Source organism: Taudactylus pleione, unplaced genomic scaffold, assembly GCF_031769625.1.
Source record: "Taudactylus pleione unplaced genomic scaffold, aTauple2 ptg000372l, whole genome shotgun sequence".
Lineage (NCBI taxonomy): Eukaryota > Metazoa > Chordata > Amphibia > Anura > Myobatrachidae > Taudactylus > Taudactylus pleione.
In genome coordinates, this window is record NW_028284773.1 from 1946305 (window position 1) to 2018393 (window position 72089).

Consider the following 72089-nt stretch of genomic DNA (forward strand, 5'->3'; position numbering starts at 1 on the left):
TATTATTAAAATCTTTTGGATTGATATCACATTCGTTTTGCCTATATATATAATGGAGCAACAATCTTGAGGACCTGTGTTGAAGGATTAATCCTGAATAAAAGATACCTTTTTGGGAACACCAGCATCTATTTATACGTGAGTCGGGGTACGCACCCATAACTTCCATCTAAAGATACCGATATATGATTGATTATCTACAATATAGCGTGAGTTGGGGTACGCCATTTTGTGAAGTGCTAGATATACCCATATGCTGATTCCATCTGTGAGGAAGAAATATAAAGATACCGTTATATATTTTTACTCCAAATACAGAGAGTGAGTTGGGTACGCAAATCTATTAAAAAGGATTACCCATAAACCTTTATTTGGATTATAAAGATACCTTTCAATACATCTACCACTCATCTATGACGTGAGTGGGGTACGCTACAATAGCTTCATTTATCCTTGTCTGCAAAATTGTGGTGGCTCCTGACATTATTACACATTGGTTTCTCCTCTTGATGTTTCCTTTTATGTCATGATCGAGTGGCAACCATTGTGAAATCTGGTCCAGAAGGAGAAATTTCAGTCAACTTGAATCCACCATAACACGACATCTTCCACAATATTGACACCAAGGGATGTATTATAATTATACATAATTATATTACCGCCAGAGATTTTGTCTATTCCGTCTTTTACATGTTATTGCTGTGAATTGTGGTGAGATTCTTCTGGAATTGATAGAATTTTAGGCAGCTATATTGTGCGCCCTACCAGTTATCTCCTCATTTTTTCATTTTTACTCACACACACTGACATACTCACCCTGCTGCAGAAGACCCGGTTTCTGACGCTGGATGCAGAAGACAGCGCTGCAGAAGGTAAGTAACTAAGGCCTAAGTAAGCTAATTGGAAACTTCCAATTGCTTTATTAGTCCTCTGGGGGTGTGCTTCCGGGGTCCCAGAGCAAGTCCCGCTGATTTTTCCTAAAATTAACGATTTTAGAAATAATCAGACACTTGCTCTGGATGTGCAAGAATAAAAAGCACCTGGCGCTCTAAGTAGGAAAAATCTGCACCTAATTGAATAGCAAAAATCCAGCACCTGCTGGAAATACATCGCAGGTGCTGGATTATTGCTTTTCTCACCCCCAATTGAATATGCCCCTATGTGGTCCTGCTAATGAAATTATCAATTTTGGGGGGGTCCAGGATGGTCTCCCCACTTTTTAAGGCATATCTCTCACATCGCATTTGGCAGTCAATTTGCAAACCTGCTGGGAGTACCGAGAATAGGCATTTTTAATTGGATTGGAGAATTCTTGGGTGCGCACATTCGTGTGAAGTCTGCAAGTTTCATGAATCAAACTCGCTACTTGCAATTTGCAACTAATTGATTTGACCCCGAAGTGCATAAGATCCATCAGAAACATGTTTCCATTCTCTGTATGTATGACTAAGAATCACACAGAACTCAGGCTACACTCCCATGACACTCACAAAAGTCACACAACAGTTCTGTACGATCGCATTGTAACCACCCAGTTATCGCCCGAATCGCCAATTTCACATAAGGACAGATCCAAATAGAGTTCCATCCGATTCAGAATAGTCCAAAGATACACAAAAATACATAAATTCACATGTGCGTATTTGCTTTATGCTAAAACCCGCCATTTGCGTCGGTACACAGTAATCTCTCTGGATCAGAATCAGCCCAGTGTAATTAATATTATTTTATAATCTGAATTTATATGTCTTTAATATAAGTTAATATAAATTATTTTATAATATGATGTTACATCAGGCATAATGGCCCAAATGAACCTTGGGATTGCTATTTGTAGATTGTAAGTGTAGAAAGTAAGTAGCGAGGGTTAGAGAGAAAAGTCATGAATTATGAATGTAGCTGCAAGGCTGATCTTCCTTGCCAAACGTTCATCGTCTGCTGCCCCGCTCTGTCAGTCCCTCCATTGGTTGCCGGTTTTCTACAGTATTAAATACAAAATACTCTTACTTACACATAAGGCTATTAACCAAACCACACCAATATACTTCTCTTCACTCATCTCAAAATATCTCCCTACCCGACCTCTCCGCTCAGCACAAGATTTGCGTCTCTCATCCCCATGCATTACTTGCTCCCACTCACGGTTACAAGACTTTCTTCGGACTGCACCCACTCTATGGAATGCCTTACCACGCACAATACGACTTTCCTCTAGTCTCCAATCCTTCAAGCGATCCCTGAAAACTCACCTCTTCAAGCAAGCTTATCAAATCCCAGAACCAGCCACATAACCTTCATAGCCTCCATATCTAATTACATCCCCTTTCACAGTCCACACGCATCATCTTTCTCTCACATCCTCATGACATTTGGTCGACATTCCGGTGTGAATGGATCATGCAGCCCACCAAGAAACTGTGCATTCTGGCTGGACCAAAATGCAATATATAGCACCTATCCTTGTGTATCAATGCCTATTTCCCTATAGATTGTAAGCTTGCGAGCAGGGCCTTCCTACCTATATATCTGTCTGTTATTACCCAGTTTTGCTCTATTAATGTTTACAATTATAAAGCGCAACTGAATATGCTGCGCTATATAAGAAACTGTTAATAAATAATAATAATAATAATGAATTAAATAAGATTGTTGTTGGAAAAGAAGAAGGTCACTGCTAACTAAAATGTAGCATCTACATCCTGCATGTGACCCAGCCTCCAGTACCTTCCCTTAAGCGTCCAGCTTGTGGGCACAGCCAAAGGATATGGTGTATGTGGCATAACAATTAGTGAAATGGCAATATTAATCACAATACAGTAAAACTGCAGAAGAAACTGCAACTAATGATATAATCTTCAAGGTTTAGTAGCACCGCTTTAATGCAGGATACGAAATTGCTCAGATACGACGTAGGCAAGACAATAGCCTGTTGTTTTGTGTAGTGAGATAAGATGTAAATGGTCATAGAAACTGATTTTTTATAATAACAACATCTGTGCCAGACATCACATCACCTGGCATATAATGGCTGTATTATGCACCATTCCTATACCTAGCATATAAAGGCTGTATAATGCAATGTCCCTATAACTGGCATATAATGGCTGTATAACACAATGTTCCTACACCAAGCATACACTGGCTGTATTATTCACTGTATCTACACCCATCTCCTATACCAGGCATCTAATGGCTGTATAAAGCAATGTTCCCATACCAGGCATATAATGACTGTATAATACAAAGTTCCTATGCCCAGCCTAAAATGGCTGTATTATGCACTGTTCCTACACTCAGCATATAAAGGATGTATAACGCAATGTTCCTACACCCGGAATATAATGACTGTATAACGCAATGTTCCTGTACCTGGCATATAATGGCTGTATAATGCACTGTTCCTATACCTATCATATAAAGGCTATATAATGCAATGTTCCTATACTCAGCATATAATATTGTAATGTTTCTATACCAGGCAATTAATGGCTGTATAACATAATGCTCCTATACCCGGCATATAATGGCTGTATAATGCACTGTTCCTGTAGGTAGCATATAAATACTGTGCAATGCAATGTTCCTATACCCATCATATAATGGCTGTATAACTCAATGTTCCTATGCCCGGCATATAAAGGCTGTATAACGCAATGTTCCTACACCAGGCATATAAAGGCTTTATAACGCAATGTTCCTACACCTAGCATATAATATCTGTATAACACAATGTTCCTATACCAGGCAATTAATGGATGTATAACACAATGATCCAATACCCAGCTGTATAACTCAATTTTCCAACACCTGGCATATAATGGCTGTATAATGCAATGTTCCTATACTCGGCATATAATATTGTAATGTTTTTATGAAAGGATGGTAAAACAGACCCTAAATCTCCAACGGCAGATGAATGTGCTCATGGTTTGACATATGCCTTTGTAGCGGATGAGGCATTTGCCTTACATGAACATGTATTAAAACCTTATGCCCAACGGACATTGATGGCAGAAAGGCGTGTATTTAATTACCTGCTGTCCCGAGCATGAAGGACAGTGGAGAATGCTTTTGGGATCCTTAGCAATCGCTTTAGAGTCTTCCACATGCCAATCAACCTGAGGATTGATAAGATCAATTGGGTGGTCCTCGCATAATGTGTTCTGCACAATTTATTGGTGCGCAAAACTCAAAGGCAAATGAGTTTGCCCTCTGCAAATTATACTGAACCTGTGGTCAGGGGTGTATCTTTGAGTCCGAGCACCCCTGACAAAGTAAGGGACTGGCACCCCCCCTTCCACATTTTCTAAATAGAAATGTTGTGCACCGCAGTCACACTGCAAAAATAAAGTGGTGTGGCTTTATGGGGACGGGGCGTGGCCACAAGTTAGTACCAATTCAAATTACACCACATAGTAATGCAACCTTATACACATTACACCACACAGTAGTCCCCTTAATCACGTTATGTCACATATGTATACACACATACTGTATACACAGAAACACACATTTTCCCACATATAAATTATAAAAGCATGTTCCCTATAAAAGCACTGTAGATCTTGCCCCTGTCACTGCAGCAGTTTAGATTACAGCTGAGCTCTCCCCCTGACAGACTACCTGGTCTCTTTCCTCCCTAACTCCCATCTTACTTTATACTCCATGAACCCTCTCCAGCTCAGCAGGATCAAGGTCCTTCCATCTTAAATAGCCTGGATCTGAATTCCCCACACTGACTCTCCTAAGTGCTGGAGGAATGCTGCTGATGCCGGGGCTTGGCCCTGCCACCTCGGAGCAATCAGTGTTCGGCTCTCAGCTGCAAGGGCTGTAAGTTATCACCGTCAGCTCAGAAAGAAAATGCTGTATTTTGCCTATCTCCAGATGCACCATGATGAACCCCACCTTCCCAGTGACATAAGTGGAAGTCAACACTACCTGTGCCAGTGATCGCGTAGAGCAAAAAAATCCTATTCCACAGTTTCTGGGTCCCATTACATATTATGAGGGTGAGGGCAAACAGCAGTTGGGACAGTGCTGGGGGCAGGTAGCAGTTGGTGTAGAGGGGATTAAGGGCAGCAGCAGATGGGGTAAAGCTTGGGGGTAAAGACATGGAGAAGTTGGGGTAGAGCTGGGGGTATAGGGGAGTAAGGACAAACAGTGTTGGGGGAAGGGACAGGGTACAGCATACAGAAGTTACAACACCGCTGGGGAGCAAGAAGGGTCTATGGGCAGTTAGTTTTGGAGTTTGGAAGGGGGCAGGGGTAGATAGCAGCTGCAGCAGTACTGGGGGCAAGGAGGAGGTTAGGGGCAGGCAATTCTGGGGGTAGGGATGGAGTAAAAAATGGCAGCTGGTGCAGTACTGGGGAGCAAGGAGGGGTTGGGGCAGACAGTGCTAGGGACAAGGAGGGAGTAAGGGTAGATAGAAACTGGTGCAGTGCTGGGGGGCAAGGAGGAGTTGTGGCAGACAGTGCTGGGGGAAAGAGGGGGTCAGGGTAGATAGCCGGTGCAATACCGGGGGGCAAGGAGGGGTTAGAGGCAGACAGTGCTGGGGGTAGAGAGGGGATCAGGGTATAAAGAGTACTAGCAGCAGCTGACCCTAACCCCCCCCCCTACATTGTTTGCTAAATGTACACCCTTTTGGCTGCCTGCCTGCCACTCTTCACTGTTAGCAGCAGCAGTGCCAGCAACAGCAGAAAGTTATACTCAGCCCCCCCAACTGCCACAGCACAGACACCCATTAACCCGCAGCACCAAACCAACCCCCACCCGCTTATTACTTGAACAATCCTGCACAGGTCCTCTTGCCAGGTGCTGGGGCCGTCCTTCCACTGGGGCGGTCATCCTGCCGGGTGCCATCTTCCCGCCAGGGCCATCATCACGGTGGGGCTGTCCTCCTGTCAGGTGCCAGGGCCACTATCATGGCGGAGCCAAGTACCTGCCGGGGCCATCATAATGCTGGGACTATCCTCCCGTCGGGTGCCGGGGCCGCTAGCATGCCGAGGCCAACTTCCCGCCGGGGCCGTCATGGCTGTCTTCCTGTCGGGTGCCGGGGCCACTTGTCCCAATAGAGTAGGGTACTGCAGCATCAAGGTAAGGTGCTGAAGATGGCTGGCTCCACCTCCACTTTTTATATTCATCCCTGGCCAGGCAGACATGAGTCATGTGATCAGGAACCTGGGATTGGCCGCTGGGGATGCGTCACTCTCCTCACTGGACTGGATTCAGGCATGTTCACTACCCACTGGCCACGGGTGGCACCACCGGGCGGCACCCCCTCCTTGGCTGGCACCCCTGGCAAGTGCCATCCTGGCCAATGGGTAGATACGCCCCTGCCTGTGGTTCACAACTGGCCGTCAGTGAGTCGCCCTTCACTTCCACAAGTTGGCACAGCAGGGGTAAAGGAAGTCAGGGAGCGGTACCTTGCATATTTCAACGCTGAAGGTGCCGTTCCCTGGCAGGCAGAGCGTCTTGCCTAATTGTTTACTTTTTAAAACCTAAACAGTTCTGTTTCTAAATAATAAGGAATTGTGAATTAAAAACATCTTGGTAAAATTTATTTTTGTGTGGGTCTTTAATAAGTGTCTTTAGGTATTTTGTTGTAACTGAATATATAGAGTAAAGAACTGTTAAACCATTAAAGAGATTAATTCACATTACATTGTAAATTCAACAGTATCAATTTGCTTTAAAATGGTTAAAGTATCCAAGAGTTTGTCATAATTTTTGCATACCTCATTAAACAATGCTTTTATATTTGTAGGCCTCTAGGACACGGGTGGCCAATAATCAGACGTCCACCTGCTGTTAAACTACATATTCCAGCATGCCTTGCAACAGCTTTACCATGTCCAAATAGAAAGACTGTGACAGGGCTTGCTGGGATGTGTAGTTCTACAACAGCTGTGGGGCCGCTTATTGCCGACCCCTACTGTAGGTGCACAAAAAAAACAATGAACAATGCAGAGGCTGACTTCAAGTGGTAGGTACCCAAAACCTCCCCACTTCCTAACATGCAACTACCCTACTTCAGTGTTGGTCAAATACCCAGTCCCAGTGTTTTATTTTTCACCAAAGTCCACGTAGATTTGTGATTTGTCACCTCCCCCACCACATAGTTTCACAAACTATAATATACCCTGGTTTGTGTGCACTACTATATTGAGGATCTAAAGGACAATTACACCGTGATTGCAAAAATGCACTATAGCGTGTATTTTAACTGGGTTTGCCGACAAGAGACTCTTAAAAAGGGTCCGTGTCACCAGGGACGTGCTGTGCTGTGGACAATCCCTGACAACCTGTGAGGGATTAGCTGCAGCACAGGGCGTCCCCGGCTATACAGCATAGACGCGGTGCAGAGAACCAGAAAAAACAGTACTGTTGAATACGTGCACCGCAGAGCAGCAGGGAAGATGCTGCCTGCAGTGACTGGCTGCTGCAGCACACACACAGCGGCCGCAGCAGTCAATCACTGCCGGCGGGATCTCGTCCAAACGACACCGGCTGTGCGTTCCACCTCACTTCTGTACAATTCCATCTGCACCAGGGAGTTAGTCAATCTCAGGGTGTCCTGAGTGAGGTGGGTTTCATGGGACCCATCTCCCACTGTACTCTGTGAATCCTCAGCGGGAAAGAGATAAGTGTGGAGGGGACTTACTGGTAAATTGTGGCTGGGGGTTCAAGTACACAGCACTGTCCTGATACAGCGGCCCATCAGAACTCAGATTTATCACAGGGTGTTATTGCTGGGGAAGGGCTGGCCAAACATCACATCATGGCGATAACAGGTGGAAATCACTTAGAAACAAACACTTTATTTTGAGTTTTACTTCAAATGGGCATTCTAGGAGGCAGGAAACGGGATGTGACCATACACCAGATCTTTAGTAAATACTATACCCCCAGCTGTACAAACATATCCCGGTTCCTGCCTCCTAGAGTGCCTGTGCAAGGCTGGGCTGGAACATTATTAAGCCCCACTTCCTATCTGTGGGACTCACGATTCTGTAACAGGGCATCACCTGCTGTTCACCACTGTGGCCAGAGGTTCCTCACAGTACAAGGAGAGGAGAGTTGATCTGAAGGGTCCTGCCTAGAAGCACTGGGGGGCATAGTGCCAGAACTTTAATTCAGAGACTGATGTATGTTTCGGGTAGGGGTGTGCACCGGCCACTTTTCGAGTTTTGTGTTTTGGTTTTGGATCTGGATCTTTCTTCGTATTTTGGATCTGGATTGGTTTTGCCAAAACCATCCGTCCATGTTTTGGGTTCTGGGTTTTGGATCTGTATTTTTTTGGAAAAAAGCATAAAAACAGCTAAAATCACCGAATTTGTGGGTTTTTCTGTTCCTATGCTATTATTAACCTCAATAACATTAATTTCCACTCATTTCCAGTCTATTCTGAACACCTCACAATATTGTTTTTAGGCCAAAAGGTTGCACCGAGGTAGCTGGATGACTATACTAAGCGACACAAGTGGGCGGCACAAACACATGGCCCATCTAGGAGTGACACTGCAGAGGCAGACAGGATGGCAGTTTGAAAAACTAGGCCCCAAACAGTACATAATGCAAAGAAAAAAAGAGGTGCAAGATGGAATTCTCCTTGTGCCCTCCGACCCACCCTTATGTTGCACAAACAGGACATGCACACTTTAACATACCAATCATTTCAGCGCCAGGGTCTGCCACATGACTGTGGCTGAAATGATTGGTTCGTTTGGGCCCCCACAAAACAAGCTGGCAATTAATCTGTCCCTGCACAAACTGGCTCTACGGAGGCAAGATGTCGTCCTCATCTTCCTCATCCACCGATTTCTCACCCTCTTCAGTGTTGTGTACATCTTCATCCTCAAAGAGTATTAATTCGTCCCCGCTGGAATCCGCCATCACAGGTCCCTCTGTACATTCTGGAGGCTGGTCTCCCTGGAAGAATTGCTAATTCATTTTGATGAACATCATCTTCTCCACATTTTGTGGAAGCAACCTCCTACGCCGTTTGCTGACAAGGTTCCCGGCTGCACTAAACACTCTTTCGGATTACACAATGGAGGGGGGGCAACTCAGGTAAAATAGAGCCAGTTTGTACAGGGGCCTCCAAATTGCCTCTTTTTTCTGCTAGTACAGGTACGGACTGTCTGACATGCCTACTTGGATGCTGTCACCGATGTAATCCTCCACCATTCTGTCAATGGTAACAGTATCATATGCAGTGACAGTAGACATGTCAGAAATTGTTGCCAGTCCTTCAGTCCGGACCAGATGTCCAAACTTGGTCCTGCCTGCCCTGCATCACCGCCAGTGGGTTGCTTAGGATACCTAAGTTGTTTCCTGGCAGCCCCAGTTGCAGGAGAAAATGAAGAAGGAGCTGTTGACGTGTCACATTCCGCTTCAGATGACAGTGTTGTCATCAGCAGGTATTTGCACCTCTGCATGCTTGTGTTGGCCAGAAAGAGAGACACCACGTATGCTTTAAACCTATGATCGAGCACGTTGGCCAAAACGTAGTGGTCTGATTCAACAGATTGACCATCCTGGAATCCTGGCAAAGCGAATGAAGGGCATACCACCTCCTTTGCCTATGTCATAGGTGGATGTATAGGCTTGAATGGCCTTTTGCTGCTCCTCCATCCTCTGAAGCATATAGAGGGTTGAGGTCCACCGCGTCACAACCTATTGCTTCAGGTGATGGCGGGGCAGGTTCAAGAGTGTTTGCTGGCGCTCCAGTCTTCGGCATGCAGTCACTGAATGGTGAAAGTGGCCAGAAATGTTTTGGGCCACCCATAGCTTCTCCTGCACGCCAGTGTCGTATTTTCAGAAAATTCTGAACCACCAAATTTATTGTGTGAGCAAAACATGGGACATGCTGGAATTTGCCCAGATGTAATGCCCGCACAATATTGGTGGCGTTGTCAGATATCACAAATCCCCAGGAGAGTCTAAGTGGGGTAAGCCACTGGGGGATGATTTCCCTTAGTTTCTCTAAGAGGTTGTCGGTGGTGTGCCTCTTACTGAAACCGGTGATACACAGCGTAGCCTGCCTTGGAACGAGCTGGCATTTCTGAGATGCTGCTACTGGTGACACTGCTGTTGTTGCTGCGTAAGGTGATACATCTACCCAGTGGGCTGTCACAGTCATATAGTCCTTAGTCTGCCCTGTTCCACTTGTCCACATGTCCACGGTTAAGTGGACATTGGGTACAACCGCATTTTTTAGGACACTGAGGACACTTTTTCTGATGTTTCTGTATCGCGTGCCTAGTGAAGTGGAATCTAGATGGGATTTGGTACCGGGGACACACTACCTCCATCAATTGTCTAAATCCCACTGCACTAATGGAGGATACCGTATGCACATCTAACACCAACATAGCAGTCAAGGCCTCAGTTATCTGTTTTGCTTCAGGATAACTGCTGTCGTACTTCATCCTCCTCGCTAAGGACTGTTGGAGGGTCAGTTGTTTAGTAAAAGTAGTGGTGTTCCTACTTCCTCTCTGGGATGATGAATGACTCCCACCAGCAACAGCAGCAGCGGCAGCAGGAGGCGTAGCAATGCAGGATCCCGGATAGGAGAGTCAGTCATGCCAGTGACATGGCCTGCAGGACTATTTCCGATCCTGACTAAGGAGGAAATTGATGAGGAGGGAGTTGACGGTGTGGTTTGCAGGCACTTGGATACAACAGGACAAAGGGATTTAGGTGTCCCTGGACTGCTTACGGTCTTAGCCAAAGTTTCTGAACTTGACAGTAACTTTTTATGAACGCGCTGCAGGTGACATATAATGGAGGATGTTCCTAGGTGGTTAACGTCCCTACCCCTACTTATTTCACCTTTATGTATGGTACATATGGCAAGACAGTTGTTGTCCAGATTTGGATAGAAATATTGCCAGACCAAAGAGGTGGAATGTTTGGTCTTCTGCCCAGGCATGACCGTGATGGGCTTTTTCATCCCACGGACAACAACTGTCTCCCCCAGAGCCTGAACCACATCAACATCAGACTCCTCCTCGCCAATTTCCTCCTCACTGCCAGCTACACCAGTATCCTCATCCTGTTGTACTTCAACAGTGACATCTTCAATTTGCATATCAGCAAGTGGACTGTGGGTGCTGCTTCCAGCACTTGCAGAGGGCATGCAAATGGTGGAAAGAGCCACCTCTTCCTGTCCAGTGTTGGGAAGGTCAGGCATTGCAACCGCCACCACACTTGGACTCTCCTTGGGGATTTGTGATATGTTCTTAGAATGCACAGTTCTTCGCTGTGCTTTTGCCAGCTTAACTCATTTGATTTTTGTAGTGGGAGGAGGGCTTCCATCGTCATGAACATAGGGAAAGACCTTAGCCGATCCTTGCCACTCCGTGTCGTAATTGGGATATTGGCAAGTTTATGTTTCTCCTCAGATGATTTAAATGTTTTTTTTAAGGTCATTTTCCTGAACTTTGTAATTTGGGATTTTATATGCCCTCTACTATGACATTGGGCATCGACCTTGGCAGACGACGTTGATGGCATTTTATCGTCTATATCATGACTAGTGGCAGCAGCTTCAGCACTCTGAACGAGCGCCCACTCTGAATCAGGGTGTTTTTTTTTTTTAATGGTGCGGCCTCTTGGCCGCTCGCATAGCTGTGGGTTACCACCCACAGCTTATGCGAGCGTCCATGATGATGGTCGCAATGGTCAAGACCATCGTGACCATCGGGCTTGCAACGAGACCCTTGCGGTAGGGTTTCGTTGCCGCAAGCCCAAGAGTGCTTTTGGCTCTATCAGAGCCAAAAGCACTCCCACTGACATCACTTGTGATGTCAGTGGGGCCGGCCCCAGATGGTAGACGTTCACATGGGAATGCCTCTGTCTGGGCAGACACACCAAAGGGGGCGTGCTGTCACTCAACATCGACAGCACGCCCCCTTTGTAGCGAGACCCGTATCGACGGCTTCCCCGTCGCTATCCGGGTCTCGCGCATGCGCACGACGGAGCCGGCTCCGTCGTGCGCATTCGCGCACTGTGCCACCATCGACCCGCTTGCAAGCAAATAGCGCTCGCGAGCAGGTCTGAATCAGGCCCAAAGCATACTTGCCTACTTTTGAAAACTAGTTTCAGGGAGATTGCAAGCGGTAGCAGAATGTGCCGCGCCACTGAGGGGGCGTGTCATATTCCACCCAAAGGGCGTGTCTAGCTCCACCTATGGGTGTGTCTATTGTCACTCAGGATATAGAGATAAAAATATATATATATATATATATATATGAGTAAGGGAAGCCGGCACTCCCTGGTTGTGTCCAAAGGCAGCCGCATCCGATGCCCTCCTCGTGGTGTACCTGAAGCGGTACCCGCATCAATTGCAATATTTGAGAGGTGGTCCTCAGACGACTTTATAAGAAATCCACATGGAGCCTGTATAATATCAATGTTTCAGAACTTGTTTTTATCTTCTTTCGTCCTGACGAAAGAACATAAATACAAGTTCTGAAACGTTGATATTATACAGGCTCCGTGTGGATTTCTTATAAAGTCGTCTGAGGGCCTCCTCTCAAATATTGCTATATATAGATACATATAGTCAGGTGCATAAATATTGGGACATTGACAGAATTTTCATATTTTGGCCTCTATTCACCACCACAATGGCTTTGAAATGAAACAAACAAGATGTGCTTTAACTGCAGACTTTCAGATTTAATTTGAGGGTAATTACATCCAAATCAGGTGAATTGTGTAGGAATTACAACGATTTCTATATGTGCATCCCACTTTTTAAGGGGCTAAAAGTAATGGGACAAACTAAACAATCCTAAATCTAACTTTCACTTTTTAATACTTTGTTGTAAATTGTTTGTTTCATTTCAAAGCCATTGTGGTGGTGAATAGAGGCCAAAATATGAAAATTCTGTCAATGTCACAATATTTATGCACCTGACTGTATTATATATATATATATATAGACCAATGAAAGATTAGTCAGCGCCACCTGGATATAATCTATACACAGGATAGAACAGACCTAATATTTAATAACACTATCCCCTTTGGTAGTAGGTGTCAGCTATAAGCAAGAGATATGGGCATAGCAGTGGTGTACTGCTATTGCATAAAAAGATATTGAACAGTGAACTTGATAAACAGCGACAATAGTGCTAATTTAATAAATAACAGTGTGCTTGGTCTGCAAAAATTTCAGTGCAAATAAATATAATTTAGATAAGTAATATGTATAAAATATCTGTGCAAAATAGGTTTAGGTATTTTTTAGGATAACCTAATTTAAAAGTGAATATTCCATTCAAGGATCAAACATAAATAACACACCCAATAATGATCCTTAAAACATGATAGTGAAAAGTGACAGTGCAATAATAAAGTGCTTATTAGATCTCCATATGTCAATAGCTTATGAGATCAAAAATAATTATATATGAAGCGAGCATTCAATATAAAAAGAGGGGTACAAGTTTTATTAAACTAAAAAACACATAGAAAACACAAGGGATAAGGGACAAGTTCAATAACAAATTCATACAGCTTAGCGACCGACCAGGGTGAAGGTCGCGATGGTCAAGACCATCGCGGCTTGCGATGAGACCCTAAGGTTGGGTCTCGGCAACCACAAGCCCCAGTGAGCTTCCTGCTCTGATCGAGCAGGAAACTCCCCACTGACATCACTGCTGATGTCAGTGCGGCCGCCCACAAAACGGCAAGCGGTCCGTCAGGAACGCCTCCGTTTGTGTAACCACCGCCCCGCCTACAAAACGGGGCGAGCTGTCGATCAACATCGACAGCCGCCACTTTTGTAGTGAGCTCCAGAGCGAGAGAGTTTCTCTCTCGCTCCGGGGCTTGCACACGCACAGTGCGGCCGCTGCGCGTGCGCAGGACCAAAACATCGAGTTGTCTGCGAGCGCTCAGCGCTTGCGACCGACTCTGAATGAGGTCCAAAGTTTTGTCCTCCATTTATGTTATATTGATATATACGTGCGGCTAAGGCGCACACAAACACAGAAAAGAAGAATTTTAAATTTTTCTTGGTGTGCACTTTGGGGGTTACACCACCCTTTAACAGACTTATGACACAGGCGCACACTTGGCGCTGCTCCTTTGTTGATGCATGTGCGGCTACAGCGCATACAATTCACAACACAGAAAAGAAGAATTTTTTTTTTTGGAGTGCAGTTTGGGGGTTACACCACAGACGAGCCAGCCGGCCCTTTACTTATGACATGTTGATGCACATGCAGCCACAGTGCACACAATTCACAAACAACAAGAAATAAAAAATTTTTTTTTGTTCTTTGGGGAGCACCCCTGATGGACAGATCACCCCCTGGACAACACTACAGCACCCCTTTAGGACTACAGCCTTTATGGGACACTGCACAACACAGCCCAGCCAGCCCCTATACACTTTTGGAGTGGACACAGCCCCTATGGACAACTGTCTGCACAACACAGCCCAGCCAGCCCCTATGGACAACAGCAGCACAACACAGTCCAGCCAGCCCCTATGGACAACAGCAGCACAACACAGCCCAGCCAGCCCCTATGGACTTTGGAGGAGTGGACACAGCCCCTATGGACAACAGCAGCACAGCACAACACAACACAGCCCAGCCAGCCCTAACTCTCACCCTCCCTCTTCACTGTCCACAGCCGGAGTGAGAAATGGCGCTGATGCGGGGACCTTTTATAGAATCCAAAACCCGCGAGATCCGGAAGGCGGCATGCTGACCTTTTGCCTCAATTTCAGTTCCGAGTCAGGCGGTAAAACCCGAGCCTGACTCGGTTCCCGGCTCGGATCGGGGGGGGGGGGGCTCGGGGGGGCTCGGGTTCGGATTTCAGAAATCCGAACCCGCTCATCCCTAGTTTCGGAGTATAACTATGGATTACTGCAAAAACAATTACGCTAATAAAACAACTTGGAGTGACCTGTTTGATGTTTGTCATAGATCAATCTATTTTGGTCTATACTGTATTAGAAATAGATTATGACCCTTACTAAATGCTACTCTCCCCTCCCACTCCTGTTCCCCCATTACTCCTGTCTGTACCCCTTCTGCTCTCCTGTGTACTCTGCCCTACCACATCTACCCCTGGTTCCTCTTTCCCCATGTATGTACCCCTTCTGTTCTCCTGTGTACTCTTCCCTTCCACCTGTGCCCCGTTCCCCTCTCCTCATGTTTGTAACACTTCTGCTCTCCTGTGCCCCCTCTTACCCACTCTCCATCTCTGTATCCTTTCTGCTCTCCTGTGTACACTCACCTCCCACCCCTGTGGCCTTCTCCCCATGTAATTCTCGATGCAAAATATGCACTATAGCTTTTTTTTACAAGCTACATGCAGTGGGGCATACATTGTGTTGGGAACCTCAAACTGTGGAGTAGGACCACAATCTTTAAAGTGAGGGGTCCAAGGGACCCACATTTTCTGCCCTTCTTCCCGAGCACTGATTACAATGTTGTAATCGTACAGTTGGTCCTCAGTTCCTGTACTCCCTACATTGAACAATATGTTGTTCAGTGCAGACAGGCCGAACCTGGCCAATCTGTCGTCAGCGGAAGATTAACTGTCATGTTGTGGCGATGAATGATGTGGGAAATGACCAGCGGGGAGTGTACATCACTGGTCTTTTCTCACATTAAACTGCGTAAATTATGTTCGATTTTAGTGAGTAATTGGATGATAACTATGTCGCTATGGTTCAATTGCTCATTAATATCAACAAGTTGATATGTGTGGCCTGGTCTTACCTTTGTTTGCCCAAAATTTGCAATTTTGAAAAATAAACATTAAGAAACATTTTAACATACAAATATGTGTAAAATTATGGTGTAAAGAAAGACAGACATGCATTTTTGTGGAGTTTTAAATTTTTTTATATAAAATTATTATATAAAACAAAGGGAATACTGGACAGAATCTCCTAATTTGCACCAAGCCAATGAGTGCCTTCAAAATAAATAGTACGGAGATCAGGACAACCAGGCACATCAGCTTTTGGTGATGTATAGCAGGGACCCATAGGAAAATGCAGACATGGGTAAAACAGAAGATACAATAAACTTCCGAACAGTGGAACTCATTCAGACCCACTCGCTAGATGCGTACGCTCTCTCCCAGCATATGCAAATTCGGCTAAGCAACGGCATGGGAGGCGATCGCACGGCAAGGCATAAGCACACCCAATATGTCTTGGCATGTGATCGCTTTGTGTAGGTAGATGCCCATGAGCCATTCATAAGACGCCCACTTGCGCACGTCATCTCCTGGAAGTGCTTGTAACCATTGGTACATCGGGCACCATCGGATGCGATTGCAGTGCTTAAGGTTGCATTTACCTTGCCACAAGCACAGCGATCACTTCAGAGTGAAATCCCAACCAGTGACGTGTACTACAATGCTGCCTGTTAATTATGCACGCCTCTGAAACGGCGTTGAGGCACTCAGGCACACCTGCGTTCGCACCTCCACTCCCCCATTTCCAGTGGTCAGCCCCTGTCACTACCCACAAACGGCCTCTCCTGTCAATCACTCTACTGGACAGTTTATACGCAGCGAGCGAACACATCACGATCTCTCTCATTGCTTTGCGCACGCGCATTGCGATGCATACACATGCGCAGTTAGCGACTATTGGCCAGCTACAAGCTTTTGCATCATAGCGAATGGGTCTGAATCAGCCCCAGTGTCCGCGGAAGTCACAACCAAATATGGAATGCCAAACATTCAACAACAGGAGCAATTGAGGTGGAGAAAGTCCAAGTTTATGGTAAAATGAGCAACTCAATCTCATCCTAGAAAGAGCAGGAGAAATTGGGCAGAAACTATTTTGAAACATGCTTAAAAAAACCGAATATTAAAAAATTAACTATGCAAAAAATCATCATCATCGGCAAGAGTGGACAGTGCACTCCGCCAAGCTGTGTGCACGTCACTTGAGGAAGGCCCAAGGAGGTTGGTTGGTGCCGCAGGGGTTCCCGACGCATAATGTGGATAATACTGCTGAGGAGGATTTTGGGGATACGGCGGTAGGGGATGACAAGTACTCAATTCTGTGGGAGCTGTTTGTTTGGCTTTGTATGGGGTTATCTTCGTGGTTTCGTCAATTTCATCAACATACAACGACACATAACCTCATACATGATCTTTCTGCAAAGCAGCTGGGTTTGGGGCTTCATTTTGCTCAATTCATTGCCCATGTTGATGCCGAAAACCGTAAAATCATCCAAATTTGTGTGCAGAACCTCCTCGGCATGCTTTAAAAAGGCATGCTGACCCAGTCCGGAGCTTGAGGATGTAGACGCCTTGGCTGCCAACCTCCACTTCTTGGCGGCAAGTTGGGAAGGTGGTGGTGGTGCCTCTACGATGGTGTCCTCAAGCTCCACCAGCTCACTGGCCAGAGGGTCAGGATGCACTTCTTCTGTGAGGAGGGACTAGGAGAGAATCAAATGTTAATTACTCGTACAATAAAAAACATTCCCTAAATGGTCAAATTTTTAATAAGAAAAGACAAAAGATAAGTCATACTGCCACTCCTAAAGCCAGCGGATGAAATATCGATGCTGGAAGGGCAGCACCATAAGTTCCCAACAGAGGTGAGTAAGGCCCTAGGCCTCCCCTCAACAACACCTAACTGTAACCCTCCCTTAGGGGTCCCTGACCCTAACCCACCCTTTCCCTAGTTCCCCCGGTAGATCCTATTCCTGCTTTCCCCCTCCCCCCCGGCTAACGAGTCCAGACCCCCACCTTACCTGCGTTTGCTATGCCAGGTGTTGGCATTTCAACGTGGGGCTAATGATAGGAGTCTGTAATTAGAGACCTATTAATAGTCCCATGCTGGAAAATCACAGTGGGCAAGCCGATGAGCAACATTTCACCAGGCTCATTCATGACTACATCCCATGGGAACAGTGAAAAACATCAAAAAACACATATTAAAAATGTAAAAATTGATTTATGTACTTATGGTATCCTGGCTCTCCGCTTCATCCAAAGGATGGTCCTCCTCCACGTCCTCATCCAGTGAGCTGATTGACTGCTGCTCTGGCTCTTTCTCCAGGATGAAGGAGAGTATATCATAGTACCATAAAGTAGGTTTCTGCACCTCATCTGCCCCTGCTCCTGAACGTTTGGCATTCACATACTTGGTGTGCTCCCGCATTAACGCTGTCTGGAAGTTGTTTATCTTCTGTTTTACCCAGGCAATGTCTGCATCTATCTTCAGGCCCCTGCCATACACCAGCAGTTTCTGATATGCCTGGTTCTTTAGGTCCCGAACTGAGGGCCTGATTCAGAGCCGCTCGTTCGCTCTGAGCGATGTTCGCACAACTGCGCATGCGTATGGTTCTCAATGCGCATGCGCAAACCAGTCATTGCGGTCAGAAATCGCGCGCTCGTAAAACAATGAGGGGCTGCTAATTTGATTGACAGAATGTACCATTTGTGGGTGGTAACAGGGGAAGGTGCTTGAAAACGGGGGAGTGCAGATCCGAACGCAGGCGTGCCTAACGGTCAAAACGGCGTTTAATGGGAGTGCATAATTAGTAAAGGAGCGTCATCGACCATGTCACTTGGTTGTCTTTTAGCCTGAACTGCTCGTAGTGATTGCGGGAAGTATATCCTACCACAAGCACTGCAAGCAGTTCAGATGCCTTTCGATGTTCCCGATTAATCTAATAAATAACGGAGATGACGTGTGATGCGAACAGCAAAGGGGCGTCTTTACAAAATAGCGAGCACATTTTTCGGACGCTCGCTCAGACATAGAGGCGTCAACACACCGCAAAGAGCGAACGCTCAATTTAAATATCCGGCCCCTTTTTAAGAACGAGCGTCCGCAAATAGCGTCCGGGTCTGAATCAGGCCCTGAGTACGCTTTAATTTTTACGTTCCACAAGCACTCGTTGGCTTGGTACATGTCCAGGAATCCTGTCCAGTACTCGCAGTTTCCAGTCATGTCTGAAATAATAAAAAAGAGAAAGACGCATTCAAATTCAATCTAAATAAAAAAAGTTATTTGTTCTTCAATTTTATATACTGATTTTGAAAAATATGGCCCTAAAACTGTAGTGTCCCCTTATGCAGAGCCCCCATATATGCTGTGCCCCCTTATGCAGAGCCCCCATAAATGCTGTGCCCCTTATGCTGTGTCCCATTATGCAGAGCCCCCATATATGCTGTGCCCCTTATGCAGTGCCCTCTTATGCAGTGTCCCCATTTATGCAGAGCCCCTATATGCAGAGCCCCTATATATGCTGTGTCCCATTATGCAGAGCCCCATATATGCTGTGTCCCTTATGCTGAGCCCCCTTATGCAGAGCCCCCATATATGATGTGCCCCTTATGCTGTGCCCCCTTAAGCAGAGTCCCCATTAATGCTGTGTTCCCTTATGCAGAGTCCCGATTTATGCTGTGCCCCTTATGCAGAGCCCCCTTTAATGCTGTGCCCCCTGCTGTCTGCCCCCTTATTTCAAGGCCCTTTATGCTGTGCCTGACATTCTGTAAAACCCCCAATATGTGCACACTTATGCCTGCCCCCGATGTCCTGGTGGCCCCCAGCCCCCGATTGGCTGTGCTGCGCCCCACTGATATGCTGCTTGCCCCCAGACCCCAATTGCCTTTGCTGCCCCCGCCCCGCTGGGCCCTGTTGGACCCCTATGCAGTGCACACAACATTGGTGGCCAGCGGTGGCTGAAAAAAAAACCTTACCTTTTTGCAAGTGGAAAGAGGTTCCTACTGAGCTGCAAAGGGTTGCTCATGTCGGCGTTGCGTCCTTCAGAAATTTGCTGCCGGGGAGTGTCCAGGGAGTGGCTAACTTGGTATTTATCATTCGTTGTTGATTGTTTTATTGTTCAATGCGAACGATATGAATGATAAAACAATCAACGGTGAACAAAATCTACCAAATCTGACTGCAAACACAGTCGATGTCAGATATTGGTATCTGACATGTGGGCACGCGCATCGTTCGTCGATGCGTGCCCAACATGTCAACGACATGAACGATTTTTACAATCGTTATAGTTCATATCTGACAACAAATCTGACCGTGTGTATGCACCATAAGACTGATGTTTTTAAAGTTTCCTGCTCATCTGGTAAGAGGAAAAAAATAAACAATGTATTGCTATTGTTGCTAGCTTCATCAAAACTCTTTTAGTTTCATTTCCTCACAGCTTCTTAGTCAGAGGACTGTGAGCCATAAGGAGAACGTACAGCACAGTACACCGAGTAACTGCTGAACATGGATCAGTGGACATGGAAAACGATGTTTGAAAATGAATTAGACAATCATGGAGTACCCCGTGTGTGGAGTTTTGTTGTGGAGGATAAACTTCACTCAAAGCAGGGTCATTTGCAGTACACACAGGGCACCTTTGCGAGGTAAGAGAAGAGTCTCAGGTAATGGGGCTTACATAATAAAAAGCCTTGTTTAGCATTCAAGAATAACTTGTTTCCATAATGAAGAATGTCGGATTTCTTTTTTTTTCATTTGCACCGTGTTGTACTTTAATCAGTACTGTGTATTAAGCTTTTAGTACATCCTTGGTTCATACATGGTATATTACACTCTTTCTCGCCATGCAATTTTACCATATTGTCTAGTAATAATTATGCCACTGTAATCAATATAGTAAGGTACAATGTCCGCACCAGTCCTTTGGTTGCAGAATTTATTAGTGGCTGTGTTGCTGCCACTAGCAGATACGGGGAGACTAGGGTCCCCCTTTGGGTGTGTAGGTAACTCTTGTGTGCAACTTTACTAGTTATTTATAGTAACCAGATGAAAGGTCCTTAGTTATAAATTTTTTTCTTTCCAATAGGACTTGCTATGTTCACAGAGTAGAAAAGTCTTTCAAACTTATTTTTGCTTTAATAGTTTAAAATGTTTATGAACAGACAATATAAAACAGTTTCCATTAATATTGTAGTGTTAAAATAGAACTTCATGGGTTAATGGCTAGTTACAATAATTACTACTGTAAGTTGTATAAAGCACAACCATATTAACCCTTGCAGAATTGGAAAGGTTATTACAGGTTGAGTCTTCCTTATCCAAAATGCTTGGGACCAGGGGTATTTTGGATTATGGAATATTCCGTATTTTGGAATATTTGCATTCAATAATGAAATAACTTGGGAATGGGACACAAATATACATACAGAATGCATTTATGTGTTATATACACCATATACACACAGCCTGCAGGTAATTTTATACAATATTTTCAATAATTTTGTGGCTCAAACAAAGTTTGTGTACATACATGAAATTCATTTATGTTTCATATACACCCTATACACACAGCTGGTAGGTCTTTTTATTATTATTACCAGTTATTTATATAGCGCACACATATTCTGCAGTGCTGTACAGAGAATATTAGGCCATTCGCATCAGTCCCTGCCCCAGTGGAGCTTACAATCTATACTCCCTACCACATGTACACACACACACACACTAGGGTTAATTTGTGTTGGGAGCCAATTAACCTACTAGTATATTTTTGGAGTGTGGGAGGAAACCGGAGTACCTGGAGGAAACCCACGAAAGCACAGGGACAATATACAAACTCCACACGGGTAGGGCTGTGATGGGAATTGAACCCATGACCTCAGTGCTGTAACGCTAACCATTACGCTGTCTGTGCATTTTAGACATTTTTTTTTATAATTTGTGCCTTAGACAAAGTTTGTGTACATTGAACCATCAACAATCAAAGGTTTCATTATCTCAGTCATGCCCAAAAAAATCCGTATTTCGGAATATTCCGTATTTTGGAATATTTGGATATGGGAGACTCAAACTGTATTAGATATTTTAAAGTCATACTGTAGTATACTTTGGTGAGCAGAAGCATATAAGAATGTCACACACAGACTCAGTACAGTCATGTTAGACCTTTGTGCAGTATAATCCTCATCAGGTCATGTTTACAAAACTAGCTATAATGTAATTGTTTTACATGTTAAGTACTCAGATTCATTAAATATGAAGTAATAAAAAACACTGGATAAGAAAAACAAGTGACATTGCCATCCAATATAGAAAATAAGTGAATTTGTTCTGTTCTTAAAAAAAATAAAAAACATTTCCAGGTTCGCATATTTAGGAGTATATTTACTAAAGTGCGGGTTTTTAGAAGTGGAGTTGTTGCCCATTGCAACCAATAATATTCTAGCTATTATCTTCTAGAAGGTGCTAGATAAATGATACATAGAATCTGATTGGTTGGCAACAACTCCGCTTCTAAAAACCTGCACTTTACTAAATATGCCCCTTACAGAGACAAGTCTTTAAATTTTGGACTGTCCTGGGAATTATTAATAATTTGCAATCTAGTTATTATTCAAACACCAAAGAGACCTCCGCAGAGTGAACAGGCACAATTATATTGAAGGCTTCAAGACAAGAATCGTGTCATGTTTTGTCATATTAGGAGCCACACAGTCAGTGGCAGAACTCCCAGAGACAATGGAGTCATTTGCCGCCGGGCACCAGCCCTGAAGGGGGCACCTGGCTCCATTGTCACCCAGAGCTGCATGGAGAAGGAGCGCCGCATAGGGGGACCACTACTTGAGGCACTGCATAGGGGAACCATTACTGGGGGGCACTACATAGGTGGGCACTGCATACGGGGACCACTACTGGGGGCATTATATAAAAGGAACTGCATAGGGGGGCGACGGCAGCTGGGTGTAACGCTTGGCGCTGGGGAAGTGGAAACTCTGGGTCCGGGTTGCGGGAGGAAACGAAGGCGAGGGGCCTGGATATATGTTCTCCTCATCCACAGCTCTCGAGTGTTGACGAGACCTGGGCAATGGTGCGGAGTCTAACCCACAGGATGGTGTTCGCCAGTGACCCCTCCAATCGGGATTTGGGCTTAGCTGCACCCTGGGAGCAGGTCGCGGTCCCTTGACCAGGTACCCGAGCTCAGTGGGAATTGGAGACACAAATAACCATGGCCCTAATAAGAGATGCCTAAGATTTAAGGCACTGTGGAGTGATCCACAAACAACGTAAAGAAGTCTGGCAATACTGTAGCACCTGGTTCACTAGTGACACGTTTAGCACACAGGCATATATGGTAATTCACTGTTGTATGAAGTTCACTAGAGACACGTTTAGCACACAGGCAGATGGTAATTCACTGTTGCACAAGGTTCACTAGAGACACGTTTAGCACACAGGCAGATGGTAATACACTGTTGCAAGAAGTTCACTAGAGACACGTTTAGCACACAGGCAGATGGCAACTCACTGTTGCACAGGGATCACAGTAATGTCTTGGCACACAGGCAGAGATGGAACACACTGTAGAGGAAATAGAACGCCAGGAACCTGAACCGGGAACCCCGATTCCAGACACCGGACCGCCCGCAGTCCCCTACGCACGGGGAAATGCTCAGCGTCATCTCAGCCGCCGCGCCAGCTGCCCGACCGCCCGGGAGATCAAAGGAAGCCGGCAAGGAGGTAAGGCCGCGCTGATCCCCGGCAGAGCCCTGACAGTACCCCCCCTTTCAGGGGGGGCACCGAACACCCCATAGGCTTATTTGGAAATTTCCTATGGAAGTCTCGGACCAACCGTGGAGCATGCACATCGGAAGCCTTGACCCAAGCCCTTTCTTCGGGACCATAGCCCCTCCAATCGATGAGGTATTGAAGAGTATTAAACTTAATGCGTGAATCCAAGATCTTCTCCACTTCAAACTCAGTACCCTGTAAAGTCTGTACTTGAGGCAATTTGGGAGGAACAATTTGAAATCGATTGAGCACCAGAGGACGTAAAAGAGAAATATGGAATGTATTGCAGATTTTCATTTGTGGAGGAAGTTCCAACTTATATACTACTGGATTGATTATCTTAATGATGCGATAGGGCCAATAAAGCGTGGAGCAAGTTTCATCGTGGGTACCTTCAAACGAATGTTCTTGGAAGATAACCAAACCCTATCCCCAACTTTTAAAAAGGGAACAGCCAAACGTTTCCTATCGGCAAATCTCTTATAATTCTTTGAGGATTGTACCAAGGAATGGTGAATTTTATTCTACAGGGTTGAAAATGACTCAATCTCCTTGACTGCTGCCGGAACTTCTACCGCTGGAAGATGTTCGAAGTCAGGGACTTGGGGATGTCTACCGAAGACAGTGAAGAAGGGTGTGGACTTGGATGACGAATGATACTTAAAATTGTGAGAAAATTCTGCCCATGGTAGAAGGTCCACCCAATCATCCTGAGAAGATGATACAAAAAGCCTGATGAAGGTCTCAAGTTCTTGATTAACCCTTTCGGTTTGACCATTCGTCTGAGGGTGGTATGCTGAAGAAAATTTTAATTTAACTCCACATGTATTGCACAGGGCTCTCCAAAATTTGGCCATAAATTGGACTCCACGATCAGAGATTATCTCCTTAGGGAGACCGTGTAATCTGAAGATATCCCGGATGAATATTTTAGCCAATTGAGGAGCCGATGGAAGACCAACCAGAGGAACAAAATGTGCCATTTTTGAGAAGCGATCCACGACCACCCATACCGTATTGTGTCCCTTGCATCGAGGTAGCTCGGAAATGAAGTCCATAGAGATATGAGTCCATGGGGCAACTGGAACCGGTAATGGGCGTAATGGACCCATCACCCTCCTGCGAGGTGTCTTATGCTGCACACATTTAATACAGGACAGGACAAATTCTCTGACATCTCCCTTCATGGTGGGCCACCAGTAGGAACGTAGTAGGAATTGATAAGTTTTAGTGATTCCTGTATGACCAGCAAATAACGAAGCGTGAGCCCATATCAACAGTTTTTTACGTAAACTGGGAATAAGAAAAAATTTTCCCGGAGGCGGAGAGGATATCTGTGTAGGAGCGAAAACAATTGGATCAAGAATTGGACGTATCTGCGGATGGTCCTCTTCCTCTACCATAGTCATAAAAGAACGGGAGAGAGCATCCGCTTTTTTGTTTAAAATGCCTGGGCAAAATTGAAGCCTTAGATTGAACCTGGAAAAAAAAAGAGACCATCGGGCCTGCCTGGCATTCAATCTATGAGCAGTTTGTAGATAAGTTAGGTTCTTATGGTCTGTAATGACCGTAACTGGAAATCTAGCTCCTTCCAGAAGATAACGCCATTTCTCTAGTGCCAAGCGTATAGCTAATAGTTCCTGATCTCCAATAATATAATTTTTCTCTGCGGGAGAGAATTTCCGGAGAAGAATCCGCAGGGGTGGATCTTCCCATCTTCAGCGATCTGAGACAATACGGCCCCAATTCCAACAGAGGATGCGTCCACTTCTACCGTAAATGGTTGATCCAGCTGAGGCTGGTGGAGAATTGGGGCTGTGGAAAATGCAATTTTTAATTTTTTAAAAGCTTGTATTGCTGGATCAGGCCAAGAGGATGGGCTGGCTCCCTTCCTTGTGAGAGAAGTGATAGGAGAGACCAATGTGGAGAAATGTGGAATGAACCTCCTATAATAATTTGTAAAACCCAAGAAACGTTGAGTAGCTTTCAACGAAGTAGGCTGAGGCCAGTCGGCAATAGCTTTCAGTTTATCAGGGTCCATTTGAAGAATTTTTCCAGAGATAATATGCCCCAGGAAGGGTACCGAGGTCTGATTAAAGAGGCATTTTGACAACTTTCCAAAGAGACGATGATTTCGGAGACGAGACAACACTTCTAGTACATGCCGATGATGGTCTTGTAAGTTTGCAGAAAAAATTAAAATATCATCGAGATAAACTACCACAAATTTATAGAGAATGTCCCGAAAAATCTCGTTGATGTAGCCTTGAAATACAGCTGGCGCGTTACAGAGTCCAAAAGGCATTACCAGGTACTCGAAGTGTCCATCCCTAGTATTAAAAGTGGTTTTCCACTCATCCCCTGCCTTTATCCGAATTAAATTGTAGGCCCCGCGTAAGTCTAGTTTGGTGAAAAACTGAGCTCCTCGGACCTTGTCGAAAAGTTCGGAAATTAGGGGTAGTGCATACCGATTCTTTATCGTAATTTGGTTTAGGCCCCGATAATCTATACAAGGGCGGAGCCCTCCGTCCTTTTTCCCTATGAAGAAGAACCCTGCTCCAGCAGGAGAGGATGACGGCCGGATAAATCCTTTAGCGAGGTTGTCCTTAATGTACTCTGCCATAGCGTTAGTCTCAGGAACAGATAATGGATAAACACGGCCACGAGGAGGGGTCTTCCCCGGAAGCAGGTCAATAGCACAAACCCATGGTCGATGCGGAGGGAGTTTATCTGCCGCTTGTTCGCAGAATACATCAGCAAAATCCTGGTAGGGCTCTGGTAAATTGGACTGAGAGGGACCCACAGAGATAGAGGGTGGAGAGAACATCTCGGATGGACAGGTAACTGTGGTTAACTTACGCAAAGGAACCACCTTGGTCAAACACTTCTGTAAACAACTTGATCCCCAGGACAAAATTTGTATCTTATTCCAATTGAACACAGGGTTGTGCTTTTTTAACCACGGTAGCCCCAACACCAGCTCGTAGGGAGACTTAGGTAACACAAATAATTCCAGCCATTCCTGATGAAGACATCCAATCTTGATGGATACTGGATGGGAGAGAGAAGAAAGAGATTCTACTAGCACTGTTTTACCATCTAAGCCGGAGAGTACTAGTTTATTGGGTAATGGAACGACAGGAATACCTAGAGTCCGAACGAGAGTATCTGAAATGAAATTGCCTGCCGCTCCGGAATCAATTAGAGCTTTAACCCTCTTTGTCCTGGACCCATGGGAAAGCGACACTGGTAGAAGACTGTCTGTTATTTGGGATGACTTGGACATAACCCCTAACTGAATGCTCCCTACTTCAGTCAGGGTCTCGCATTTCCCGCAAGCAGAGGACAATTCTCCAAATGTGGTCGGGAGAAGCAGAATAAATACATAATTTATTTTGGAAATGCCTGTTGCGTTCTACAGCTGTAAGCTTGGACTTATTGACCTGCATGGGTTCTTCTTCACTACTAGGAGAGAGAGAAGACTGGTTCACAGGAGGAGTACGGACCTGAAAGCGTTCCCCCCTGCCTCTACTAGCCCAGCGTTCCCGATGGCGAAGGTCGATCTTGATGCAGAGGGAGATAACATCAGCAAAGGACTCCGGTAAATCTCTGGAGGCCAACTCGTCCTTCATCCTTTCTGATAGTCCATGGAGGAAGGATGCCTTGATAGCTTCCTCGTTCCACTTTAGCTAGGATGCCAGGGTTTGAAACTGAACTACATACTGACCAACAGATCGGGTCCCCTGGCGCACACGAAGCAAATCGGATGAGGCTGAAGCGGAGCGGCCTGGTTCGTCAAAAATCCTTTTAAATGCTGAAACAAATCCTTCATAATTTGACACAATGGGGTCAGCTCGTTCCCACAGGGGAGAGACCCAGTCCAGAGCAGCCCCGGTCAACAGGGAAATAACATACGCCACCTTTGCTCGAGAGGTGGGGAAATTCTGGGGGAGACAATCAAATTGGATCTCGCATTGGTTAATAAACCCTCGGCACCACCAGGGATTACCATCAAATCTCTCTGGGGTTGCCAACTGGAGACAAGATTTAGATCCCGAAGCCCCTTGAGGCAAACCCGGTGGAGGGGGTGCAGCGGCTGCAGCTGGTGGAACCAGGAGAATAGATGCCAATGTAGTTTGGATCGAGACTAGCTGTCTAGAGAGCTCCTGCAGGTACCGGGCCACTTGCTGTTGGGCTGCCTCCTGGTTATCCATCCGAGAGGCCAGGTCCTGAAGGGACCCTGTACCTTGGGACCCAGCCGCTTCCATTGTGCGGCCTGAACAAACTGTCACGCTTGGCACTGGGGAAGTGGAAACTCTGGGTCCGGGTTGCGGGAGGAAACGAAGGTGAGGGGCCTGGATATATGTTCTCCTCATCCACAGCTTTCGAGTGTTGACGAGACCTGGGCAATGGTGCGGAGTCTAACCCACAGGATGGTGTTCGCCAGTGACCCCTCCAATCGGGATTTGGGCTTAGCTGCACCCTGTGAGCAGGTCGCGGTCCCTTGACCAGGTACCCGAGCTCAGTGGGAATTGGAGACACAAATAACCGTGGCCCTAATAAGAGATGCCTAAGATTTAAGGCACTGTGGAGTGATCCACAAACAACGTAAAGAAGTCTGGCAATACTGTAGCACAAAGTTCACTAGTGACACGTTTAGCACACAGGCAGATATGGTAATTCACTGTTGTATGAAGTTCACTAGAGGCTCGTTTAGCACACAGGCAGATGTAATTAACTGTTGCACCTGGTTCACTAGAGACTTGTTTAGCACACAGGCAGATGGTAATACACTGGGGCTGGCATAGGTGCTGGAGGGGTGGTATATTTTAATTTGGGGGGTGGCACCAACATTTATCTTGCCTCCGGGCACCTGGGATGAAGTTACGCCACTGCACACAGTAGCATAGCAGAAGTTGTTAATTGGTGTCACTATGAAATAAATGAACAATGTTTAAAGAAGGAATACATACGAATTACCGTTGGACTTGTGTCAAATCCCAACAGCAGCAGGCCAACACGGCTGAAAATCCTGATCGTACCCAGGTGTGTATCAACTAACCTAATCTAACCCCCCTAACCCTCCTTAGGGGTGCCTAACCCTAACCTTCCCCCAGTGCCTAACCCTAATCCCCCCTCTAAGTGCCTAAACCTAACCCCACCTTCACTGCCTGCTAAACCTAAGTCCCCCGGGGGGGTGCCTAACCCTAAGTCCCCCACGGGGGTGCCTAACCCTCCCTCCCCCTAGCCTAACCCTAACCTCCCGGGGGGATGCCTAACCCTAAGTCCCCCCTGGGAGCCCTAAACCTAACCCTCCCCCCTCGCGGCTGTCCACAGCGGCGCCTGGCATCACTTCGATCGGGATGCCAGGCGCCGGTCTCCCGGCGCCAGTACAATGACAGGCGTAATTAGAATTAGACGCCTGTCATTTAACCCTCGCCGGGATAAAGCAGTCGGGAAGCCGGCTCTCGGGTTTACATCCGCCGGCTTCCCGATTGCATACCTTAAAGAACTACAGTATGAATTATGCAATAAAGTACACTAAATAATCTGAGTGAAAAATTTTAATTAAAGCAAAATGTGACACAAAATAATACATTTAAGCAAATTAACTGATGATATTTTAGATATGCTAAGGGGGAATTCAATTAGCAACAAGAATCCACAAAACACTCACATCTTACAAGCTTTTACAGGTTAAGCTAGGAACAGGAGAAATAAGCAAACAAATAAAAGTCTAAGAGCAATGTGTGCAAATGCTAGGATCTTAGGAAATAAAATCCCTGAACTAATTGCAATAATGACAAGGGATGATCTGGATATTGTGGCTATTATGAAGTCATGGTGCAATGAGAATCATGACTGGGACATAGCTATACCAGGATATACTTTATTTAGGAAGGACAGAATGGGAAGAATAGGCGGAGGAGTTGCAATGTATATCAAGGAAAGCATAAATACTACGTTAATACATAGTATTGAAGAAAAAAACGAGTCCCTTTGGGTGACTATAGAAACAGAGGAGAAAGTGATTCTTTGTATTGGGGTGATCTACAGACTACCAGGTCAGAAAGAGGAACTGGACAATAAACTACTGCAGGACATCACTAAAATGGCATTAAAAGGAGAGGTTATACTCATGGGAGATTTTAGTCTACCCGATATAAACTGGGAGGTGTCTGTGGCAAATTCCACTAGAAGTAGGGACATCCCGAATTCATTGCAGGGAGCCTCCCTCCAGCAATTGGTGAGGGAGCCCACTCAGAGAGACGCAATATTAGACTTAATACTTACAAATGGAGACAGAATATCTGATGTAAAAGTGGGTGAGAACCTGGGATCCAGTGATCATCAAGCAGTATGGTTCAGAATAAAGACAGATACTGTCTCACCCCATACAAAAACAAAGGTGTTAGATTTTAGGAAGGCTGATTTTGCAGGGATGGGAAGATGTTTTAGCGAATCTTTGGCAGAGTGGAGGAACTTGAAATGAGTGCAGGTGAGGTGGGAAAATTTAAAAAGTGCAATATTAAAGGCAACAGACCTTTGTATCAAAAGGGTTAGGAAAACCACAAGGAAAAGGAACCCAGTGTGGTTTGGGAAAGAGGTAGCAAGTATTGTGAATGCAAAAGAGATGGGCTTTAATACATACAAGCAGATGCAAAATAAAGAAGACAAAGAGGAGCATCTTGTAAAACAGAAGGAGACTAAGAAAGTAATCAGATTAGCCTCCCATCAGAGGTGGTAGAGGCTAAGACAGTAGAGCAATTTAAACTTGCATGGGATAGACCTAAGGATATCCTCCAGAAGAAGTAAGGATCAATAAGGGTTGAGGTAATAATATGTTTAAAAATGGGGCAGACTAGATGGGCCAAGTGGTTCTTATCTGCCGTCAAATTCTATGTTTAAGCTATTCAATTTCCAATAATATAATAAAACTTAGAGTTGAATTTAATTAAAAATTAATAACTAATAAGTTTTAAAATACATTTTTAAAAGCAAACCTGTAGTAAATTGGTACAATATATAGATAAAATAAACATGCTAATTATAAATGTATAATTCGATAAATAAATCTAAATTAAAGTCTGAACTGGTGTGTATCTTCCACATGATGCTCAGGGGGACAACGTGGCATAGCTGGACCCTATAGCAATATTTAAGGGAAGCTCCAGAGATGATTGTTCGTCCTGTCCCAAGGCCCCAGCTATACTCTTCTGTGCATGCATGCTGTCAGTGCATAATTAGTGTAGCCTGGCTTGAGCCTTCAATGCACATATGGGGCCCTATTTTCTACAATCCACATTTGGAATGCAGATTGTAGTGTGATATTACTGACTGAATTCGCATTGCAATTCAGGCAATATCACAGGGATTTATTAAAAATCTCTTGCAGGGACAGAGCTTGCGATAAAGCTCTGTCCCTGCGAATCCCCTCCACAGCCCTATCATTGTATTTTTCTGAAAAAATAGAGTGACAAGGTGCCGCTGCCTGTTAGAGCAGAGCAGGAGTCAGGGAACCGGGGCAAAACCTGGATAACGCCATCTTCAGGGGGCTTTATTATCACATGGCTTCCCCCTGTATTTTTTCACATTTTATTTTTAGTAAATCTCAGGCAGATCACATTTCCCATTACAATTATGGGAAATGTGATCTGCTTACTAAAAATATTTGATAATTAGGGCTTGGAGTAGAATTTTACAAATTCCACTCCAATTGCCCTTTAGTACATTTAGGTGAAACTAAAATAACGTGAAAAAGGTGTGAAAACACCCTTTTCCACTTTATTTTAGCAAAAATAATGTTAATAAAAAGAGCCCTCTGTCATCTGTTTATTTGTTCAGAAGAGACCCTCACTCTACTATTGAGAATGCGCAGGGTTAGGGACTCTTGCTGTAAGATATGAAACTGTAAACCTGTGGTACTGTTTGGTCTGAAGTGTATGACTCTATTCTGTAGAATTATTACTAACAAAACAATCAGTGTCGGAGTGCGGCATGAAGGGCCCACCAAGGAATGTAATGGTAGGGTCCAAACTTAAGAGATGTGGCCAGCCAGCAGAAGGGGTGTAGCCAGCCACCACAGAGATATGCCCAGACATTAGAAAGGACATGCAAAGAACAGGGCACCTTAATAAAAGTAGGGACACGGGTGTGTCAGGACCGTCCACTTTGATTGACAGGAGGGCTAATCTTGGTGTAGTTTCCATAGAAACAAACAAAGCACCAAAATTCACCCATAATCATGCTCCAGGAAGTTACTGACCCCTAGAGGAGGGGGTGGGCAGTGGGGCCCACCTTAGATTTCCTCAGATCACTTGTGGGCCAGTCTGACCATGAAAACAGTTATTGGTTTATTCAGCATATAGCACATTTGATGAATTTAGATTGGTCGTGAAAATATCTCTGGTCATTAAAGGTTAATTATCCACTATAGTAAAAGCAGAATGAAATTAGCTGGAAAATATAATTTTATATTTAATACATCTAGTTATTTTTATATTTCAGCTTCCAGTGCTCATGTTGTAAACGGAAGTGGAACTCAGCACAGGTGCATATTCTGTTCCGGATAAAAGGGGACAGATATTCTAGACATGGCATGGTGATAATGCGGATCTTTAGGCAAAAATGTAGGAGGTGTACATCTGCTGTGTTGGAAAATGCAAAGATAACTGAAGAGAACATTAAATGGGTCATCAGCAATCTGGTCAGCAGAATCCAAAGAATGGTCTATAAGAAGAACAATGTAAATGCATTCTTATCACCTGTGGTTTACAGTAATCATGTAGAGGGGCCTCATGATAAGAAGCATTGTGAGGCTTGTAGGGAGAGAGTCTGTCCATGGAAAGCAGTGGAAGGTGACACAAGGGGAAACGCAGTGAAAATTGACATGAGAGAATATGTCATTCGGCCACCATTTGCTCCCCAACCCCAAATAGGGCAAACAAAAGGAATTCAAGAAATTTATGATAACTCTTGGGCAACATACAGTGCTCCAATACTTGCTATCATTTTCATTATAATTTATTCTCTTATTGGCTATTGGGTTTTAAAAAATTATTGGTGAATTAATGCAAAAGGGAAACAATAATAGTCATACCTGTCCCTTCAAAGCTTAATTGTATTATCATTCCTGTCTATCCTTTTAAACATCTATTTGAATTACACAATGGTAAAACTGCAGCTATAGACAGACAGATACTAGCTACACATATCTTATTGGTGGGAGGGATTGGCTCTGTGCTCAGTCCAGTCACAGCACTAATTAGAGATAGGCCAGTGGAGATAGAGTAAACACTCTGAGGATGAGCTTGACTCATATGCAGCAACATTTATGCTCCAAAATGACGAATGGATAAGTGCATATTTACTTGCATATACTCTGAGGCATCTCATGATGTGTTCAGCTCTGCACCAGTAATAAGTGCTCCAGGTTTACGTCACACGTACATAACATATACTGTACTTACAGCTAAAGCTAACCCAGAACATACAGGTTTATATAGTGAAAACTATGCTTGTTTGCAAATGTACACTGCAGGTATGCAGCTTCTCAGAATGAAGATTGCTTGCAACTAAGAAAGTACCCCTCACATCAGATTCTACATGAATACAAAATTGTCACATTCTCATAAGAAACAGTGCTGGTTGATTTGGAACATGCTTATTAATATTGTATTATGTATAAATTGATTGTCTATGTATTGGCCATTTTCTGTGATTTTGAACCAATAAACACTTGGCACTGCATTGTTTAGACTTTATTAGGTATAAGTACACTGTGCACACTCTGCAGACATCACACTTTTTTACTAAGGGCCTGATATAGATCCACACACAATGCCAATATTTACACATTCTGAGCGATAGTTAGCCATTGCGCATGAGTGAAAGCCGCACTGCACATGTACATTGACTGTTTTGCAATCATGCACACACAGAGGATTCACTCGCAAAGTGAGTGACAAGTAGTCAGCATTTGGTGGAGGTAACCAGGGGTGGTTAGAGAAATGCAGGTGTCCTTGCTCACAGCATGAGAGCTCTCTGCATGTCTGGAAACACACTGTGTCTGCAGCACCTTAAACTTACTTAGAAAGCTGATGGCCACTGGATCTGCAATTGGTTCCTGGTTTTATGCAATGCTTTTCAGTGGGCGTTTCTAAGCACTGGACGGCATGTGATTAGCATATTTTCAAAATTGTGATCTGTGAGATATGCCAGCTGCGAATGGAATTTGCAGGTCTGAGTCAGGCTCTAACAACGCATTCACTTCATTTATTAACATTTATTTTACAGGTTGAGTCTCCCATATCCAAATATTCCGGAATACGGAATTTTTTTGGCTTGACTGAGAAAATGAAACCTTTGATTTTTGATGGTTCAATGTACACAAACTTCGTCTAAGGCACAATATTATTACAAATAAAGTAGAAAATAACCTTCAGTCTGTGTGTATAAGGTGTATATGAAACATAACATAATTTTATGTATGTACACAAACTTTGTTTGAGCCACAAAATTTTGGAAAATATTGTATAAAAGTACCTGCAGGCTGTGTGTAAAAGGTGTATATAACACATACATGCATTCTGTGTGTATTTGTGTCCCATTCCTAATATATTTTATTATGAAATGCAAATATTCCAAAATACGGAATATTCTGTTATCCAAAATACCCCTGGTCCCAAGCATTTTGGATATGGGAGACTCAACCTGTATTAACATTTATTTATATAGCGCCAGCATATTCTGTTGAGCTTTACAATTGGGTTTTGAATAAAACTATAAAAATAATGGACAATAAAACAACAACATTTTAACAATAATTATTATGCATAATGCTGTTATTTATAAAACATGTTTTTTTTAATATCAAAAAAACATTTTTGGAACAAGTAACTAAGGACCTCATTCAGAGCCGGATGCAAGCAGCCATTCGCTCGTACACATTCGATTTTTTTAAACCACGCATGCGTCCGGTTATCATTGCGAATGTGTGGCCGTATCTTTGCAGTCAATTTTCTGTTGCTCGTATACACAGCGAACAGGAAGTGACCTATGTAATTTGATTGACAGAATGTTCCATTTATGGGTGGTAACGGGGGTGGAGATGTGAAAACGCAGGCGTGTCAAGCCGTTTTTTGGGCGTACACGTATCATCTTGAACGAACGTCCAATTTGGATGGAATTTTGGATACGTCACTGTGTGATCTAGTTTCCATTATGACTGCTCGTTCAGCTTGTGGTAGGGTATTGGATCTCACAAAGACGATGGTCTCTTCGTAGCTCCCTAAGCGAATCGATGTTTTGCTATTCTCCTTAAGAAGGCACAAGACCAATCACCTAATAATTGGATCACTTGTTAGAAGGTGATTTGCAATGGCCCTGATTTATTAGCTAAATTTGGAGCGCATGTTGTGTTCCTATTTGTTTGTGTTTTGAAATCATAGCAATCACCAAATAAATGTATCACTTATTTTAAAAATGCGTGATGTTTTTGATATATTCCGTACGCATGTTGTTGTCAGATTTCTTTTGTTTTTTTAGAGCCCAACACCAGTCTACTTTTTTGTAAAATATTATTTTCATTTTGGTTTAAATACCGAAAGACAATCAGCTACTAATTGCTTTGCTTGTGTTATTGTTTACTTACCTGTTACCTGATGTTTTTTTTTTAAATCATTTTTTTTAGTATATTACCTTTGTTATGTATTAAAGTATATTTGTTCCAGTCCCTTTTAGCCATTTGATAATGAATTTGACACACAATTTTTGATTTTTGGTTTTTTATTTAAAAAAAATTAAATGTTTAATTTTTTTTTTAAATTTGGCTTTTTGTTCAGCCAAAAATTCAAATTTTTGGATTTTCAAAAATAGGAAGTAATAAAAAAAAAAAAACAACAATTCACAAGAAAGGAGAAGGAGGTTTTGTGGTGCAAAAATATGGGGCAAACACAGAGATGGAATTTGGGGGAATTAGCCAGTGCTGTCAACGCCTTTTCCCCCGCTGGGCTTGATGTTGGAGGGAGCATGACTTTGTCTGTCTGGTCGTGCGCCTTGCCTGGCCAGAGGTAGATGTTATTTCCTCTGGCCTAGGCATAGGGCTAGGCACATTTGGAGGGATGGCTGATGTTGCGTCCGAGGTGGAGGGCCCTGATGTTACGACAGGAAGGGAGGCTGGCTCCAACATGCGCAGGCGGACGAGCTGCTCCAGGGCATTAGCTATTCTGACATTGGCCACAGCATTTTCCTCCAGGGCGTCCGCCACCCGTAGCAGATTGGCGTCCATCCTCATCAGAATCTCGGTGTTCTTATCCGATTTTTCATTGAGATCTGAGAGAAGGGCCACTGCCTGCGAGGGGGAAGGCCCTGGACTGTCCGCCACAGGATCCCCAGCCGGATATACTGCTTCCTCCCCTGCGGAGGCAGCAGATCTACTGCGGCCAAACCTCAGTTCTGGAGCAGACTTGTCTTCTACTGTGCCTGTGTGAAAAAGATAGATAATACAAATATTAGTACATTTTTAATTTTACTTAAAAAACATTTTTAAACATTTTTAACTAAATTACCTGCGGCAACATGTGGAGCCGCAAAGTCTGGCATGTCTATGTCCATGTTGGACACGCCAAACACCTCCTCTTCCTGCACACACCCCTGTGCCAGCTCCTCCAAATCGGTCAGCTCCAGTGACACAGGAGTTGGCCCACCACCTGTCCCCCCTGCATGCCTAGCCTTATCAGCCAATGTTTGCTTAAGGCGATATTTGAAGTCACTCCATCTGTTGGGAAAAAAAGTAGTTTTAGATTTAAATTGTTCCTCCAAATTTTTGGAAATAGGTTAGAGCATTTACGTACCGCCGTTTGACCTCTTTGGTTGAACGGACAAAGTCACCAACCCCATTGACAGCACTGGCTATGTCCTCCCACAGTTTCCATCTCTGTGTTGCACCCATATTTCCTGGTGCTTGTGCCAGGTTATTCATGCACTTTTGCACCAAAATCTTCATCTCCTTTCTTGTGAATTGTGGCTGGCGTTTTTTTTTTTTTTTGACGGGGCTGGTTGCTCGGCCCTGCAGCCTCATTCTCTGTCTCCACGCCTTTAAAAAAGTTATTTTTTTTTTTTTAATTGTTGTAATGTTTTTTGTCATTCAATTTTTGAGGTACTTACTGTGAGATTCAGGAATTTGGCTTTGCTGCTCCTCAGTGGTCATTCTGTCCAAAATGAGTAAAGCAGACCGATTTAGTGCTCTCGTGTCATTTTTATAGATGCGTGTGCATTACGCGGCCGCATCATGCTTTGTGCGCACCTATTGTGCGTCATTGATTTGTGCGGGAAAGTTTAGGCTATTTAAGGCTTATTTATGGCCTGCTTTCGGGGTGGGTTGTTTAGAGTTTGGAGTTGGAGTTGAATTTGGAGTCGTGGTCGTGGTCTTGGGCGTCGAGTTTGGAGTGTGCTGTTTTCTTTTTTTTTTTGGGTTTGGTTAGGTACGTTAGATTTTTCTCTTTTTTTTTGTAAAATTATGTTATATTTTGGAAGTGTTTCGGATTATTAATATACTTTCTTCCGATTTTACATGGTAAATTATTTAAAATTTTAAAATGTTAATACGTGTTTACTTTTCTTTCATTTAGTTGTTTGAACTTTTTCTTTGGTTTTTTTGGATTTGAAAACTTTGGGTGTCTTCAACTGTGTGGTAAGTGTTTTTTGATATCCTTAAAAACTTGTATTTATCTACATTTGTGAGGTTATTTTTAGTGGTCACGCTGTGCAGTGTTGTGCCTAAAAACATGTCTGATTTGCCATGTTTTTTATTTTTTTATCCTAAAATGTATGGCGTAGAGTTTTGCGATCTTATGTTTGTGGTTTAAGCGTTAAGGAAAATGTGGCGTAGAGTTTTGCGATCTTATGTTTGTGGTTTAAGCGTTAAGGTAAAATGTGGCGTAGAGTTTTGCGATCTTATGTTTGTGGTTTAAGCGTTAAGGTAAAATGTGGCGTAGAGTTTTGCGATCTTATGTTTGTGGTTTAAGCATTAAGGTAAAATGTGGCGTAGAGTTTTGCAATCTTATGTTTGTGGTTAAGCGTTAAGGTAAAATGTGGCGTAGAGTTTGCCAATGTCAATGTTAAGCGGACAGTACATACATCATCTGGGTAGTGCATGCATTCTGGTTCATTTGGCCTTAGTCTGTATTTTTGGCTTAAATTTTGAGTGTTATTTTCTTTTCACTAACAAATTCGTAGGTTTACTACAATATGTCACTGCACAACCCTGTAAGATTCACCTTTTTATTCTGAAAAGATAAGTATTTTTGAACGTTCGCAACAATCTAAATCTTAACTTCATTGCTTAACATTTCAGAATGATGTTGGCCGAATTATATTGGCGATGGTCACAGACCCCAACCAACTAGGACATCCTCCTAGGCGTAGGCCTCATAGGCATGCAAGGCCCCAGATATTTAAAACACGTGTCACCCTTTTTGGAATGCCTGATGTGTTAAGGCGTTACTGCCTACCACCAAAAATTATCCTAGACACTCTTTCATTAATAGAGAGTGATCTTGAAAGGCAAATTACCAATCCAACAGCAATACCACCACTAACACAGTTTATGTTGGTGTTACATTTTTGTGCCTCAGGATCCTTCCAGACCACAGTTGGAATAGTGGCTGGAATTTCACAGTCCTCCTTTTCCTGGATCCTGAGGGGCGTGATGGATGCGTTATTTAAGCACCTCCATCATTTTATTAATATGCCATTGGATATGGGTTCCCTTACTGTGGTCAAGCAAAATTTGCGAAATTGCAGGCTTCCCACACATCATAGGGGTTGTGGATGGCACTCACATACCACTTCAGCCTCCAGCAGTGCTGGAGGTTATATTTAGGAACCGTAAACATTTTAATTCAATGAATGTAATGGTGGTATGTGATGCCTCCCTCCAGATCCTGTCCCTCAATGCAAAGTTCCCAGGAAGTGCCCATGATTCTTTTGTCATCGGGCAATCAGGGCTTTGGCATAAATTAAACAACCTACAAGCTGGTGATGCATGGCTTCTGGGTAAGTGGGCCCCTTAATGTCTTGACGTTACTTTTTTTTCAATATGTATTTATTTTATTTTTATGTTTTTAAATTTGCAGGAGACAGTGGTTACCCTTGCACGCCCTGGCTGCTCACTCTTTATTTGGTCCCTATACCAGGGCCACAAAGTCAATTTAATTCCGCACTTACTGCCACCAGGCAGGTGGTGGAGTGCTGTATAGGCCTTCTAAAAGGCCGATTTAGATGCCTCCACCGCCCTGGTGGCGACCTAATGTACTTGCCGGCTATGGTTTCCAAAATTGTGGTCCTGTGTGGGATTTTCCATAACATCGCCATAAGGAGTGGTGTCCTAATGCAGCTAGAGGATGCCTTACCGGAGGAAGGCCCCCCTGAGGTTGGTCCTAGGAGAGTGTCTGGGGGTTCCATACGTGATGACGTAGTTTTTCATTTTTTCAGGTATTTTATTTTCCTTTTTTTAACATTTGTTTACATTGGGAAGAAGGTAAATTGTGTGTGTTAACTATCCTATGTTTTGAATTGTAAAATGCTTATTTTCTTGTTTTTTCAAAAACCAAACAACAACCTGCTTACTCCCTCAAATTGATCGACTGTGACAATAATGACTCACAAATGAACTTAACACCTGGGCAAATGTGTTTTTATCCTGAATTTGGACAACAAGTTGGCATGCACCATCTTCAACCAGTTCTTGATTTTGTGTTTTTTAAATTTGTGTGTATATTTCTTGTTTTTGGTGATAATGTGTATTAAAAATTGTTGATTTATATTTGGTTTTTTTTTTAAAATGAAAATACACCAAAAGCCTTTAACAAATGGACAGTACCTTTAAAATTTGTTTCCAAGTGTAATTTTTTTTTTCTTGGTCAATTTTTTTCCCCTAAAAATTAACAACATGTTTGCATAGTTTGGACAACCTTTTTTCTGCTTTATTTTCCCATTTTGGGAGTTGCAATTTTTTTTTAAAAAAAGCAATAACTACATAAGGGTATTCTAGCGAACCATTATGGAGTTAATGTCAATTAACCAAATTTTGGGAATTTTAAGTTATGTCTACAATTTCTGGGAAACCACTCAGATTGTATGTTATGTCATTTTTTGGAAATTGTTTGCATTTTCATAAGCAAAATAAAAAAAACCCAAAAAACATTTCACACATGCAAACAAATTGATTGTCCTTGGTAGCTAATGTTTGAGGCAATAAATTCGATTTTTGGAATGTAACAAATTTTATTAACACAAACAATAAAAAAAACAATATTAATGGTGCAATAACGCAACCAAATGGTCCATGGCCACAAGAAGCTGGACCAAATGCCCCCTCATATTGTGGAGTTGGGCCAAAATCAGCTGATCCCGCATCCTTGGGTCTGTTGAAAGAGAAATCTGTGTATTAATATACTTTTTTTTAAAAACGACAGGATGATTTACCATGAAAATTAGTTAACATACCATGCTAAATTTTTGACCAAAATATAGTGGTTACATGAACTCGCCTAAATTATCAATTGGCCCAAAAATCCCCCCCAAAAACCCAACAACATGAGAATAGTGGGTTGAACAATCACTTTAGCATCTGAAATAATCCTTACACAATTTGTATTTTGATTTAATACAACAAATTAAAAAAGCCACAAGAAACTTGTATTGGGCTGTGGCATATGTGGTCATTAAAATTTGGAATGGCCTTAGATTGTATTGCAGGATACCACAGTGTATGCATATAGGGCCCCTTTTCAGAAATTAATTGCACACATGTAAAACAAATTACCTGCAGCTTCAGGGACAGGTTGGGCAAGATCCTCAGACGATGTCGGCCAGTGGATTGAGGAATAAGGAGGGGTTATTTGAGGTGGGGATAAAGGGGAGGGAGTTGAATGAAGAGTGGGTGGATCAGGGGAGGGTGTGGAAATGTGGATGGGGAGGACAGGGGAGGGAGGGGAAATTTGGGATTGGGGTCTAGGAGAGGGATTTGAAAAAGGGATGTCCAGGTCAGGGGAGGGTGGAGAAATTTGGGAGGAGTGGGCAGGGGAGGACATGTTGGGAGTTGCAGAGAGGGGTGGGGCAGGCCTCTGACTACGTCTCTGGATCCGCTCCTGACCTAAATGATGTATAGTTTGGAATATTACCAAATATGTATTCCAAAAAACATTTGAAATGTAAAACAACCCAAAATAAAATAAAAAATAAAAAAATACAACATTAACAAGGTCTCATTTAGCAAAATAAAAATGCATACTGCACACATGCACATGCATTAATGCAAATTTACATTAGCAAAGACAAAAATTAAACTCAGATTGACATAGATATATAAACATTCAAATATACACTTACACCGATGGATCCGCATCCGAAGATGCGCAAGCAGGTGTGGGGACCTGCGCCACAAATCGGACCAACGGTGCTCCAATTGCCCGATAGTCCGCCGATACCCCAAAGTACGCAGCCTCCGCCGCACCTCCGCATATGCTCATCGCTTTACGATGTTCGTGACGGGGGGTGGCCTATCCGTTATATGGTGATCAATGATTTTGGTGAGCACCAGCAGCTCACGCCGTGTAAAAGCACTGGCTCTCATGATGGCAATGTTTTTTTTTTAACACACATCAGTTTTATTACAGGGACCCGTAAATTTTGATTGGCTAATGTACTTTCATAAATAACATGAACAATTCTATTGGTTAATGTGTGAGTCATGTGAACAACCCATAAAAATATATTGTGATTTAGGATTGGCTTGATGCATTTTGATGCGTTAGCAACAATCAGAAAAAAAACAACAACATTTTCTATATTATAAACCAAAATAAAACAAAAAACAAAACCAAACAAATAGCCTTTGGATTTAAAATAAACAACAAGTTTGCCCTTAAAAGTGGACGGAATCTACGGAACAAATTGAACACAAAACAAACAATAAAGTTTATTGACATTCAAAAAACAAACAAGATTGAAAACATTCGACCAACAATTAAGTAAATTAAGGTAATGATTGGCACCAATCGATTCACGGATGTTTGCTGAACGAGAAACAAGGCAATCGACAAATGACAGGCCTACTTCCGGTAGTACTTGTGCGAGCGAACACATCAACAAAAAACGAGTAGAGCGCTCGCTATTTCGGACGCTCGTAGGCTAGAGGAGGGGTTGGGGAAATATGGGGCGGAAGACTCGCTACGAGCGACCACACATGCGAGCGCTTGGTTTGACATTTGGACGGTCGTACCTACTGCGGGCGAACACAGTTTTGCGTCCGGCTCTGAATCAGGCCCTTAATTCAAAGAGTTTTTAAGAGTTCCACAAACTCTATTAAATGACCTAGGCAATCCCTAATGGCATAAATCTCACAATGGATGATATCCACTTATGCCTGGGCTATCTGTTTTTTTTTTTCTGGATGTATGTCCTCAGGTGCAGCATTAGTGGACGAGAACAAGGAAAGATATTAATGTCACAAAAATTATTTCTACTCACAAATTAAACATTCCCTAAATACAGACTAAGGGCCTAATCCAGCGGCGCTCGCTCTGAATCAGGGTGTTTTTTTTTTTTTCTTCAGGCCGCTCACTAAGCTGTGGGTGACCACCCACAGCTTCTGCGAACGGCCTGGAGCCCGTCACGATTATCGCGACCATCGGGCTTGCGAGGAGACCCTGTTGTCACGGCCAGGGTATTTCAGCATGGCGCTAGGCGAGTGTTACCTGTGAGGTCATTGTGGCGCGGGCTGTCTGGTGGCGGAGCTAGTGTCTGGCGGGGGGCTTTGGCTGCGCGCGTTGTTGTGCGGGCCTGTTGTCACTCTGCGCTGGTAAGGCCTGGCGGCGTCTCCATTCCGTTTGGCATGGGCGCCGCCATCTTGCCTTCTGGCCATGTGATGCGGCTGGCCAATCCTGGTGAGTCACATGCTCCCTCCGGCCAGTAACAGCACGGCATGGGGTATTTAGGAAGGGTCAGTGCCTTCCTTCCTTGCCAGTGCAACGTGTATCTCAGCCTAGCTGAGAGGGAGTTCTCTGTGTTTATCCTGTTCCTGTGAATTTGCTGTCTGCCAGTCTGCCTGTCAGCTCCTAGCTCCCACTGGACTACCCCGCTTCCTCCATCACCCTTGCCCATACCTGAGTGCCTGAGCCTGCTGACATCCTGCGCTTCAGTTCACTACCTGCATACCTGGCTTGATTATTTTCAGTTCACTACCTGCAAACCTGGTTTGATTATTTTCAGTTTCACTACCTGCACACCTGGACAGTTCTAATTGTTTCTACTTGGACATTAACCCTTTTACTCCCACCACAGAACTCTTGTGCACATTTATATATTCCTGGACTTTTATTTACTGCCACATTATAAGTCTAGTCAAGCACTTATTAAAAATCCTAGTTTTATTTTCAAATCTGCTTCTGTGATCGCTCCTGCTACCACCCCGGGTCCACAAACAACCCAGAACATAACACCTGTGGTCTCCACTACTAACATCACTAGTGATGTCAGAAGGGCCGCCCACAAACGGCAGGCATTCCTAAGGGAACGCCTGCGTTTGTGCAGCCACCCCCCTCCCCGCCTACAAAACGGGGAGAGCTGTCAATCAACATCGACAGCCGCCCCGTTTTGTAGCGAGACCCGTAGCGACGGAGCAGCCATCGCTGGACGGGGCTCACGCATGCGCACGCCGGAGGCGGCGCATGCCCAGTGGGAAACCATCGACCCGCTTGCGAATCAGGCCCTATGTCCAACATTGTAGATAACTTTCTTTTGTACTATATCTTTTAGGATTATGCAATTGTAAAGTATAAGCTTAATATTTGAACATTAAATAATCTAAATACATTATTAATATTTTGTTAAAGTTAAACATTTATTATCGTTAAAAATTACAAAGAACTGTTGTTTGCTTTAAACTTTAGTTTAAAAACCTTGCTAGTGACACTAGAGTGAATACCAGTTACAATAGATATGAAAGCAATTTTAATCACAAAAAAACCCATTTAATAATACATATACAAATACAGGTCAAAACATATAATAAAACAACTTCCAAATAAAGTAAAATGTAAAAAATTATAATGGCAGCTGGTTATTGGTAATGTATAGTACAACGTTGTTTCAACAGATTCACATATGATGAAACATCTGATACTGCAAAGATACTTTAATAAAGGATGGCATACGTTTTCAGGGAAGATCACAGTCCTGGCAAGAAGATTGTAAATTGCAGAAGTGGTATAGCTCAAAATAAGGATGGTTTTAATGTCACAGATTTTGAAAAAAAGGTTATAGTCTTGGAAAATAACCATAATAAATGTTAGCAATGGTGTAGCTTGTGTATGGAAGATGGTTTATAATCTTACTACCCCATTTCTAAGTAATCATTTATGGCTCTAGGGGTGTTCGACCAGTGTTGTTGAACAGGGGCACCACCCATAGAGGGCGCACCCCTCCCCAACATCCCGATTTCTGCGGGACAGTACCGTCTTGCTGTTCCACCTGTGGGCTGAAGTGGCCCGTGGGTGGTCAAATCGGGAGGTTGCGGACCCCCACCACCGCAGCTGTGCAGTGGTGCCAGACCCCGGAGTTTGAATGGATCCTGCGCACATGCGAGCGGCATCCATTCAGTGACGGGAGAGGGCTGGGGGAAGCCCAGCTAGTGAGTCTCCCCCCAGCCTGACGTTATTTGGAGGCATGCCACGGGGGCATGCCTCCAAATAACGTCACGTAGGGACGTGGCCTATGGTAATTATACCACGCCCCCATTTTCGGCCCTGGGTATAAAAAGAAGTATAACAAATACTAGCCACTGTAACAGTTAATAGCGTTGAGCATGGTAGCATAAATACCTTTCCTTATAGTGAGCAACAGATTTTTACATTCCCCAGTAAATGTGGAGGTTCATGATTGCTAATTGTCTCTTCAGTATTTAAGTGGTTCTGCTGAGTCTGAAGTTTATGGTTGGATTTAATTTTTCAGTACTGTAGCAACTATACAGCTATTGTAAGAGGTTATCATCATTCTCTCTAAAGGCGCACATCCACTAGCAGATATTAATGGACGACTGAACGATAACGACATGACCATGTTCAGGGATGAGGGAGGGTGCCTACACTGAACGACTAATCATTCACTGTAGGCACTGCAAGGGATGGGGAACGACGGTCCGATTACGATGTCGTAATCGTACTGTCTTTCCCTAGTCGCCTAGTGGATGTGCGGCTTAAGACGCATGCAGAATCCTTTAATGTAAATCATACAGACCTGTAGATATGAGTGTGGAAACCCTAATTGGGTTTCCAGCTGAGTGTGTCAGTACCGAAGGTAATCAGTACACAGAAGCTGCACAAAACACAGAATGAAGACAGCACAGTGCATTGTGACAGCACAGAAGCTGATTAGTGCACAGAAGCTGCATAGATATGTCTATGAGGTGTATACACACCGGATCTACACCGATAATGGGGCACCAGAACTGGCAGGGCGCGCTAATCTGGATGGATCAAATAGATCACTGAAAGGTTTTTGAGAGCATCTCCATCATATGGTCAGACCATCACTAGGCCAAAATTCAGACTGTCGACTTTAAAGGTGAGGGCACTGAATAGAAGGTGAGAGTGTGTTGAATGGGAGGAAAGGAGAGGGAGAAGGGGAAAGGGACCTCCCTATGAAGGCTGGAGAACTCTGTGTCCAAGTGATGTGTAAATGCCGCCAGCTAAGCTATGCTGATAGGTGGCAGAGACAGATGATAGGTTACACTTCTGCCAAAATAGCAGTAGGTGGGCAAAATAAACAGAGCACCATAAAAAATAATTACAAATAATAATACATAGTAGATAATAAAACATAATAAATACCATACAAAATACCATTCCATGAAAAGTCCTCAGTAAGGAAGGGCAACTGATGACCATGGGGCTAATAATATAAAAAGGAAAAGAAAGGACCGTTTGGTCACCTTATCAAACCTTAAGGGGATAAACTTGAAAACGGAGGTGACCCTCTTGAGACGACCTCAATATTGTACCATGTTGTCATCCTAACTGCCTTTCATATCATGTGATGGCAAAGTAGTAAGATAAGGAAGCCAAATAGTATAAATTTGTCAGCCTATATTCAACATTCAGGGAGCATTCAATCCAATCCATTTGATACAAATGTGCCAAAAGTGGTAACATGAGAGTTACAGAAATTGGTTCCTTATTTGTCCACTGGATTAATATTGTCTTCTATGAGGCAGCAGCTATATGAGCCAACAGTAATCTAGCACCTTTCGAATGGGTACAAGGAATGGACAGGGCCTAGTGATTCCAAAAGGCCCATGTCATATAGACCGTGAAGGTTATTCCAAGATCTCTAGTAATATATGTTTGGACATTTTTCTAAAAGGACTAGACAACAAGACATACCCACATACAATGTATAATATTCACATAAGAGTTAGAGCATTTTAAACAGTTAGAATAATCAGATACACCCATTAAGTAATTTGTGATTTATTTCCGCATGGGAGGAAGAAACTAATTGTTTATGCAGTTTGACACAGAGCTTAATGACTGCCTTTAAGCCTATGCCTGGAAGAGTATCTTGCCATTTAGCCATCCCAGTGGTTAATTTAGTGAGGTCTACCCCCCATCTAGTATGCAAATATATAAACAAAATAAGATTAGGACTTTTGGCCTGATTTAGAGCCGCACGCAAAAAGCGAGCGCTCGCTCTGAATCAGGGCGGCCGCTTTGTTTTAAATAACCCGGCCTCCTGGCCGCTCGCTAAGCTGTGGGTGACCACCCACAGCTTTAGCGAGTGGCCAGGTGATGGTTGCGATGGTCGCGACCATCGCGATTGCGACGAGACCCTTGTGGTAGGGTCTCGTCTGCCGCAAGCCCCAGTGAGCTTCCGGCTCTAATAGAGCCGGAAGCTGAGTGATGTCAGTAGGGCCGCCCACAAACGGCAGGCATTCCTTCAGGAACGCCTCCGTTTGTCCTGCCACCCCCCCACCCCGCCTACAAAACGGGGCGAGCTGTCGATCAACATCGACAGCCACCCCATTTGTAGCGAGCCCCGTAGCGAGAGAATTTCTCTCTCACTCTGGGGCTTGCACACGCACATTGCGCACGCCGTGCGTGCGCAATGCCCCACCATTGACCCGTTTGCGAGCGCATAGCACTTGCGAGCGGGTCTGAATTAGGCCCTTTGTATTCTAAGCCTTATGGTACTATCAAAAGAGCGCCAACGTCAAGCGGTATAATAACTATGAAATATAACTGCGGAAATGAAAATAAGCAAAAAGAGGGAAATTAAGAGAAGGGTACTTCTCTCTAAGTTGTGACAAAGTGAGGACCGAGGAGTAAACAATATCCAAAAACTGATATACTAATCCGAGTCCCTGGAGATTCCAAGATCAAACCACTGCATTGGCCTTACCATTCTGATATCTGGGTTAGATATCAAAGGTAAAAATTGTGAATAAGAAAAGAGTAAGCCCAGTCATTTCCTAAGTATACGCCAAGCATAGCATAGCATAGAGATAAGCGGGCTTTCTCCTAAGTCAGAGGGATGCTGATTGGGGGACATATGTAGTAGACTTACCAAGTCTACTTGTAGCCTAAAGGCCTGGTCCAAGGCCGTATAAACGTAGTTGTCGCCACCCCCCATTCAGTCCAAGGCATACCTATAGTTAGCAGCCAAGTATTACTCATTATATAATGCAAAGAGTATTGCAGTGCCCACCATATATGTAATATAGAGTGTTGCCTACCATATAATGCAGAGTGTCGCAGCAGGGCCGTAACTAGGGTAGTACGACCTGCGCCATGGCACAGGGCACCGCAGGGCAGGGGGTGCTGTTTGGGCCTGTCAATTTTCCTGTTTATGCCCAGCATCTCCTGAGGATAGAGTACCCCTATCTCTTCCCTGTCCCTTCCCCATAAAGCCATGGCCCTTTTTCAGGTGCACATTATGTCCCTATTTAAAAATGGCGGGGGGGGGGCAATGATCTCTCTGGCACAGGGCACCAAAAAGTCTAGTTACGGTTCTGTGTCGCAGTACCCAACATATACATAATAAAGAGTTCTGCAGTGCCCACCATATAATGCAGAGTGCCGCAGTGCCCACCATGTAATGCAGAGTGCAGCAGTGCCTACCATATAATGCAGTGTCGCAGTGCCCGCCATGTGATAGAGTGCCGCAGTGCCCACCATATAATGCAGAGTGTCGCAATGCCCACCATATAATACAGAGAGTGTTGCAATGCCCACCATATAATGTAGAGTCGCAGTGCTCACCATATACGTAATAAAGAGTGCCGCAGTACCCACCATATAATGCAGAGTGCCGCAGTGCCCACCATATAACGCAGAGAGTGCCGCAGTGACCATCATAGAGTGTCGCAGTGCCTGACATGGAAGAGTGTCGCAGTGTCCACCATATATTGCAGAGAATGTCACAATGCCCACCATATAATGCAGAGAGTGTCGCAGTGCTTACAATATGATACAGAGTATCGCAGTGGATGTGATATTCAGAGATTATCAGTGACCCACATATAACACAAATATGAATACACCCTTTACACACACAATATTAATGCACCCCACCCTGACACACACATATAACATTAATACACCTAAAACAAATCCACCCCTCTCCCCCCCAAATACCAACCCCCTTAGATAACAATAAAATATTTTTGACACCACCAGTTAGAGTGCCTACACACTAGATGATTTTTTACACGATCTTCTTGATTCCGACGCATCGGAACGACAGATCGTGTAAAATATGTCCAAATCGTGAGTGTCCACTCACGATTACGATGCCGATGCGCGTACCCGCTGGTCGTACATCGCATCTTTAGAACTTGCCTGCTGCAGGCAAGATCTGAGAATCTCAGTCAAAATGCACTGGAATAGTTAGGATGTACGATAGAATTGTGGGTCAATTTGGATAGTTTTTAACACCAAATTGTGCCCACGACTGCCAGGGGAGAAATCGGACACGATATCGCATCGTCGCCAGATCGCCTAGTATGTAGGCATTACTTCCTGAGGTTCCCACAGTTCATGTCTGTAGTTGGACCGGGAGACGTATTGCTGGGTCTTGCCTGACTAGGAGAAGCTATACAGTGGGCGGCTGTCACCGGACCAGTCTTAACCCTTAGGATTCATGTGGGAGCTGTAAGCTGGGTAATTATATCGGGACTATGATCTCCACCTTGATCCTGTTGTTACAAGCTGTTTGCAAAATAATTTTCTCTGCTATAACTATGTGTAGACCACAGAGACATTGTATCAAGTCTTAAGTCTATTGTCGTTACAAGCTTTACGCACAATTGCTGCAACTGTTTATAAAAATACAGAGACATTCCATTAAGCCGTATGTCTGGCTTATTGCGGCTAAGGATATCAATTTACTACAGCTCTTATCCTGTTTGGATTTATTAGCGAACACAATCAATTTGGAACCAGTATCAATTTTTTTCTATCAGTGACCGGGTAGTTTCTTGCAACATATCTATGATTCACTATATGTGATGGTTGTTATATTTTTGTGTATCTGATATATGTCAAATGTTATGTTTTTTAATAAATGTATGGTTTTATGACTTTATTAGGCGCACCCTTTAATGATTGAAATTAAGTTAATGTATCTTGTACCTTAACACTTACTTGCCCAGAGGGAGGATATGTCTCTCAGTGACGGATGGACCTGGCTCCTCTGCTCTGTGTTTGTGCACTAAGTCAGTGAGTGCCTCCAGCATCCTGGGCTCCTTCACCCACTGGCTGCACATGATATCACAGGGTAAAATGGTAGGAACTTAAGGCGGGTATCCACTACCCGATTAAACAGAGCGACTGAACGATAATGACATCGTTAACATTCAATTGCCCGTTAATCGGGCACAAATTGGGCATGCAAATGTCGGAAATGACCAGTGATGTGCGTTCCCGCTGGTTGTTTCCGACATCAATCATTGCCCGAACATGCTGGTTAATCTGCCGATAATGACAGATTGACCATGGTCGGGGATGAGGGAGGGTGCCTACACCGAACGACTGATCGTTCAGTGTAGGAACTGCAGGGGATGGGGAATGACGGTACGATTACGATGTTGTAATTGTACTGTCGTGTACCCATCTGCTAGTGGATGTGCACCCTTACTTTACCTGGGATATGGGCGGAGCTTTGGCCGACCGCGGGTGGGTGGCGCTTCATTGGCCATAGGCAGGGCTTTGAAAGGCCGGGGTCTGGTGCTTCACTCGCCCATTTTGTTATTCAGGTCCTGATGGCAGAGTAACCACCCCCTGTTTGCTGACCACTAAGCTCCGCCCACTTACAGAAAGGGTCGTAGCCACAATGCACTGCGGCCCACCGGGGAATTACCCGAATCCCCGGCAGCCCGATCCAAGTCTGACCACAAATAAGATGATTTGGCCCTGGACCACCAACACGTGGCACTCCAGCAAGTGCACTGCTCTAGTGTGATGTTTTTACAGAGAGAATAGATTCATTTAATAAAAATAAACAAATTTGTTGAAATTCAATTATCCAGCATTGTTATTATAACTGATAGACATTGCATGATAGTAACATAGTGATTATGGGAAACAACTAATAAAATGTTTTTTTTTTCATATTTTTTTATATTTCTTCATGTGCAGAGCCATAATACTACTCTCCTGGAACTTTTGGAAGACTCATGATTTTTGAGAAGCTCTCCCAGACTTCTGGAAGAATAGGGGACCCTATTCCCTAGTGAAAAGAGTGGCAATATTTTCAGTACATAGTTTCATGGTAAGACCATGATGATGCAAATCGCGTTGCCATGCCCTCCACACTTGCCACATAATTGGTAATGATTGATGCACACGAGGTATAGGGAAAAGTTTACAAAGAGAACAGGAAATGTGTCTAATAGTAAGAAGCAGAAAGATAGGTAAGTAACTGCATCAGAAAATACTGCATCTGTACAGGAGATGATGGCAAGACACATTGATATAGGCCACTAATGGACAGAATATTCATGACCAAAAGGAAAGTGGTAGATAATAATGGGGACTACGATCTGCAGTACTAATTAGCACTTTGCCAGAGATTTCTTTGAAATTTCCTGCATTGTGCCATTAGTACATGACTACAATAAATAAAATAATGCATAAACTGCAGTTTCTACATAATTTTATGCAAAAAATAGCTTGATACATAAGCCCCTAAATGACCATTACTTTTCTATTTTTTTACTATATTTTTATTCTCATTCTTATTCATATTTTTATTTTCCTATTTTTATTATTTTATTTGCATCTTTTTTTCCAATAAAGACAGAAATACAGTATTACACTTATATTAAATGACCTTATAAAAGTTCCCAGAGACAATAAATCAAGTTCAGTAGGTCATCTTTACTGTGTCTCTACAAGTCCTTTTCACTAGGATACCCCAAGATGTAGAGTTGTGGAGACTGATATATCCAGGATGTTCCTAAAAATACCCTCTCACCTAAGATCACCTGACAAGAAAAATGCCCAAATGGCTGATCAGTAAATAATTGCTAATTTTTTTATTTTTGATAAAAAACCAATGCATAATTTATAAAATTGCTAACAGCATAAAGAAGGTGACACCAGTATCCACAATCACAATACAGTTGAGGTGCTGATATATTCCTGCCACCACCTTTACGGGTGTGAGCTCGATCGGCTGTATTGTATTGTATTATACAATATAATGCAATGTCGTAAATGATGTACTGGAAATCATTCATAGGGTCTGATTCACTATCGATCGTAACTGTGATTGCAATAGCGATTACGCTGCAATAGTATGCTAATCCATTGCGATCCCTATGCCACTGCAGCACTACATAAGGACGCCCACTTTATCTTAAACACATCTGTTATGTTTAGCAAGGCTGCAAAACCATCGGTACAATCTAGTACAATTATAGCCTCATGCACACTTGCACAAGGTCAGACCTTACTCAGAAATTGCTAACTTCATTGCACGCTATGAGTCCTCAGGCTGCGTACGGCATTGCAGTGGATAATTTATGCACGCCCCTGCAACGACGTTCAAATGCACTGGCACACCTGCGTTTCGCCGATCACCCCCCGTCACTAGCAATAAACGGCACTTCCTGTCAACCACTCTGCGATGGGTCTGCGTGTCGCAGTCTTGATCGCAGTGGCCGGTTTGCGCACATGCACTGCGATACATACGCATGCACATAACACAATTGGCCAATTGTATGCGTAATCGTAGTTGCAAACGGTAGTGAATCAGGCCCATAGATTATTCATAACAATAAACCCAAATGGGAAAAAATTGGTTGATTGCACCAATTCGAATTCAGTGGATAACTGGATCCCAAAACATGGACTGGATTCAAGGAGTGATCTTGAACCTAATTAATGCAAAATATTCAATATATTCTACCTTTTAAGGATAAGGCCAAGCCATAGTCAATAAAGTTCACAGACAAATCGAAACTTAAGGTTAAACATTTCAATGTTGTTCACTGTATTCAAAGTACCGTAATTATCTGGCAGAAAATCTTTCGGGAGCATATTTACTAAGCAGTGGATTTACAAAACCATCAATTTTTACAGAATTTTCCTGCCATATTTAAAATGGCAATAATAGTAAATACTAAATCAGGCTTGTTTTGCATTATGAAAAAGAAAATTGAGGAACTTCGCTTTTTCTGTTAATGAGTATTTAAATCATCCAATACACATTCAAATTTAAAATATCAAATAACATAATTTATTCAAATCTGAAAATACAATATTGCATGGGTCCCAGCAAATATAAAAATATTGCACAAAAAGGTTATTATTCTGCAATAGCAGCAGTAGCAAGTGTAACTATTTAAGATCCAAATCTCTAAAAGTAAAGAGAACAAAAAAGCACCTCTCTTATTCCAGCTTATTGTGGGTTAAGTATCCGCTGATAGATTGTGGTAATGTCTGTAATGTTATTGAATAAGGTATATGGTTTCTCACCCTTGTATCTGCACAATGATTCTGGTGTAATCCTTTAGTGGCCCAGATAAAGCGCAGTTCCTCAATTTTTCTTTTTCATTTCTCTGATATTTGGTTAACCCTGCAGAGACTTAATTGGAACAGCAGCTAAATAATCATGAGTAGTGCTATTAGTAGACAGGGATAATTAGCGCCTATTGGTTTATGCAGTGGTGTAACTATAAATTTTGCTCCCCCCTGCGAAATAAATTCTGGCGCCCACCTCCCGCGATTGAAGGATGGGGGGTAGGCGAGGAACTTTTACTGGCTGTCACACTGTATATACAGTATACTGTATATAAAATATCTAATATATTTTATATACTGTATACTGTATACAGTATGTCAGTCGGTAAAAGTTAGATGTACATTGTGAGATGTTTATATATATATATATATGTATGTGTTTATGAATATATATATATATATTTGCGATTATATATATCTATATATATATATATATATATATATAGCATGTAGATCAGGCGGCACTCAATGCAAACATATCACAGGAGACAGATATTGCCAACGTTTCAATGTTTATGTAAACATTTTCGTCAGGACTCAAAAATACAAACAGTGAACTCACCTATATACCCCCACCGGACCATCCATGCCGCCATGTGCACGCGGAGTCCCACGCGTAAATGTGACGTCACTGGGAGTTCCTGCATCAGCGTCACGGAGGGGCCGGACCACGTGACACCTAAACACCAATTGAAAACACAAACCATTAGATCACCTAGCAACCGGCAGACAATTTCATACATGCCACTACCGGACAGGATAAATACTTAATAGTATCTCTTATAGCATAAAACAAACATACATATACAAAAGCATGAACATAGAATAAATAGCAACCATATGATATGAAAATAACAAATATAAATGATATCACAAAATAAAACAGTGCAATGGCAGCAAGTCAATCCTATCTAATACTCATATATATTACCAAATATTTAAAGCTCAATATAAATGCGCCACAAAGCGCTGAAATATATATAAGGCTACAATCCTAAATATACTTGGTATATCAAAGATATAAAAGAAAAGAGTTATCACACAAACGGACATACATACAAGTGAAAAAAATTATCCGCAATTCTTGGAACCAGATAGATCACAGGTAACAACTAAGTCCCAGATGTTCATTTAGCCCCCTTGGAGATAGAGTGTCCAAATGGAAAATCCATCTACACTCCGCCTGTAACAATAGCAGGCCACAATCTCCCCCTCGTATCGTTTTTATATGATCTATAATCTGATACCGTAACGCAGCCAAGCTATGTTTGGCCTCTAAGAAATGGCGGGCCACCAGTTGATCAGATCTGCCAGTTTGTAAAGCAGACCTGATGGAAGACCTATGAACCGCCATTTTTTCCTTGAAAGCCCTCTCTGTTTTACCCACATAATGATTGCAGCAAGGGCAACTAATTAAATACACCACAAATTTCGTGGAACATGTCACTCGATGTCGAATTTGATATTTCTTCCCCGAATATGGATGATTAAATGATTCTCCGCATATCAAATAGCTGCAGGTAGTGCATCCAAGGCATCGGAAACATCCATTACGTCCAGCATTTAAGAACGTGGATTGTAGCCCTCAAAAGTGGACTTCCATACTCACAGATGCTGCGGGTGCGCCGCATTATTAGCGATGATTTGTCTCTAAATCAAGCCTTAGACACTATGATTAGCAAGTTCGCTGTAAGAGGATATGACAGAGCCTCTCTTAATAAGATCAAACAGCGAGTTCTTAAAATACCTAGATCACAAGCGCTGGAATCTTCAAATAAAGACCATAAGAACAAAGAAAATCGATTAATTTGGGTTAACACCTTTGATTCTAATAGTAGCCAAACTAACCGTATTAGTAAATCACATTGGCCTATTATACAATCAGATACCCAATTAAGTCAATTGTCTGGAATGCGCTTGATGCCGGCTTATAAACGAGGTCGTAACATAAGAGATTATGTTATGAAAACAGATGTGACATCAGCTGTATCCGTACAACAGGGACCTGCATAATCCACGTTCTTAAATGCTGGACGTAATGGATGTTTCCGATGAAACTGACTGTTGGGTATGCTCTCACGTGCCTCAAGGACAGCATAATGTAGGGTTAGTGCCATTCCCATTGAATGCCTCTGAGGTTTTAGAATCGCAAAGAGGGGATGCACTGGATGGATAATTTCTTAAGTCCAAACCACCTAATTTTAAACTCCACCAGTACCAAGTAGATAGATCACTTTTATGTTTGAACATCACCAACTTCAATAAAGAAGGAAGTTGGGAGGTGAGCGGAATAACCAGACGATGACCTTCTCACTAAGAGCTGATAATGAACTTATAAATCTTGAACTTTTACGCACAATTAGACTAGGTGGAAGACACTTCCGGTATAAATATACACTAAGTTCCAACTAAGAATTGGTTGGTTGGGTACCAGAAGGATATTGTGCCAAGATATTACAACCAGAAACTTGCATGAGTCAAATGGGAGAACCTGAAGTAGGATCACTTGCTAGGGAAATGTGTGGATTAATGATGTTTACTATCCCTTATATTCTCCCCGATGATGTATATTCTATATGTGGTAGAAAAGCGTATAAGTGGCTCTCTCCGAGTTCTGAAGGTTTGTGATACCTGGGAAGAGTAGTTCCAGAAGTTATGACCCTTACACATGGTGAAATGCTTGGTATTCATAAAAACACACCATCACCATATCTTCACACACAGTATGAACACCGTGACAGGAGAAACATGATACCTGGTGATGTACATACAGCCACACAATTGATTAGTGAAACAACTGGCTTTCGAGTTTTAGTAGCATTGGATCCCACCAGGATCGCTCAGAGTACTTTAATTTCAGATATATTCAAGATCTTGCTAAATTAATAGATAATATCACCGAGATGTATGATGACATGTTTAGGTATACAGGTAGGGAGTTGCAAGCTTATAAGAAAGAACTTGTGCAACATAGACTAGTGGTAAATTATTTAACAGCTGTTACTGGAGGGTATTGTGTAACTTTGGCCACTCAATTTGGTGTAAAGTGTTGCACCTACATCACAAATGATACTTGTGACCCCAAGGAGGTGATAGACCGGAAGATGGACGAAATTCTACAGTTAAAATGGTAATTTCGGAAGAACCATAATGCTTCACTGGCTGAAGTAGAGGAGAAGGTAGAAGAATGGGTTTCATGGTTGAACCTAGTGAAATGGTTCTCCGGTCTAGGAGAGTGGGTCCAGGAAATGGTTGCTAGCATAGGTAAACTCCTGAGCCTCATATTGGTTGTCATCATAGTAATTGGCTTATGTGTCAAATGTGTTCCTACTGTGTTGAAATATGGAAAATGTAAAGATAAGGTAAATCGAAGGAATGAAATATGATGGTGGTCAGTAGTAACAGTATGAATATCAAGGTAAATGAAGAACTGCATTACAACCCTAAACTAGAATGTGCCATCAGATGATGTATAAATTTAGCCATGCATGAAATGTGTTATTAATTGTTATTTAAAACATCTTATTTAATGTAAATCCATATCCCCTTCAAGACTTCCTTTATAGGTTAGGTGTATCCCCACATCTTTCCCATGATCTTCCAGATCCGCTGTGTGCATATAAGGGTAGTTTTATGTCCCCCTCAGAGACTCATTATTGAGGGTTTAAAAACCACCTTGTGCCATCCCATAATATAACATTAAATAATATGTCATAGTGTAAGTCTAAATTAATTTTAAAATCAGAGTGTGATAGCATATTGTTTGCTATCAAAGGGTGGACTGTCGAAGCCGGATGATTGGCTGAGACAGAATCTGTTAAAATCAAAATCTGCAAGACGCCATTTTGCAACTGGCAACAAGACGCCATTTTGCGAATGGCCGCCCAATGCCATTTTAGCAAACCTCACACAATATCAGTACATACGGCGATGTTATTATTTAGCGTCATGCTACTCATTCGCAATAGAACACTATTAAAAGTCCTCATTATATAAATACATACATTTACTAAAACATATATTATGAACAACCCTGCAAAACATGTATCACGGTGCATTCCACAAGCACGTAGATGCACAACGCTAACTAGCATCTTTTCTTAATATCTCTACGCTTACACATTGCACACTTGTATAAAAAGGTTCCCTAGCATTAAGGTTAATATTCAAGGTTATACTCGTTATTAATTATGTTATGAATTGACTGTATTTAAGATCTAAGGTTTCGTACATGATAAGAGACCGTGTTTGGTGCTATTCTGAACCACTGTTTATTTGCAGACTTCTGGTTCCATCGGCAAGGAAATTGCAACCCACGTCTGTGAATTATGGATCATAGAGAGATAGGCATTGAAATGAACTCTGTAATGTAATGTTTATTAGCCAGTTTAGACTTGTTCTTCGGCGGGAAAATGGACACAAAGAGCTGTTGGAGGCTGAACTATTGCAATACAAACTGACCTATGAACTGTATCGTAACAGAAGAACCAGGAAGAAGAACCAATGGGATTATTCCAACTTGTTCTATTGTATTGACTATCTCTGTGAGGGTACATAAACAGGCACTATGAATCTGATAGTCATCATTTTCTTTCTATTGATGGAGGCTTCACCTTTGATGCCGGAAATCTGGATCCAGAGCGCATGCGTATGTATTCAACTGTACCTAGTGATTGTATAATTTGTTTGTGCTAATTGTATTTAGATCACAGCGTGTAACTATATGCTTTTTGGTGAATAATATCTTTTTGTGCTTTGGAACCACAATCAAAGTCTGGAAAGCAATTATTTCTTGTGCGACTTATAACGCTAAATAGTGACATTTAGGGTGTATAGATCATTAGGTATCTATAGTGGGTACACACCTAGCAGATATATCTGCAGATCGAGTGATCTTCAGATATATCTGGTGCCCGTCTGGTTCCAGGCAGCTAGCCGGGGGGCAGATCCGCCACTCTTCCCTTGGCTGCCGATGCATGTGTCAGAATGATCGATTGATCGCCCGTACACACTTGCCGATGGACAGATATGTCTGCAGATATATCTGTCCATTGGCTGTGCAGCACAGCCAAAGCAATGTATCTGTGAATGATTACGTTCACAGACATGTCGCTGGTATACAATGGCCGACGGGCACCAGATATATCGGCCGATCAATTGATCGGCCAATATATCTGTCAGTGTGTACCCAGCTTTAGTTTTGTTTCTCTGAGTGGCTGTCCTCTAAGTTTCGTTTCTCTGGAAATGTCAGTGGTAATCCTGCCCAGATTTCTAGCTCTCAGCTCTAAAAGCTTCTGTGAGGACTGAACATGGATGCAGAAACCTGGGCAGATAATTTTGACAGTGAAATAAAAGAAAGGGGAATCCGTGATACATGGAAACTGTATGTTAAAGATGATCTCCAATTACAAGAGAAAGGGATGCGGTATATACAGAAAACATTTGGCAGGTAAATATAATACAATAAAAGTAATTGTATATGACACCTTACATAGATACATGGCATGTGTGTGTGTTATACTTTCTATTTTTATCACCATCAAGTGTGTTTAAGTGCACAGTATTATACAAAGTTACAATACATCTGACTTACCAGATTTATTTTAGGAACACAAATGTCGATGTTACTGTACTTTTACCTTTCTAGTACTATTTACAATAATGGACTATTTAGAATATATATATTATGTGAAGGAAAGGGAGAAACAGTAACCAGTTTCTACATATGCACTCTCTGATAATGAACTAACAAATACGGCTAAATGTAATAAGGTCCAGGTTTTGAAAATATGTGAGTAAAGCAATTTACTTGCACATATTAGAACTCACCCTTTGTAATATGGTGCAAGAACATGCAAACTCGCATGTTTCTCACACCCCCACAACTCGCAATGGTAAAACTTGTTTTCAGATGTTTTGCCATTGTGAAGATACAACTCGGCCAATGTAATAGAGTGCAAGTTTTTAACTCGCACAATATTACTGATCTAAAACTCGCAACAAAATAGACCTGCTTCAGGCTAGCAAGTATAGCCTGAGCAGGTGCTAGTTACTCAAAGGCATGAACAGATCAGTGAGATCCATGCATGCTTCAGTGTTAACAAGCTATTGAAATATTACATTTAAAATAAAAAATTATGTGCACAACCAACACCTGGCTTTTCTGAGCCAGTCCTGGTTGTGGAAATAAAGGGGACAAAATGAGTAGGGGTCCCCCATATTATTCACAACCAGCACCAGACTTTTTCTAGTGGGGGTGTAATGCCACAGCCATGGGACCCACTTTATGGGGTCCCCAGGCCAAAGCATTATTAACCCACGATAGTCAGCTGAGGCCAGGGATCCCTGAGGAGATGAGGACCCCCCTATAAAGGGGTTAACCTTCTCCAGGACATGCCTGGGCTGAACCCCGGCACCCCTGGGTGGTGGGTGCCAGGTTGATTGTGTGTAAAAGTAGATAAAATAATATTGTCTTTAATAGGAGAACTAGAAGTCCCAGCAAGCCTCCCCTGCATGCTGGTACTTGGAGAACCACAATAAACAGCATACGGGCCATTAAGAGCCCGCTGATACCTCTAGTTCACCTGTAAAATAAATATAAAAAAAAATGACAGGACACACACACCAAAGGTTTTAATACTTATTACACATACTCACTCACACTCACCTGCACTCACACTCAGGGCCGGCCTGCCCGTTATGCGAACTACGCAGCTGCGTAGAGCGCCTGCCAGCAGAGGGCGCTGTAGGCGGCGGTCCCCAGTGCCACAGTCCTTCCTGCACCCTAGCGCCGCCACACTCCTTCTCCTCTCCCCACTCCCCTTCGCCGCCACTGCCACACTCTCCCCACCCCCGGCCGCGACAGCTGGAACTCACTCCTGAGCTCCTGCTCCCCCCCCCACGGGCACTATGGGAGAGACTTCATGACATCTCTCCCATTGTTTCGATGAGTGGCGGACGCCGGAGCTCACACCTGACCTCCGGAGTCCGGCTCTCCCTGCGGCCACTATGGGAGAGACGTCATGACGTATTGGGTGTAGAATTTTGAGGACAAAAATGAATTTATTCCATTTTGGAATAAGGCTGTAACATAAAAAAATGTGGAAAAAAGCATTGTGAATACTTTCTGGATGCACGGTATAATAGCTGGGCATTCTTGGCCATTCAGTAACACAGTTTCCCACATTAATGGGGGTCTGGAATCCAGGGGTACATAGCACCCATGGTAGCAACCCCACACTCCATAGGCTCTGTTTTTTGGGATAGTCCAATCTGAAATAACCTGACTCTCTGCACTCATAGCAAATGACCCTGGCATCTCCAGTGGCATTTCCTTGAGGAAGGGTGACAGTCAGGGTCACAGGCCAATGGGGTGCCATCTTAACGGGTCGCCCATTCCCTGGTGTCTTTTCTGACATTTTTGTCATATTTCCTGCAGTGTCATATCACTACAATACTGTAATTAGTTCCTCTAAATTCTGAGGATCAGCATGTATGACCCAGCGCTGCATATTCCATCCTAGGGTTCTTATACACTGGTCAATAACCACCGTCTCTACAATCTGAGCAGCAGTGCGGTCTTCTGGCTGGAGCCAACTATACCCCTCTCTGGTGAGTTCTGCAACCTGCTTCTGAATAGGGACCCCTGGTAGTAGGGCCCATTCGTTGAAGTGCTTTCCCAGAAGGAGTGAGATCTGACCGAGCTAGAATGGCACTTTTGATAAGGTCATATTTCTCTGTATTAGCAGAGGACAAATCAGCATAGGCTTTCTGAGCCTCACCAGTTAGATAGGGGGCAAGTCTATAAGCCAAAGTATCTGCTGGCCACTTTAAACGCTGTGCGACCCTCTCAAATATCAGAAAATACAGTATATCTCTGGGCCCAGCATCTTTTGTGCCCATTGACTGGGTCACTAATTTTAACATTTGCTCCTCTGTCTTTTGATGGGAGGCCCAACATATTTACTATTTTGCGAAAAACTTCCTCTGTTTTTATAGTGGCATGTGTACATACAAGTATAGGTGCTTTTAGATAACAAGTCAGTTTACACTGGGTTTTTTGCTCTTTCAACACTGAAGTGCTTAATTAGACCCAGAGCCGGCCCTAGGCATAGGCATTCTAAGCAAATGCCTAGGGCGACTGGATGCCTAGGGGCATCCGGCTCTGCACAGCTCTCCCTGCTTCCCTCCACACTGCCACGATCAGAGCTCAGTTCCGATCACGCAGTGCAGCGGTCATCTGACTGCGGGGTCTCGGTGACAGCTAGGTCAGTCAGAATGAGCTTCTGCACAGAAGCTCATTCTGGCTACTGGAGGAGACAAGTAACATGGCCACAGGTGGGCCCAGCTGCGACCACTCCTCCCGTGGGCCTTTACGGAGCAGAGCCGTGAGTTACAACTCACGGCTCCGCCTCCATATTGCCGGCGCCCAGGACTCATCGGAGAAGCGACCACTCATCTGCAGCAGCAGCTTTAATAAATCGAGTGTCTCCGGTAAGTTAATTATCTCAGGCTGGGAGACAGAGTCACAGGAGGAGAGGGGGGCAGCTGAGCCGAGGCGGGCACCCACTCACTGGGCAGAGAGGGGTTCCTTGGCCCATGCTGCTGAGTCTAACTCAGAGAGCCTGGGGCTGTGTGTATAATATATATATATATATATATATATATATACAGTATATATATATATATATATATATATATATATATATATATGTTGTGGAAGGCTGGTTTTAAACATGATTTTATATATATATATATATATATATATATATATATATAAATTAACACACACACACATTGTGTGTATATGTATATATATATATATATAATATATATATACAGTATATATACATATACATAACAGTCAGGCGGCACTCGATGTAAATATCACAGACACAGCAGTACTTTGAATCAACGTTTCGAGACCCATTTATTGTCCCATCATCCTGATGAGATATATTGTGAACAAGCGGAACTGAGCAGCAAATGCAAAATTTCAGACCTAAGGTTTAAGTATTACGTTGTGCGGCTGCGCCATGCCTGCTTGCTGGCATTTTTTTTTCATCCCAGAAGGAGACCAGGAAGCGTGCTTTCCAAAAATAAATCTTCTGTTCTGTTTCCCAACCTGTAAAGGGACATTTAAAAAAGTTAGTTAGTGGCCTTCAAATTGCCATTGTTCCCACTGTCTTGGACTGGAGCAACCATGGCGACTGAATTAGTGTCATAAGGAAGAAGAGGCTGCAAACTGGGTGTCATGTTATGAGTTGGCCATATGGGGTATGTTGCTGTTAAGGGATCAGGCTGGTTATCAGTGGACTCATTATTATAGTTGTTGTTATTCTGGGTTGCCATCTCCTGAAGGGTGTTTACCAACAGACAGAGAATACCTACCTATCAGCTCAGGCATAGACAGTTCTTGAGGAACAGAGCTCTGTTCTCTGGGCGGAAGCCAAATAGGTGGGAGCCCCTGTTCCAAGTCAAACATTTGAAGCTCTTATTCTCTCCACATCATCTATGATAGAAGAAAAAAAATGTCATTGGGCACATCTAGCTCCTCTTTCTGTACCCTGCTTACCCTTTTTGGACAGTAAGTCCAGCATGGATGGTTTGGAAGAAGGCCTAGCAACAGATGGGGATGGTCATTATCAAGACCTGGTCCACCCAGTGGGTGTAGTCTGGGAGGTATTGGTTGGCATGCAGGCAGCGGAATAACGAAGGCCTCCATGTTGTCTGTGCTTACTATTCCGTATTTCAGTTTGTCATTTAGGTAGGAATAAACTAGTGGGCTACAGAACACAGTGACAGAATCACTGGATGTCTTAGTGCATTCAGGCCAAATACGATCCATGAATTCCCAGACAGATTCCGGACAGATGAATCCTTTGCTTGTAATAATCTTTGGCTATCTATAACATCCACCTTTGCTAGGAATTACTAGACACTTTGAAGGCTGTAACTTTGAACTGCTTTATAGAAAACATGTGAATGAAACCTTTCCATACTGCAGAACATGATGGAGAAATCCCTTGAAGTTCAGCACCTAGAGCATCTTTTTTCATGTTCTCTGAGGCCTCTCCTGACTGTGAAGAATGATTCTCCACACTGTAGTCTTCCATTGTGACTTTTTAATGGTGATTTCAATGTTGTCCACTGGCTGAGATCCATCTCATCTGAGGGTTGTGTTTTCCACATGCAAATGAGACAATTCACATCCAGAAGGTGACTCTTAAGTTTAGCCGTGGTGTCAGTCTCTCTTTTGGCAGAATTAGGCTTTAGCTTTTACAAATATAAATATAGGCTTTAGTTTTTTAGAGCATATAACTTTATAAGCTGTTAGGATAACATTTCTGCTATGTTTAAGATTAAAACAAAAAAAACTTTTTGTAACCCAATAACTTAAAAAAAAAAGTTTTCATTGCAATATTTCAATAGATTGACGACTCTTGTAACCTGGTGAAGTGAATCAAGGGCTTGATTCACCAGTCCGACATACTTTGCACAATCGCTCCGTTTTAGCTCCTCCTTCAGTTTCTCCAGCTGTTTTTGCAAAAGTCTGATGAGGGGAATGACCTGACTCAAGCTGGCAGTGTCAGAACTAACTTCACGTGTGGCAAGTTCAAAGGGTTTGAGAACCTTGCACAACACGGAAATTATTCTCCACTGCGCTTGAGTAAGGTGCATTCCCCCTCCACCGCCTATGTCATAGTCTGCTGTATAGGCCTGGATGGCCTTTTGCTGTTCCTTCATCCGCTGAAGCATACAGAGGGTAGAATTCCACCGAGTTACTACCTCTTGCTTCAGCTGATGGAAGGGAAAATTTAACTGTACCTGCTAGTCATGCAATCTTCGACAAGCGGTCGCCGAATGTCTAAAATGTTTGGATATTTTGCGTGCCACCGAGAGCATCTCCTGCACGCCCCTGTCATTTTAAAAATTTTTTTGTACCACCAAATTAATTGTATGAGCAAAACATGAGACGTGTTGGAATTCGCCCAGATGTAATGCTCTCACAATATTGGTGGCATTGTCCGAAATCACAAATCCCGAGGAGAGTCCAAGTGGGGTAAGCCATTTAGCAATGATTTCCCTGAGTTTTTCTAAGAGGTTCTCAGTGGTATGCCTCTTAGTGAAACCAGTTATACAAAGAGTAGCCTGCCTCTGTATCAGCTGTCTTTTGGGAGATGTTGCTGTTGCTGTTGTAGGCAATACACCTACCCAGTGGGCTGTCACAGTCATGTAATCCTTAGTTTGCCCTGTCCCACTTGTCCACATATCAGTGGACAGTTGGGTACAACAGCATTTCTGAGGACATTAATAAGATTTTTTTTAATGTCCTTGTACAGATTTGGAATTGCTCTTCTAGCGAAGTGGAATCTAGAAGGGATCTGGTAGCGAGGACACAGGACCTGAATTAACTGTTGAAAACCCACTGCAGTAATGGCGGATACTGGATGCACATCTAATACCAGCATAGCTGTTATGGCGTCAGTAATCCGCTGTGCAACTGTGTGATTGCTGTCGTACTTGTTTGCCCTTGCAAACGATTGTTTAACAGTAATTGCTTTTTGGAGGATACGCTACAAGTAGTCTTCCTCCTGGTCCCCTTCTGGGATGAAGATCCACTGACAGCAACAGCAGCAGCAACAGGTGTAGTCATCAAGGATCCTTCTGGGGAATCACAGATAGGAGAGGAGTCAATCATGTTTGGAAGACCAATATTGGATTCAGCAGGACTACTCCCGATGATGAATGAGGATGTTGATGATGCAGGTGTTGGTGTTGGAGACCGAAGGCGCTTGGATCTCACAGAGAGGGAGCAGGTAGGTGACACTGGACTTACATTTACATTTTGAGTTTTGGAACTTGGCAACGTACACTTTGATATTTGATGAATGCGCTCCAAGTGACGTAACAAGGAGGACGTTCCTAGGTGGTTTAGGTCCCTCCCTCTACTCACTCTTGCATGGCAATGGGCACATATGGCTTGACAGCTGTTGTCCGGATCGGGATGGAAATAATTCCACACGTGAGAAGTAGATTTCTTTTGTCTTTTGTCCCGGCATGACAATGGGCTTTGGCTTTTTCAAACCATGGGCAACAGCTGTTGCCTTACTTACACAAAGGACATCCTCAGCATCAACATCCTCATCACCAACACCAACATCCTCATCATCCTTAGCGCCTTCATCCACCAAAATATCCTCCTCCTCCATGTGCAATTCCACAGAAGCATCCTCATTGACTATGTGTGCAAGATGTTGACTGCCCTTCCCCACTTTACAGTGGGCACACAAATGTTGGAACTTGGAGGATCCTCCAGTACACTAGTATTTAGGTCGGGCTCACACATGGTAACCGCGGACAAACTTGCACTCTCCTCGGGGATTTGTGATTTCGATTTCTCAGGGCACATAGTTGGTTTTTCCGGAGCTGTAACAACTTTCACATTTTTAATTGGACCACCACCACTACTACTACAAGCAGAAGGGCTATCAGAATCTGCAGTCTTCTTCATAAAGTAAGAAGGCCAAGGCCTTATCCTTTCCTGGCCACTTCGTGTAGTGAATGGCATATTGCCAATTGTTTGTTTATCTAAAGTCAAATATCCTTTCAATTTTTTTTTCTTAATTTCAGCAAAACCTGCTTTACTATTACTACCATATCGATGGCGTAAATTGCACTGCTGCCGGCAGCTACAACATGTGGTTCTTGGCCTTGCTCTCCTGTCATGTGATAGCCCTCCATATTTTTTCTGCAGTCTAGAAGCAGTGTCACAATCACCAATAGTGTAGCCAAGGTGTGGTTACAAACTTAACACACGTGCACACACAAAATATTAGAAAAAACGACAAATGATTATTTATATTTTTTGTCAGCTCCAGAAGAACTTGGCCCCAGAGTAACGATTGATCATGACTGGAGTCTGGCAGTACAAGGTTGCAACTTGTGTTGCTGGCTGGATCTTGTCCACTAATGGGGTTAAGCCGAAAACCCACCCAAACAAACAAGAAAAAAATATGACACTTTAATTGTATTTTTTTTTAAGAACAATTGGAGTCTGTCAGCACAAGGTTGCAACTTGCATAAGTTTCTGGATCTTGTCCACTACTATGGTTAAGCCGAAAACCCACCCACACAAACAAGAAAAAAATATAACACTTTAATTGTATTTTTTTTTAAGAACGATTGGAGTCTGTCAGAACAAGGTTGCAACTTGCATTACCGCGAGATTTTCTTCTCTATGGTTTTGTCTCGGTTTCGAGAACCGAGTAAGGCGGGAACCTCCGAACCTGCTTGGATTTGACTCGGTTATGCTAAATTCGGGTGGCATCACAAATTCAGTAGGTTCTATGAAATTTCAGATCATGTCCAAGAAGCTTTAATGGGACATGTGAAGCTGTAAGGTTTTATGTCTACGGAATATGCATATAAAGGCGCCACGGTCCCAGGTAAAGCACCTCGGCACCACCACAACAGATTTGGATGGGAGGGCTTCAGATGTCGTCCTCTGTAAATGAAATCATGCCCCGTCCAAACAACGCATTTTGGAGTGATGCTCCTTCCTCAGGCTTGGAAGGAGCATCGCTCCGAAACGCGCTGTAGGAAAGTATCATACTATATTTTAATTATGTTTGTTTGATACTATAACATTTTAAATACATTTTTACATTATATTCTCTGCATTGGACATCTATTTGGATCGTGGCGCCTTTATATGCATATAATTTTATTTTTATTTAAATAATTTCATTTAATACTATAGGCTGGCCACCGCAGGGTTGTGGGTAGCGGTGGCCACCTATCCGGGCCCAGCACACAGTCACACTGCCTTCCCTAGAGTCTGATGACAGTGACTGGCGGTGGCAGTCCCCCCCAGTGGCCCATCAAGCATAGGTGGCCTATGCATTATCCCACTTTAGTAAAAAATAAATGTAAGTAGGGACTTTTGTTTATTAAATCATGACAGAGACTCAGAGTCAGAGCTTAGTTCATTGATTTTTTTGCTCTGGCGCAGATAATGTATCTTGGGACCTGGGTGGAAGCAAGGCTTGTGAGATAAGGATGCTTTGGCTTAACTTGCAAGTTTATGATCTCAGTGGACAGACTGTCTGCAGGTTCCTAGTTAGTTCACACAGCCCCAGCCTCACACTGACCCCCCCCCACAACACACACACACACACACATTCACTATCTGAAAGCCCACCCTTTTACAAGAGCCGACCATATAATCCCACCAATACTGACACTGGAGCACTTTTGCTACTGTCTCTACAGTAGCATAAATCACCATAAATCATAATTATTCCCCTTGTGCCAGTACTGTCTTTTTCCCACTAGACGGTAGTTTTCACCTTCCACTGCACCAATGTATGGCAATTGATACGCCCATAGTTGGAGCTAGACACGCCCTTTAGGCAGAGTTGGTCATGACCCCTTGACGGCACAGGGCACGTACTGCAATCTACTGCTGTCTAGAATATCCCTGAAACTAGTCTTCAAAAGTAGACAAGTATGTTTCAAAGATGACTGTACCTGAGTCAGCCTTCCCACCCACCCCTTCTATCTACTATAAATTATCTCTGTCCTAATGGCATCTGTCAGAAATATAGATATTAGGATTTGTGAGTTATGTTTCCTTGTTGATATTCTGTTAAAACTCTGGCTTCAAGGATCAATAGGATGCTAATTCCTATCACTCACTGGATAACTGCCTTTTTGAGTATAAGGGGCCTAGGAAAACCCTTCTGTTAAGTTGTGTTATACTATCACAGCTGAACTGACTTAAGAGCCAGGCTAAATTTTCATTAGCATGTTAATTCCACTCAGGAGAGAATGTTTGGAGGCCTTTAGGATGTACAGTATCTCTCTGATGGCATCCTATGACCAGGAACCCAATATAACAAGGCATTTTGTCTGGGGCCACATGTTGATTACTTGTGAAGCGGGAAACCATACACAGCAGGCATCTGCAAAGACTGGTCAAACCAAAGTGTATTCAGTCTGGCCTTTGATGAGGTTTTGGGTGAAAAGTGGATGAAAAATGTATATTTCTTTAATAACTAGGAGTGTCCAACTTTTCATAAAGAGATATCACATCTATTCACTGGTTGGGTGCGATTTGCAAATCACTCAGAAGTGTAGCTTTAAATATATGAGAAATCTCAACAATGCACCATCACAACATATGTTATTTATAATCAAGTGATAGCTAAAATAGAAGATATTAATGTGAATATACCATATTTTAGGTAATCTTTCCGCAGAGGGAGTTATGTAGATTATTTGGTTTAAAGTTAAAGTTTGGGGAGGGTCACAAATTGAATTAGCTGGTCAGCCAGTCAGTAAACACTTGATTATGACATTACTAGGGGTGCACAGGGAACAAAATGTAATGGAGCTCTGTGTTCTGTGTTCTGATTCTGGGGTTCAATTTGATTGAGGGACTGTTCCATGACTTCTGCTGTGCCCCCAGCATGGACTTAGCTGAGCGTTACTTTCTAGAAGTTTTTCCTTTTTATTTATAATTACAATAGATGTATGTACCTTTGTTACCTATTTCCTTTGTAACTTTTTTATACCTAAGCATTGTACTCCTTTATGTGAATAAAGTATTCTTTATTAGTTATTTCATGCTGTATGTGCTCCAAAATCCTGTCTCTGAAAAGATTATTATACCGCTAGGGCTATGTTTTATCTATTGGTAATTGCTAGAAGTAGGAGGCGTCCAAATTAACCGAGTGGAAGTATGCCCAGCCTGTGCAATTGTGATAGAGGGTACACTATAACTGTGTTAATTGCTAGAGGCAGGGATAAAATAAGCTAACTGTGGGGAGTTGGGTAACCAAACCTGTGCAATTGTTATAGAGGTAGGGAACCAGTGGCCCTTTTTTGAGCAAATACCATCGGTGATGACAGTAAAGTACGGAAGGTATTGAAATTATGGCTCTCTGACTATAGCAGAGTTGCCCGCAAATCAGGGATACTTGCTGAGGGCCCTGATAGCATCTTAATAGCATTGTCTTAATAGCAACAACATCCCACACCATCTCCGTACACTGGGTCTCATTCAGACCCGCTCGCGAGCAATGTACGCTCGCAAGCGGGTCGATGTTACCCATATGCGCATGCGCACGACGGAGGCTGCTCCGTCGTGCACATGCGCGAGACCCGGCGAGCAACGGGGAAGGCGTCGCTCGGGGTCTCGCACCAAAGGGGGCGTGCTGTCGATGGTGAGTGACAGCACGCCCCCTTTGGTGGGCGTGCCGGGGGCGTGGCTGCCCAGACGGAGGCGTTCCAATGGGAACGCCTACCGTCTGGGTCCGGCCCCACTGACATCACTAGTGATGTCAGTGAGAGTGTTTTTGGCTCTGATAGAGCCAAAAGCACTCCGGGCTTGCGGCAGATGAGACCCTACCGCAAGGGTCTCGTCGCAAGCCCGATGGTCGCGATGGTCTTGACCATCGCGACCATCTTTTTGGCTGCTCGCATAAGCTGTGGGTGGTCACCCACAGCTATGCGAGCGGCCAGGAGGATGCTCCAATTTTAGGTTGGACGGGCCAGATTCAGAGCGAGCGCTCTTGTCAAAGCGTCCGGCTCTGAATCAGGCCCACTCTCCTGTGTAAAATGGCACCTGATCATTAGGGAAGGACTATTATATGCAATCCAAATCACATAAAACCTGAAAATCTGGGAAAATTATGTCTTGCATCATTCTGAGATCCGAATTTGGTGGGAAGATTCGAGTCGGACTCTGTTCCATTCGTAACCCCCAAGTTCGGTATGTTTGGATTTCAGCAAACCAAACCCCCATATCTCTAATTTTATTTACTTTGTTCTTGAACATTGTTTTGATTTATTTCCAGTTAATTTACTCCAATATAACATATTATATGTTTTGTGCAGGTTTCGGTGTTCACGATGTAGACGTTCATGGAATTCTGCAGAAGTACAAGTTTTTTTTCTAGTAAATCTGAATAAATACATGAAACAAGGAACAGTGATGATGAGGATCTTAAAGCAGGAATGTAACAAATGCAGTTTTCCTTTGCTGGAGAAGCCAGAAATTAGTTTTGAGAATGTAAATATAACCATCAGAAACTTGTGTAGTCAAATCCAGCAAGTATTCTATGGACAGAAGAAGATCAATCCAGACCAAAAGCCTGAGCTATACGGTAATAACTTGGAAGGTCCTCATGATAGGGAGCACTGCGAGGCTTGCAGGTTGCACATCTGTACATGGCAGTCAGAGAGAAAGGAATATCCAAGTATTCTTCATCAATCATGGCCAACAGGCTCCTTTACAGGCAGGCTCCCACCACAAAGTGTAAGAACAACCTCAGCCCCACCACAACGTGAAGGAGAAACCTCGGCTGGATATATGGTTGGCCTTCTTATCGTGGGACTTGTAGCATTGGCTCTATGGTTCCTAAAAAATAATTTTAAATATAAATACACTATAAGCCAAATAGATGGTGTTATAGTTGTCATTACATTTGATATTACAAATTATTGCTTTATATCCTAATTCATAAATGCAGCAAATATATTTTCCAAAATTGGTATATAGTTTGATTGGTATAAGAATGAATTACTTATCTATCCCACACACACAATTAAATTAATTATTTCCCTGGTATTGCCATTACATAGCGCAACAATGTTTGTGTTTTAGACAGTTTGGGAATATAAGGGTATAAGGGTTAATATTTTACTTAAAATTATTTTTATTGTGCAGAAGTTGAAGCCAAACAGTGTATGTGTTACCTATGTACAGTGGTCTAAGGATACCACTTTTTGTTCTTTGCCACAGACCCTTGTTTATGATTTTTCTACTTAGCTTCAAGAACATCTTTATTTCCTCTGTAAGAAACAATTATTTACATTGCCATATTTCTCATAATATCATAATATCTATAGTTGGTGTAAAAGAACATTACTTAAAAGCATTTTGTTCATGTGTGTCTTTACTTGCTGAACAATTTTGTATATTGATTGTTTGATGTACTATGTTAATTTTTGGTAATATAAAGTGTCTGCAGGGCCAGAATAACCCTAGAAAGCTAACCAAAGAGATGTGTAATATGTCTATTGAAAAAGAACCGAAAGACATCATACCGATGAAACAAGTTTCACAAGCCGATGTGCATAGAACATCGGCCAATGTATTGTTCTGATTGTATTTGAATGAATAAAATCGTTATCTTTTTCAATTGTAATTTCTTGCTTAGAGCATATTGTAGCCATGCATTGCACCATTGTTCAATAAATGTTTTTTCTTTTGGATACTATGGATTCTTCATCTTACGGGTATCACAGACCCAGGTTAGTTGTTATGAAACTTTTTATAAGGTCAGTTTTCTAGGGTTAACAATGCAACAGATGGAGCTACAGCTCCAGGCCTCCACATAAAAATAGGCCCATTGTTGTGGTAGCATGATGATGACCAGATGCCTAGCTGGTTACACACTTTTCCATAAATCATAAGTGTTCAAATTGTATTGCTATTTTTCTATTTGTATATATTCAGGTAGCCAGTGAGGCCGATAGTATAGGGGGTGTACATGCCCACATGTCTCTGGTCGCAGTCACAGAGCACTGGTCACAGCTCCTCCCCTGCTCAGTATAGGCCCTTAACACTTTCAGCCCCAGGTCCAGGTGGCACTTAATTCTGACCTGAGTGTCTGAATAATAGATTTGTTATTAATATAGTTGCATGTCTGAAACTATTTGTAGTTCTGTAGTGCCCCCATATTATACAACAGTGTAACGCATCTACATTATACCACACTGTAGTGCCCACACATTATACCCCAATGTAGTGCCCCCACATTATGTCACACTGTAGTGTCCACCAGGGGCGTTTTAAGAGAGGGGGCTCGTGTGCAGCCTCCATTTGGGTCCCCCCCTCTCTGTCAGCGGCTCAGCTTGCACTGAGCGCTGTAAATTCTGGCTTCATGCCAGAATCTACTGCGCATGCACAGGTCTCCAGGAAAATGGCACCCGCGCCTACTTTCCCGCGGACATAATTTCTGCGCATGCGCAGATCACTGGGAAAATGGCCGTCGCCATTTTCCCAGTGAGTGTTTACTGCTCTGCAGTGCCGGTGCAGCCCATCGGGATTGGTGGAGAGGTAAGTATAATTACCTATGGGTGCAAGGTGTGCGGTGTGGGCCCCCCTAGACCCAGGGGCCCCTGTGCACCACACACCTTGCACCCATTATAAAGATGCCTATGGTGTCCATACATAATGCCACACTGTAGTGCCCCACACATTGTACCACACTGAAGTGCCGCACACATTATACCACCCTGTAGTGACCACACATTATACCGCACTGTAGTGCCCACACATCATGCCACACTGTAGTGCCCACACAGTGTAGTCACCAAGAGCCACAGCAGCCTCAGGCAGCCGGCAGAGCAGCAGTCACAGCCTCTCAATGAGTCACTCCCATGAGGCTGTGCTGTTGCTGATCTCCAAGGGT

At 43.3% G+C, this 72089-nt stretch overlaps 2 protein-coding genes across 2 annotated transcripts; both read left to right on the forward strand.

Annotated features, from left to right (window-relative positions):
• Positions 1–20239: 20239 nt before the first annotated feature.
• Positions 20240–32588, forward strand: LOC148508240 (receptor-transporting protein 3-like). Its single transcript, XM_088444698.1, has 2 exons — positions 20240–20379; positions 32030–32588. Exons 1-2 carry the CDS (start codon positions 20240–20242, stop codon positions 32586–32588), a joined length of 699 nt encoding a protein of 232 aa, XP_088300824.1.
• A 25326-nt stretch (positions 32589–57914) lies between these two features.
• On the forward strand, positions 57915–70129 carry LOC148508241 (receptor-transporting protein 4-like). Its single transcript, XM_088444700.1, has 2 exons — positions 57915–58054; positions 69508–70129. The coding sequence occupies exons 1-2, from the start codon at positions 57915–57917 to the stop codon at positions 70127–70129; spliced, it is 762 nt and encodes a 253-aa protein (XP_088300826.1).
• Positions 70130–72089: the final 1960 nt, after the last annotated feature.

Bases quoted from the DNA above. Each gene is read 5' to 3' on its own strand.
- LOC148508240 (XM_088444698.1), top strand. From the start codon at position 20,240: ATGGATCAGTGGACATGGAAAACGATGTTTGAAAATGAATTAGACAAT. The intron at 20,380-32,029 runs GTAAGAGAAGAG...TTTATATTTCAG, and splicing joins ACACAGGGCACCTTTGCGAG to CTTCCAGTGCTCATGTTGTA.
- LOC148508241 (XM_088444700.1), top strand. From the start codon at position 57,915: ATGGATGCAGAAACCTGGGCAGATAATTTTGACAGTGAAATAAAAGAA. The intron at 58,055-69,507 runs GTAAATATAATA...TGTTTTGTGCAG, and splicing joins ATACAGAAAACATTTGGCAG to GTTTCGGTGTTCACGATGTA.